The 64,723-nt window shown below is 40.4% G+C and overlaps 2 protein-coding genes and 1 long non-coding RNA gene across 6 annotated transcripts; 1 reads left to right on the top strand and 2 right to left on the bottom strand.

Moving 5' to 3' along the window:
• Window positions 1–23,723: 23,723 nt before the first annotated feature.
• On the top strand, window positions 23,724–27,619 carry LOC143849747 (FT-interacting protein 1-like). Its single transcript, XM_077358925.1, has one exon. It carries the CDS (start codon window positions 24,344–24,346, stop codon window positions 27,452–27,454), a length of 3,111 nt encoding a protein of 1,036 aa, XP_077215040.1. The 5' UTR covers window positions 23,724–24,343; the 3' UTR covers window positions 27,455–27,619.
• A 7,572-nt stretch (window positions 27,620–35,191) lies between these two features.
• On the bottom strand, window positions 35,192–43,555 carry LOC143849755 (bZIP transcription factor TGA10-like). 4 transcript variants are annotated; one of them, XM_077358938.1, is made up of 12 exons: window positions 43,398–43,555; window positions 43,057–43,283; window positions 42,798–42,898; window positions 42,170–42,243; window positions 41,943–42,080; window positions 41,652–41,720; window positions 41,479–41,538; window positions 41,243–41,320; window positions 40,488–40,557; window positions 40,125–40,387; window positions 38,687–38,926; window positions 35,192–35,985 (listed from the first exon to the last, which is right to left on the bottom strand). In XM_077358938.1, the coding sequence occupies exons 2-12, from the start codon at window positions 43,155–43,157 to the stop codon at window positions 35,833–35,835; spliced, it is 1,347 nt and encodes a 448-aa protein (XP_077215053.1). In that variant the 5' UTR covers window positions 43,158–43,283; window positions 43,398–43,555; the 3' UTR covers window positions 35,192–35,832. The 4 variants fall into 4 exon arrangements, with proteins under 4 accessions (XP_077215053.1, XP_077215052.1, XP_077215050.1 ...); XM_077358937.1 differs by having other exon boundaries at window positions 40,125–40,396; window positions 42,798–42,895; window positions 43,398–43,554; XM_077358935.1 differs by having other exon boundaries at window positions 40,125–40,396; window positions 43,398–43,554.
• A 10,489-nt stretch (window positions 43,556–54,044) lies between these two features.
• Window positions 54,045–60,518, bottom strand: LOC143849769 (uncharacterized). Its single transcript, XR_013235865.1, has 3 exons — window positions 60,247–60,518; window positions 60,093–60,145; window positions 54,045–56,499 (listed from the first exon to the last, which is right to left on the bottom strand). It is a non-coding gene; the product is annotated as an uncharacterized LOC143849769 (long non-coding RNA).
• Window positions 60,519–64,723: the final 4,205 nt, after the last annotated feature.

Here is a 64,723-nt window from a genome sequence, read left to right on the forward strand (position 1 = left end):
TTTCCTAAGGAAAACCATGGGATCACTAACGCATCTTAGACCTAGTCATCAGTCGGCGATGTGAATCGCCAACTGACCGGACGGAGGCGCTCCTAGCTAGGTCAAACTCCTAACTCTAATACAAACACACAACAAGCACACAACAAATCAAAGACAAACCCTAACTCTAAAACCCTCTATCTAAGACGAAGTCCTAACTCTAGAGGAAGATCTTGTTGAAAACAAGGTTTTAAAGGTTTTTGAAGAAGGTTTAAAACATTTATTTACAAAAAAAGTTTGGCTGGACTTGGGATGTAAATCCCAAGCTGCACTACGTACCTCGGAAGAGGATCAAGCCAACGTAGTTCGAAACGAACTCTCTAACTACTAATTCTAAAACACTCAACACTTTAGGCTTTTTAAGGTTTTTCAGATGTTTTTTCGTATTTTTAAAGTTTTCAAAAGTTTTTGAAGTAAAGAGTTTTCACCCTTTTGGCCAAAGACCTAAGGGAAAATACAAAGCAAAACCCTAGGGCCAAACCCTAGGGCAAATAGGGGAAACCCCTAAACAAGGCAAACTAAGCTATCGATGACAATAAAAAGATCTACGATCTCAAAAGGCAAAGCTATAATGAGACTGGGCTAGTCTCCAAAGAAGAAGGAATGACAACAAGACTAAGGAGAAACTCCTTACTAACAGTATCAAAGAAGACATGAGCCACAGACTCTCTAATACTACAACTTAGAGGAGGAATGAGTCAAAGACTCCCAAATAACGCCAACGGAAGAACCAATGAGTCAAAGACTCCCTAGTAATACCACAAAAGAACGAATGAGTCAAAGACTCTCTAATAATACCAACTAAGAAAACGAAGTGAGTCAAAGACTCTCTAAAAGAAATGGAAATATGAGTTAAAGACTCCAATAATACCAACTAAAGGATAGATGAGTCAAAGACTCTCTAAAAGAGAAGGAAACACGAGTCAAAGACTCCACTAACACCAACTAAAGGATAGATGAGTCAAAGACTCTCTAAAAGAGAAGGAAACACGAGTCAAAGACTCCACTAACACCAACTAAAGGGTAGATGAGTCAAAGACTCTCTAAAAGAAAAGGAAACACGAGTCAAAGACTCCACTAACACCAACTAAAGGATAGATGAGTCAAAGACTTTCTAGAAAAACCAAAAAGAGAAAGATTGAGTCATAACTCTTTAATAACACCACCTGAAAGACAAATGAGTCAAAGACTCTCCTATAACACCACCGAAAAGGCAAATGAGTCAAAGACTCTCCTATAACACCACCTAAAAGGCGAATGAGTCAAAGACTCTCTAATAATACTATCTAAAGGATGAATGAGTCAAAGACTCTCTAATCAAGGCTGACTCCTATGCGAATGGACTATCGACTAAGGAGAAGCTTACAAGCAAAAGGAATAAGAGACCTTGTGCATATTTGGCAAAGGTAAAACACCCAGCCGGGCCGGATAGCTACCTAGCCCTAGAGTGCAACAAATGTGCAACCCAATACCCATAAGGGTAGGGGTATGAAGCCAAGCCGAGTAGGGTGTTCTTCCAAAACCAAACGAAGCACAAAGAGGAGAACTAGCGAGAGAATGAGACCGGGCGGGTCTCCCAAACACACACAAAGATGGGCTCCAAGTAACCTTATCATTGCCCTCAAAGGGGGAAGCAAGGCTAAGACAACTAATTGACCAAATTGGTCTCTACTTAACAGAGGCACTAATTGAGGTGTAACCTCAGAGAGGATTCTACAAATGAGGCCAAGCATGCCTTCTAAAGGTACACCATTTATCAAAATCAAAGCAACCTCCCTGAGGTTAAGCTAAAAATGAGGCTTGCCTCCAAAGGAGGATTGCCTAACGAGACAGAGTATGTCTCCTAGTACAGGTTATAGTGTCTAAAGAAATCTAATCAGAAATCCAAAAGACTGTGCTAGTCTAACCAAAGAGAGAGGAAAAATGATACCAGATAATCTCAAATTTTCAATCAATTATTATAAAAACAAATCAAATATCAGCCAAATATGATCTACAACTAAAGAGTGCACAACCTGGAGCAATCATAAAATGATAAACAACATTAATTAGCCCAGACCAGCCGCTGGGTAGCCTAATGAAGTAAAACAATATCAAACACTTCAAAGCCAACCACAAACCCTAATACGGGGACTCCAATGAAATCAGATGATGCCAAAGTAATCATCTGATTTCCTACACGTATAATATTTCTACAAACCGCCTTGAAATCAGACGATATTCGTGTCAAGGACATCGAATAGTGCAAATCATCTGATTTCCTTCTTCAATTAAACAATTTATAAAATTAATTAGCCCAGACCAGCCGCTGGGTAGCCTAATGAAATAAAAGAAAGTATGATAAGCTTTCAAGATAGTCTCACCTGAACAGTCCATTCATCTTCAGAACCTAACTCAAAACTTAACATAAAAGAAGAATCTTAAATTCTCAACAAATTATACAAATGCATGCAATGATATTTCTGATTTTTATAAATTTTGGTGCATAATAGGGGGCATCAACTTGTGCAGATTCAAGTGCAAAAAACGGTGAGCCACAAAACACAAAGACAGGCTCCAAGTAACCTTATCATTGCCCAGAGAAGGGTTCTTTTTTTAAAAAAAATGGTTAAAAGAAATCCAAAAGGTTGGGTAGGCCTACTAAACAAAAGAGGGGAGCGCTACTTGGATTGAGCGAGTCCTCTAAGGATGGGCTTGGGCTATCGCCTTCATCGCCCTCATCTGTCATATAGCGCTGACAAATCTACTTGCAACCCTAACTAGTATAGCAAAATTATTACTCCAGATATGAAGGAAGTAAGGAATTTCCAAATCAATTCCTTCAATCAACAAATGATTACAACCTCTAACATTTATTTGATAGTGCTATTATCAATTACAATTTGAGATGCCCTTATCATTGACCAACTTTTAGAAATGTACTATGAACATCGGTGATAATTCACAACCCATAGCAATTCCCAATGTTAAGTACTTGTGAATCTCCAAAACTAACAATGCACATCAAAAGATTAATATATGAAAATACCTGCAACATGTATGCATGGGGGTTGATCTTTTAATTATTATACCACTCTTCTGCTGTATACTATAACAAGCAATCCTGATGATGAGAAATGATAGCCTCACTATGAAAGAAACAAAGCATTTATTTGCCTATCATATCAGCCAAGGCCAATAATAGAAAATGGCAGTCCATAGCACAATGTAAACAAAGCCTCTGTTACATATTGTGGACCCCGATCCGGGACGGGCGTGAGGGGACGTGCCCCCACGACGAGTCTCTCTAGATCGTCCACGTGAAGGAGAGCCCCACCAAGGAACTCTCGAAAGAGTGCCCCTCACAGCATGAGCGGCGATGTAAGGGAGATACCTCTCGATTCGAGGACTAGCCCGGATTCGAGACGCACCTCGAACAAAGAAAGAGTCGCCATCCAAGGAAGTGGGCCCTGGATCCCATGCTGTGCTCTGTTGCAACGGATAACCAGAGATATAAAATAGGGTTCGTGCCTGATGACGAATGGGGAAGGGATTAGGCGCCCCCAATTCGCCCAAGTGCTAGCACCTGGTCTCTTATGCCATTTATTATTAATTTTGAAGAGTTTTGGGCGAAAATCATGCGAAATGGGAACGGATATCCCCGAGATAACGTCTAGCTAATCATGCATGTCTCGGAGATGAATAAGAAGCACACACAAAAGAAATGAAAGATATGTCGCCTAAGAATAGTTAGATTATATGTGACATGCCTAATTGGTGTCTAAGTTCTGGTGGACAAGCACATGCATGCTACAGCTAAAGGTATAGGATCTGTACATGAAAATAAGAAAACACATCAAAATACGCAACACACGACTCAACAAGACAAATCCTAAAATTCTAATGTAGGACTTGACTCGGACCAGGATGGCCATCCATCCTAGCTGCACTACGTATCCCGGCCTCGGGAAGAATCAGAGCCAACGTAGTTCGGTGTCCTATGCTAAACTACGATGCCTAAAACTCTAGGACCGCTATCCTAGACTCGATCCACTAGACTCGACTGATGTTTAAAGCTTTTTGTGCGATTGCTTAAATTCAAGTGGATTGTAATTTTTAGGACTCTATATGCCCTAACTAATGCAAGTTGATTAGCCTTAAGCTAATGCAGGTGGGCCCTATATCCTATGTGTATCTAGGCTGTGCATTCTAAGGAAAACCATGGGTTGACTATATGCTTCCTAGTCTAGCCATCGGTTCGACTAAATGTCTAACCGATCGACTTGAGGCCTCCTAACTCTAGGGACACTCACACGACAGGACACACCATATCAATACAAATCAGGACCGACTCCTAACTCTAAAACACCCTAAATATCTAGGACAGACTCCTAACTCTAGGGGAAGATCTTTTTTGAAAAGGTTTTGAAGTTTTTTTGTATTTTTTTGGAATATTTGAAATGTTTATTTTTAAAGGTTTGGCTGGACCTGGGATGTGGACCCCAAGCTGCACTACGTACCCTGTTGAAAGGGATCAAGCCAACGTAGTTCGGACCAGAATTCCTAACTACTCTGCACATGACTCAAGATTTTTTGAAATTTTGATTTTTAAAATGTTTGAATTGTTTTTGAGATGTTTTTGAATTTTCAAGTGTTTTTTGGAATGTTTTTGTTGTTTTCAAGTATTTTTGAAATGTTTTTATTGTTTTTTGACACCAGAGAATAAAATCCTATCATCATAAGGGTAGGGAGACTTCTGGAATCCCGCAAAGGTTGGACATCATCCTATACTTTGCGGGGGAACGAACAGGAAAATAACTCGGCAAGGGTTGGACAGCATCCTATACCTTGCAGGAGCGGGTAAAGATCACAACTTGATGGGAGGATGGACAGAATCCTAACCCCTATGATGACAGGAAAAATTCCTGGACTGACTGAAGGACTGACTCCTGTGCTGAAGACTGTTATAATTACTATTTATAATTACTATACAAGATTACTATTCAAAAATACTATTCATAATTACTATTTATAGGTACTATTCAAAACTACTATTCATAATTACTATTTATAAGTACTATTCAAAACTACTATTCATAATTACTATTTATAAGTACTATTCAAAACTACTATTCATAGTAGGACCCGCTGATGTGGGACCCGCTGTTGTGGGACCCGCTGTGGGACCCGCTGATGTGTGACCTGCTGTGGGACCCGCCGATGTGGGACCCATTGATGTGGGACCCGCTGTGGGACCCGCTGTTGTGGGACCCGCTGTGGGACCCGCTGTTGTGGGACCCGCTGTGGGACCCGTTGTGGGACCCGCTGTGGGACCCGTTGATGTGGGACCACTGCTGTGGGACCCGCTGTGGGACCCGCTGCAGGACCCGCTGATGTGGGACCCGTGTAGTGCAAAGAATGAATAATTATAAAATAAAAAAATTGAACTTACGCCAGCTATAGGAGGAACAAGAGATCCAGGAAGGTATTGACAGAGTCGTGCTTGTGTGGGGCCCGCTGATGTGGGACCCGCTGATGTAGGACCCGCTGATGTGGGACCCGCTGGAGGTGGGGCCCGCTGGAGGTGGGGTGGAGGAGATGTGGATGCCGGTGGAGCTCCGGTGGTTGGTTGGGAGGATGCCGGAGAAGGTGGCCGGAATCCGGTTGGGTTGCCGGAGGAGAAGAGGTGGTGGTCTGTGGTGGATGGAGGGTCGGATGATGGTGGTGGTGATCGGTGGATGGTCGGTCGGAAATGGGTTTGGCCTCGCCGGATTCCGGCTGGGTTGCCGGAGGAGAAGACTCTCTCTCTCTCTCTTTCTCTCCCTCTCTCTCTCTCTCTACAGATCTCTCCTCTCTCTCTCTCTCTCTCTCTCCCCTCTGGTGATCTCTCTCTCTCTCTCCCTCCCCTCTGCAGATCTCTCTCTCTCTCTCCCCTCTGGTTTTTCTTCTACTGTCGTTTCTTCTTTTCTTTTCTTTTTTTCTGTCTGCAGAGGGTTGGCGACCAGAAGAACTCCTCCAATGGTTTTTTTTTTTTTTATATTATTCTGGTTTGACGAAAGAGGGGTGGTAGGTGAAGAAAATGAGGGGGAAATGAAGAAAAAAAGGAAAGGGAGGGGGGACAGTGATGATGGTTTTTTTGTTTTTTTTTTTTTTTTCGTCAAATGGGAGGTGCGGGCTCAAGAAAAGAAAAAAAAGGGGGACAATCATGATGGGTTTTTATTTTATATTATATATATATATTTATATATGTAAAAGAAACCGACGATTCTCCTCTCTCTCTCTGTAAAATCGATTTTTATTTTATTATTATTATTTTTTATTTTATAAAAACAGGGTGGTGATATTGGCACTACCAATATTGATGGGCGCACTATTGGCGGAAAAATTGATGGGCGCACCATCCAATCGTGTCTTATTCAAAATCTGCTCTGCACCGTTCCAGGATAATTCACCCCCCTTTTCTGGTTTACACTACGGTCCTTTCTCTGCTCGTTCGCTAGGCAAACGTACTCGGATTTTGACGAAATTTTGCGGGGACCTAGCTGGGACCCTAACTTACCTTGGGGAGAAATTTGGAGTCCTAAAGCATTGGTTTGATGGGGTTTTGCATAAAATTGGAAGGGTTTAGGGCACGGTCAAAATGGGGTGTCTACAGATGCCCCTCTTTGGCAGAGCGTGCTTGTCGCGCGAATGTCAAAGCTGAACAGACAACACATTTTGACTGGCCCAAAATCAGAGGGTTTTTTTTTTTTTTTTTTTTTAATTTTTTGTTTTTTTTTTTTTTTTTTTTTTTTGGATTTTTGAAAATGATACTCACAAAGATAACATGGTGAAATAGCCTTTCACCGGACTCTGACTCCACAAACGCTGGTGAGATAGCCTCTCTTGAACTCGTAACTCAATAGTGGATATATGGATGAGATAGCCTCTCTTGCAAAACTTTAAAGGATTGATTATTGGCTTGATGCTCTCAAAGATGCTCTCAGAGAGACTTTCGTTTTAAAATTTCACATTCAACATGACTTAATATTAATTTGGTGAAATGCTGGACACATAACTCAGCATTCAAAACATATTGGTGAGATAGCCTCCCACCAGAGAAATAACTCGAGTAACACATCGGTCACACTCGAGTAACACATCGGTCACACAGGTATTCCTGACTCCGCACTTGGGTGACGGCACACTGTGGAACGACGGACCATGACTTGACAACAAAATAACTAGAGAGAGTTGTTGTCCAGCTTTTCACCAAATTAGACAAGGAAGAACAACAGTTGAATGAAAATTTTGATCAGGGGTCCATGGTAATAAGCCATGAAGAGCCTTGCAGAAAACGAGGGTCCACGGTGGTGAACCGTGAAGAGCCAAGCAAACGGGAATCGAGGGTCCATGGTAGTAAGCCACGAAGAGCCTCGCGGAACGAAATTTATTTATATTTTTTTATTTTTAGGAAACTAGAAATCGAGGGTCCACGGCAACAAACCGCGAAGAGCCAAGCCATAATCCGGGGTCCGTGGTAATAAGCCACGAAGAACCTTGCAAGAAAGATATTGAGTGATTAATGGATTAGAAAAACTGAGAATCAAGGGTTCATAGCCATAAGCTATGAAGAGCCAAGAAGTAATCGAGGGTCCACGGTGACCAGCCGTGAAGAGCCACGCAATGAATCTAGGGTCCATGGCAAGAAACCATGAAGAGCCCAGCAGAAAGGAATTTAGGGTCCACGGCAATACTCCGTGAAGAGCCAAACATTGAATTTGGGGTCCATGACAATAAGCCATGAAGAGCCCAACATGCAGAAACAAATGATATGTAAAAGATATGAATGGAATGACTATGAATAGTGGGTCCATGATATTTCTGGAAGGACATATCACGAAGAGCCAATCGGGGAGCATGGGTCCATAGTATACCTGAATGGTAGACCATGAAGAGCCAAGAAGTAATCGAGGGTCCACGGCAACAAACCGTGAAGAGCCACGCAATGAATCTAAGGTCCATGGCAAGAAACCATGAAGAGCCCAGCAGAAAGGAATCAAGGGTCCACGGCAATACTCCGTGAAGAGCCAAACATTGAATTTGGGGTCCATGACAATAAGCCATGAAGAGCCCAACATGCAGAAACAAATGACATGTAAAAGATATGAATGGAATGACTATGAATAGTGGGTCCATGATATTTCTGGAAGGACATATCACGAAGAGCCAATCGGGGAGCATGGGTCCGTAGTATACCTGAATGGTAGACCATGAAGAGCCAAGAAGTAATCGAGGGTCCACGGCAACAAACCGTGAAGAGCCACGCAATGAATCTAAGGTCCATGGCAAGAAACCATGAAGAGCCCAACAGAAAGGAATCAAGGGTCCACGGCAATACTCCGTGAAGAGCCAAACATTGAATTTGGGGTCCATGACAATAAGCCATGAAGAGCCCAACATGCAGAAACAAATGACATGTAAAAGATATGAATGGAATGACTATGAATAGTGGGTCCATGATATTTCTGGAAGGACATATCACGAAGAGCCAATCGGGGAGCATGGGTCCGTAGTATACCTGAATGGTAGACCATGAAGAGCCAAGAAGTAATCGAGGGTCCACGGCAACAAACCGTGAAGAGCCACGCAATGAATCTAAGGTCCATGGCAAGAAGCCACGAAGAGCCTAGAATGAAATTTGGGGTCCATGACAATAAGCCACGAAGAGCCCAACAAGAATAACAAGTAATGGAGATGAATGAAATGAGCATGGAGAGCGGGTCCATGATATATCCTAAAGGACAGATCACGAAGAGCCATTCAGGGAGCAAGGGTCCATGATGTGCCTGCCTGACAAACCACGAAGAGCCTTGGAAGGACAGTGATATTGCTGAGAATTGATTGATTTCGAATGATGATTTTTTTTTTTAGACTGATTGCCTCTTGCCAAGGAAATTGGGAGTATGAGTTCCTTGCTGAGAATTGGACTCAGATAACTTGCAGGGATTTGGATATTGACCATTTTTTCTGATTTTGCCGGGGATTGAAGGCTGCGCGAGCAAATTCTAGACTCCGCTTGGGAAACTGATTTTCTTAGAGAATTGACTCTTCTGAAGAGAGGACTCAACTGAGGAGTTTAGAGGTTAGGCTTGAGATGTGCTTGTGCCCCTCTTATCCTTACTTGCTTGAGACATTGTTACTGATTGCCTTTGTGCGCTTGACATCTTTTATGACGCAAGTCATAAAAGATGCCCCTAGTATATTGTGTTTCCATGACAGGAGTTTTAAGAAGGCAAGACAATGATGGTTGAAGAAAAGATGTTTCGTTTCATGAAGGCTTGAGGATGCAAAGTTTTTTTTTTTTTTTTGTATGGAGAGAATAGGACAATAACCATGATGGCTGAGTCTGAAAATCTCTTCTTTCGCATGGCTCACTTTTGGAGGCTTAAGGTCTCGGGTAGGTTTGAACAAGATGTCTCCCGCCCCTTCTGATACCTAAACCAGGATTTACTCTGAATTTTCTTCGCATTTTGGAGGACACACTCCCATTCTTCCAGCACCTGACAGTTTGGACTTTGCAAGGAAAGGGAACACAAATATGAAGGAGGAACAGATTTCCAAGGACTCAATCAAAGAAGACTCTTATTGCTCGAAGGACTCGACTCGCTTTCGACTTCGCTCTTGGATCTGATGTGTCATTTTTTAAGGGTATGGCTTAGCCACTCTTAGAGTATTTCGAAGACCGTGTCAAGAGGCACTACTCTCCTTTTTCGGTGTTTAGGTCATGGTTATTATCCCTTTTGGATTGCTCGGTTTCAATGCCCCAGTTTAGAGGAATGTTAAAGTAAGCTTGCTGGCACTACTTGGACCCCGAGATTTTACGCTGGTTGAAGGCTGTTTCTCCATCTCAATGATTCGCTTTTTTGTTGGAAGTCATTGCCATTGACTCGCCTTTTCAGGTTTTCAATCTGACGGACCGCCTGCCCTAACTTTTGCCTGGTTCGCCCTTTCGGGTTTTCAATCCAGCGGGCTCGATACCCTAACTTTTGCCTAAGCTGACTTTTCAGTTGTCAACTTAGCGGGTGAATGACCCTAAATTTTGCCTAGACCGCCCTCCCGGGTTTTCAGCCTAGCGGGTCTTCAGATTCCATCGTTTTTTGTTCTTGACTTTGAACCTCTGCTTGTTCACCAGAAGGACTTTCTAAGTGGGCTGGGGTTCAAAACGGTTGGATATTTCTTTTGGATTTCAAAGTTTCGACTAGACTTGGATTGGCCAGGTTGCCTAAGTACCCCAACAATGGAGGATCAGGTTCGAGTGGTTCGCTGAGGTTTGGAACAGAATGATTTGGCTTTTAAGCTCAAAGGTTGAAAGGGAATAATTTGACTTTTATCCCAAAGGTTGAAAGGGAATAATTTGACTTTTATCCCAAAGGTTGAAAGGGAATAATTTGATTTTTATCCCAAAGGTTGACCGAACCTGAATTGATCAGGTTGCCTACGTACCCCCGAAGAGTTGGGGATCAGGTCAGACGTAGTTCGGGCCGAAATGCCCCTGGTTTGCGGGTGTTTGAAAAGAATGTTTGATTTTGTTGAGGCTCGAAGGTGTTCGCAAAAGGATTTTTTTTGAACTTGGGATTTTTGGCGTTTAAGGCTCAGGCGTCCAAGGATGGCCTTCTGATGTTTTGGCATACAAGCTTCTTGAATGGCTAAGGTTCAATGGCTTTGAACTTTTTTTTTCTTTCTCTTTTTTTTTTAGGAGTCTGGCGGCATTTCCTTGCAAGACTTCATCTGCACTGTGCAAGCTAGACTGATTGAATTCCCACTTTTTCTTTGGGATCTCGCACTGATATTCGGGATTCTACGGCTCTGGGTCTTCTATGAATGCTGAAGATGATTTTGAAATTTTCAATCCATTTATCGACTCTGCTTCCTGCGATTCTGACGTTCTTGAGGAGTTGACGTGGGGCATGCTCCCTTCTCCTTTCTTCTCTGGATTCTATCTTATTTTTCTTTGTTCATTCTGATTTTAATTTTTTTGCTTGGATGTGGGGAATGCCCCTACACCTGGAATGCTTTAACTTGAAATTCCATCGCAATGTATAGCCCAAGTATTCTTTTTGGGGTTCATGCTCTATGCTCATGACTTTGTTGTCTGAAAGTCTTCTCTCAATTTTTCATTCACTGCATTTGATGTTTGGTATTCTTCATTTGAATTTTTTTGCTTTTTTGACCTGTCTGAAGCCGAGGGTGACTCACATTGAACGATGCCAAGGCACGCTTCTGGTTTATCCTCATAGGACCAAGCAACACTTCTTTGAACCCTCTAAATAGGTTTATCGATTCTTTGCGCTCTTCGGGAGATTTTGCCAATCCTTATTTCCCGAGTTTCGGATTTCGATACCACTATCCACGGTATCAATTTCATCTTCAAGTGGCTTTGCTCGACGCTCTTCCTCTCGTTTGATTATCTTTCAAATCTCGAGGAGAATTTCATCGGCATCCTCATTCGAGGAGGGTGTCTTAATTTGTTTATTAACATTAGATCCAAGAGTGAACATATACAAGAATATTGACGACACTGGAATCAAATGTTCTTTTCATTGAATGTTTGAAGTACATACAATGATTTTTGATGCGCCACGATAGGCTCTCCATCAAATTCAGCAAAAGATTGGACATTGGCTCACAATGAGAGAGACCGGTAAACACAACATACTTAGAATTGATACTGACATGGTTAGACTTACCAACTTTGACAGGAGGGTTGGTATACACACTTCAAAACAAATTTCAAAGATGAGACACTTTATCGGAGGCAACGGATTGGCGCTGAAAGTTCAAGGACAACGTGCCTTCATTAATGGCGATAATGATCGGAAAGAGTAATCCTAGAGTTAGAATCTCAGAAGGGAGGGCCTCTTCGGTTTCTGTTGACCCAGCTCAAATTGTTCTTTGGCACCTGACAATGGCAAGGCTTTCTCTGGTATGATATTTTTCTTTTCTCTTCCCAATCATTTTCCAGCCCAGAGGTGGTACAGGTAAAGGTGGTAAGATATATGAAGGGTTGAATGGGTGAAATGGTTCCCATGGTGGGTGTAGGAGGTGCAACACGGTTAGGTGTAGGGTTCTTGGAAGCACTTGAGTTCAAGAAGAATGAGGGGATCCCTGTCTATCAGGTCTTGAATGTCATCATCGTCTCTCTCATTTCTGTCAAGATGAGATTTTCAGTGTACTCGGCCATCTGGGCAATGTGAGAGGAAAAAGGTACAGCAGACTGGCTAGACCAAGCGAGTTTAGAAATGAAAGCTCTTTTGGGGTTGATGGCAGACGAGTGACTAAGACTCCTTTCATGGACACCACAAACACTAAGCTCAATGAGAATTAATCGCATGACAATGTAATGCGCAAGTTGAGACAAAAGGTAGCGCCAACACATCCTTCCCTTGGACCAAAATCCGACAGCTTAACGGTTGTACATGAAGATGTGGTACGACAAGTACATGGTTTGTCAACAAGCCTAAAAGGATGATGACCACACTCAAGGTATTTGGAGAAAATTCGGCAGAATAATGGCTATACCAGGAGATGTGGTAAGGTAAGCACATGGTTTGTGAATGAACCCAAAAGGATAATGATTACGCTCAAGGGTTCTGAAAAAAAATCGGCAGCATGACGGCTATACTAGGAAGGTCTCAGCAACTAAACATGAAGAGTATGCCGTCATGGTCAAGATAAAGCAGGGCTCTCAGCAAGAACACACTCCGGTAATGATAATGGCAAGATAGACTCATAATCAACATGCGGAGTACATCTGATCAGGATCAATCAAATGATCAAGCACATGGGAGATAGATCATGGCCAAAAGAGCCAAGCATCTGATGCTAATCCACAGAATGGATAGAGAAGAATAATTGATTAGATTATGAAGGAAAACTTAACTAGGAAGTAAACCCTAATCTAATAACAAATATGTATACATATATATACATCCTAACCAGGGGCACCAACCCTAGTCTAATCTAGCGGAGCCAAGGAGGTCTCGACTCGTGACAGACTGATGAGTGTACTAGGACCGCGCTGTAGCCACGCAAGGTGAGCTACCCTAGTCTACAAATTGGACAAGGCTCCTAACTCTAGGCTTCACATGTGTAAGCAACATATGTTCGTCCTATATGAGTATATATATATAGTGTCCTAGCAAGGGTTCCCTAATTATGGTTCTAAAGGGAGCAACTAATATATATACATAATATAATGAAATGAAAGTAGGGCCCAGGCATTTCTGCAGGGTACTATGCTTATGACCATACCCTTGATGTATAACGCCAGCACACCCAGCATTATACAGAGTATGTTCATTGCTCATCGGCTGCTGTAGAACACCAGCACACCCAGTGTCTACGGCTGCAGCTCTGGCGCATAGCTCGGAAATAGATACAACGGCTCCCATCTGGTGCGCGTCATATCTATTCCCTGAGGCCAATAATGAAAATAATGAAAGAAATAAAGAATATGACAATGCATGATGTGCAGTGTGTGAATCCATTGTTTTATTTACGCACCTAATTGGTGCCCCTGGATTTCTAACGATAAAGTTCCCATTTAACTTGGTTTTGACCCAAATTTCTTCAAAATTAATAAAAATGGCATTTTTACAGAGTTAGGCAATGTTCCAAGAAATCCCCAGCAGAGTCGCCAGTCTGTGGACCCCGATCCGGGACGGGCGTGAGGGGACGTGCCCCCACGACGAGTCTCTCTAGATCGTCCACGTGAAGGAGAGCCCCACCAAGGAACTCTCGAAAGAGTGCCCCTCACAGCATGAGCGGCGATGTAAGGGAGATACCTCTCGATTCGAGGACTAGCCCGGATTCGAGACGCACCTCGAACAAAGAAAGAGTCGCCATCCAAGGAAGTGGGCCCTGGATCCCATGCTGTGCTCTGTTGCAACGGATAACCAGAGATATAAAATAGGGTTCGTGCCTGATGACGAATGGGGAAGGGATTAGGCGCCCCCAATTCGCCCAAGTGCTAGCACCTGGTCTCTTATGCCATTTATTATTAATTTTGAAGAGTTTTGGGCGAAAATCATGCGAAATGGGAACGGATATCCCCGAGATAACGTCTAGCTAATCATGCATGTCTCGGAGATGAATAAGAAGCACACACAAAAGAAATGAAAGATATGTCGCCTAAGAATAGTTAGATTATATGTGACATGCCTAATTGGTGTCTAAGTTCTGGTGGACAAGCACATGCATGCTACAGCTAAAGGTATAGGATCTGTACATGAAAATAAGAAAACACATCAAAATACGCAACACACGACTCAACAAGACAAATCCTAAAATTCTAATGTAGGACTTGACTCGGACCAGGATGGCCATCCATCCTAGCTGCACTACGTATCCCGGCCTCGGGAAGAATCAGAGCCAACGTAGTTCGGTGTCCTATGCTAAACTACGATGCCTAAAACTCTAGGACCGCTATCCTAGACTCGATCCACTAGACTCGACTGATGTTTAAAGCTTTTTGTGCGATTGCTTAAATTCAAGTGGATTGTAATTTTTAGGACTCTATATGCCCTAACTAATGCAAGTTGATTAGCCTTAAGCTAATGCAGGTGGGCCCTATATCCTATGTGTATCTAGGCTGTGCATTCTAAGGAAAACCATGGGTTGACTATATGCTTCCTAGTCTAGCCATCGGTTCGACTAAATGTCTAACCGATCGACTTGAGGCCTCCTAACTCTAGGGACACTCACACGACAGGACACACCATATCAATACAAATCAGGACCGACTCCTAACTCTAAAACACCCTAAATATCTAGGACAGACTCCTAACTCTAGGGGAAGATCTTTTTTGAAAAGGTTTTGAAGTTTTTTTGTATTTTTTTGGAATATTTGAAATGTTTATTTTTAAAGGTTTGGCTGGACCTGGGATGTGGACCCCAAGCTGCACTACGTACCCTGTTGAAAGGGATCAAGCCAACGTAGTTCGGACCAGAATTCCTAACTACTCTGCACATGACTCAAGATTTTTTGAAATTTTGATTTTTAAAATGTTTGAATTGTTTTTGAGATGTTTTTGAATTTTCAAGTGTTTTTTGGAATGTTTTTGTTGTTTTCAAGTATTTTTGAAATGTTTTTATTGTTTTTTGACACCAGAGAATAAAATCCTATCATCATAAGGGTAGGGAGACTTCTGGAATCCCGCAAAGGTTGGACATCATCCTATACTTTGCGGGGGAACGAACAGGAAAATAACTCGGCAAGGGTTGGACAGCATCCTATACCTTGCAGGAGCGGGTAAAGATCACAACTTGATGGGAGGATGGACAGAATCCTAACCCCTATGATGACAGGAAAAATTCCAGGACTGACTGAAGGACTGACTCCTGTGCTGAAGACTGTTATAATTACTATTTATAATTACTATACAAGATTACTATTCAAAAATACTATTCATAATTACTATTTATAGGTACTATTCAAAACTACTATTCATAATTACTATTTATAAGTACTATTCAAAACTACTATTCATAATTACTATTTATAAGTACTATTCAAAACTACTATTCATAGTAGGACCCGCTGATGTGGGACCCGCTGTTGTGGGACCCGCTGTGGGACCCGCCGATGTGGGACCCATTGATGTGGGACCCGCTGTGGGACCCGCTGTTGTGGGACCCGCTGTGGGACCCGCTGTTGTGGGACCCGCTGTGGGACCCGTTGTGGGACCCGCTGTGGGACCCGCTGTGGGACCCGTTGATGTGGGACCACTGCTGTGGGACCCGCTGTGGGACCCGTTGATGTGGGACCACTGCTGTGGGACCCGCTGTGGGACCCGCTGTGGGACCCGTTGATGTGGGACCACTGCTGTGGGACCCGCTGTGGGACCCGCTGCGGGACCCGCTGATGTGGGACCCGTGTAGTGCAAAGAATGAATAATTATAAAATAAAAAAATTGAACTTACGCCAGCTATAGGAGGAACAAGAGATCCAGGAAGGTATTGACAGAGTCGTGCTTGTGTGGGGCCCGCTGATGTGGGACCCGCTGATGTAGGACCCGCTGATGTGGGACCCGCTGGAGGTGGGGCCCGCTGGAGGTGGGGTGGAGGAGATGTGGATGCCGGTGGAGCTCCGGTGGTTGGTTGGGAGGATGCCGGAGAAGGTGGCCGGAATCCGGTTGGGTTGCCGGAGGAGAAGAGGTGGTGGTCTGTGGTGGATGGAGGGTCGGATGATGGTGGTGGTGATCGGTGGATGGTCGGTCGGAAATGGGTTTGGCCTCGCCGGATTCCGGCTGGGTTGCCGGAGGAGAAGACTCTCTCTCTCTCTCTTTCTCTCCCTCTCTCTCTCTCTCTACAGATCTCTCCTCTCTCTCTCTCTCTCTCTCTCCCCTCTGGTGATCTCTCTCTCTCTCTCCCTCCCCTCTGCAGATCTCTCTCTCTCTCCCCTCTGGTTTTTCTTCTACTGTCGTTTCTTCTTTTCTTTTCTTTTTTTCTGTCTGCAGAGGGTTGGCGACCAGAAGAACTCCTCCAATGGTTTTTTTTTTTTTTATATTATTCTGGTTTGACGAAAGAGGGGTGGTAGGTGAAGAAAATGAGGGGGAAATGAAGAAAAAAAGGAAAGGGAGGGGGGACAGTGATGATGGTTTTTTTGTTTTTTTTTTTTTTTTCGTCAAATGGGAGGTGCGGGCTCAAGAAAAGAAAAAAAAGGGGGACAATCATGATGGGTTTTTATTTTATATTATATATATATATTTATATATGTAAAAGAAACCGACGATTCTCCTCTCTCTCTCTGTAAAATCGATTTTTATTTTATTATTATTATTTTTTATTTTATAAAAACAGGGTGGTGATATTGGCACTACCAATATTGATGGGCGCACTATTGGCGGAAAAATTGATGGGCGCACCATCCAATCGTGTCTTATTCAAAATCTGCTCTGCACCGTTCCAGGATAATTCACCCCCCTTTTCTGGTTTACACTACGGTCCTTTCTCTGCTCGTTCGCTAGGCAAACGTACTCGGATTTTGACGAAATTTTGCGGGGACCTAGCTGGGACCCTAACTTACCTTGGGGAGAAATTTGGAGTCCTAAAGCATTGGTTTGATGGGGTTTTGCATAAAATTGGAAGGGTTTAGGGCACGGTCAAAATGGGGTGTCTACACATATCAAAAGTATCTCTACGATAAAATGACAACCTAACCACAAAAGAAACAAAGCCTCTATTGCATATTAGTAATATCATATACCATAAAAATCAACTGACTCTACCTCTGAAATTCAGTCATAGAGATGAAATTAATAACCTTGAAACTTATACCTTAAACTTTCGAAAATAACCTATCCAAGGGGAATTGTAATAGAATAACATGATTCCACCCTTTCCATAACTGAAATTCCCATTCACAAATTTGCAACCATTAGTCACTATGATTTTCAGACACGAAAAGAAAGGATTTCTAAATCTTTCACTGAAGATACAAAGGGAAAACCTCGCTCCATTCCAACCAAATACCTAAAAGATACAATCTCTGCCAATTTTCATATAATAATTTTCTAAAATCAACACACTCATAAATAATTTTTGTGCTTTAGATGATCCAATGATCAAGACCAAGATCCACTAAAAGTAAACCTATAAGCAAAGAAAACACATCAAAATCCCTTTAAAATATAAACCTCTCAAACCCCAAAGAGGAAATCTATTCATAGAAATGTTGATAGGAACCAAAGGATATTCATCACCACAGACGATGAACTCAGAGCATCGATTAATGGAAAATAAAAGGGGATAAGAGAAAGAATACCTTCTCCTGATTGCTGCAATCCTCTGATTGTTTCTCGGCACACCATCCCAAAAATGCTATCCTCTGAACCCTTAAGCGAGGTCAAAGTAGCTTCCGATCCCAGACTTTGATGGAGGTTGCAGCCGGATTGCAACAACCATCGAAGGATACAGCCCAGACACCTCTTCTTCTCTCCCTAATATTTTACCCAAACCTTTGAAACCCTAATGAAATCCCCTTTCTGCAATTTGCACCCTGGCTGCGGATCACGAATTTCGAGCTGGAGAAAATGAATTTGCCGGCCAAAGATTTGCTGAAGAAAATGACCGAATCTCAGATATTCTCACCGGAATTTTACCGGATCTTGCCGGAGAAGAAGATGCCGGATGGAGCTCCGATGAACTCACCGGAGAGGATGACCGGTGAAGGAGATCAAAAATCCCTCTCTCTCTCTCTCTCCCTCTCTCTCTCTCTCTCTTCTCAGATCTGAGATCTGAGATCTCAGATCTAAGATTTCTCTACGAGGAAATGAGATCAGGGCCCGGGATCGGGAGGTTGCCGGAGGAACATCGATCGATCGATCGGGGAAGATGAAGATGTAGAGGAGGATCGTTGCCGGAGAACGAACGGAGGAGAAGGATGATCGGATCCGTGCCGGAATTTTGCCCGGAGAAGGTTGTCGGATTGATGAGAAAATGAAAACCCCAAATCTCTCTGCAATTTCTCTCTCTCTCTCTGTATGCAACGAAAATGAGAAATTTTTCTAATTTTCGTTGTTTTTTTTTTTTATATCATTTGAAGGTTGCGGATATTGGCACACCCCAATTGATGGGCGCACCAAAAGTGATGGGCGCACGAATTTGATTTGGCTCCAGCCAGGCTAATGCACCCCTCTTTTTTCCTTTATACATACATGATATTCCGACCCTCCCATTTCAACTAGACAGCCCCCTTTCGCAGATAGCTCACCCCCCTTGCTGGTTTACACTACGACACTGATTCATCTCGTTCACTGATCAAACGAGCTCGGATTCCAACGAAATTTTACGGGGACCTATGGGGGACCCTAACCTAGCTTAGGGTTCAATTTGGGACCCCAGCTCACTGATTTGACGAAGCTTCGCACAAACAACTCGAACTCAGGTTCGGTCAAAATGGGGTGTCTACAACGAGTAACCAGTTTTAGCGAACTGGGTTTCCAGGCGGCTTTGGTTTTTGCTGTCCGGCTTGTTCCTAACCAGGAGTGGGCTCCCGATTTTTGTGGAGACGAGCCGCAGCGAACCAAGCGGCAAGTACCCTAGTTTTAATGAACTGGGTTTCTCAGCAACGAGTACTCAGTTTTAGCAAACTGTGTTTCCAGGCGGCTTTGATTTTTGCTGTCCGGCTTGTTCCTAACCAGGAGTGGGCTCCCTGTTTTTGTGGAGACGAGCCGCAGCGAACCAAGCGGCAAGTACCCTAATTTTAATGAACTGGGTTTCTCAGCAACGAGTACCCAATTTTAGCGAACTGGGTTTCCAGGCGGCTTTGGTTTTTGCTGTCCGGCTTGTTCCTAACCAGGAGTGGGCTCCCGGTTTTTGTGGAGACGAGACGCAGCGAACCAAGCGGCAAGTACCCTAGTTTTAATGAACTGGGTTTCTCATCAACGAGTACCCAGTTTTAGTGAACTGGGTTTCCAAGCGGCTTTGGTTTTTGCTCTCCGGCTTGTTCCGGACCAGGAGTGAGCTCCCGGCCTTTGCGGAGAGCGGGACCGTGACCATCGGCGACGGTGAGGCTCCGTATACGCATGCCTGGCCCCGGAGTGATGGACTTGCCTTGAGCGGTGAGTCCGATCTTCATCGTGGCGTGCTGCCTCCCCTCTGTGAATATTCGACCTTTCCTGTACAGGTCGTGAAGCTTCTGGGGGAGGTTGGGGAGGCGCTTGGAGTAGCTGCTGATATTGACCGACGAGGGCCGTCATCTGCTGAAAAAGGGCTTGAACCTGATCCGGAGTAGGTGCAGGATTGAGGTGTTCTGAGAGAGCAGGGCTCTGTTCAGCTGTAGCAGAGGCTGCCACCACCAGCGAGGCGATTCGCTCACTTCGAGTCCTGCAAGGCAGCATGGCTTGATCAGTCCGTGCAGCTGGTACCCGCGCATTCTTGCGCCCTGCCATTTTGTGAGAGATCTGAACAACTTTTAGTTCTGGAGTCCCACGGATGGCGCCAATCTGTTAGACCGAAAATCAGTAACAGGTACGACAGTGACGTAAGAGCTGAGTTGGATGACCCGAGGAGCTGAGTCCTGAGGGACCGGAGTGAAAGGGAGTGAAGTGGCTGAGTTCTGCTGAGGGAGCTGAGTCCTGCACAAAGGCAAGCGAGGTCAGAAGACCAACCCCGGACAGGCCCTTCGACACTCAAGTCAGTATGAGCAGGAGTGCAGAGCTAGTTTTAGGAGTTTTTGGGTGGAGAGGGTTTTTGTATTACCCATTGGTTTGAGCTTTGAACCCCCTTTTATAGAGGGAAACTCGATGACGTGTCCAGGACAGGTGGCAGCCTGCTACAGGCTGGAATTCACCTACTCCAGGACAGGTGGCGGCCTGCTACAGGCTAGAGTTCACCTACTCCAGGACAGGTGGCGGCCTGTGATAACCTTGAGTTCACCTACTCCAGGACAGGTGTCGGCCTGTGATAGGCTTGAGTTCACCTACTCCAGGACAGGTGTCGGCCTGTGATAGGCTTGAGTTCACCTACTCCAGGACAGGTGTCGGCCTGTGATAGGCTGCTGTTTTCACACCCCATCAATGTATAAGTGTTAGCAGGGCGCCGATGAGGACAGTAGAACCATGGCTGCAACTCCTTATGCTCCCTGTACGTGGGTCACGACTATGTAAAACAAATGTGAGTTCGCTTGTATAAAACAAATTTGGAGTTTCTCCTGATCTTCTTCCTGGCATTTCCCGAATTTTCCAAACATTTACCTTAGTCGAATTACTTCCAACTAAGAAATGTGAGAACATGACCGCAGCATTGCAATGTCCATTATGACTTTTGTAGAACAGGGCAACATTCTATTCAAGTTTATGTTTGACAACCATGAAATATTAGTTTATCCAGTGGTGGGAGAGGGGCAAGAAGGGTGAGAGAGGCAGAGAATTGACCGGGCATGAGTAAGGAGGGGTGAGTAATGGCTGAAAAACAAGAAAAATCAAGGGAAGTGATATGTCAGCCCCTTTTGATCACCAGGAACACGAGAGAAGTACGGAATGTGTGTAGTTTCGAGAAATTACGGATTTCGGGTACTTTTGAAAACAAGCATCAAACAGGGGTGATTCTTCAAAATCGGGTGGAAAAAAGACAATGATACCCTTCTAACATGATCAGAGTTCTCGTATGTTGCCCTTCTTGATGGTTGAGAACGTCAATCATTATCTTTAAAAATTTTAAAGGATGAGAACGTCGGGGGAGTGAAAATATCATAAAAAGTGTTAAAGTTTCTCACTTTTCACGTCAAATCAAATCGCGTACGTCTCTTTTGGCTTAGAACGGCAACGTTATTGAACATTTTATTATTTCCCACGTCTCTTTTGGCTTAGAACGCCACCGGATTCTTGAGTATGCCGCTGAAATATCAAGTACGCCGTCGGATTCAAGAAACATTCATCGTTCAAAGATATCAAGTACGTCGCCGGATTCTAGAGTACGCCGCCGGAATATCGAGTATGCTGCCGGATTTTCTGGGTTCAAACATGTGTTCCAAACATATCAAGTACGCCGCCGGATTCTAGAGAGCGCCGCCGGAATATCAATGGGTACGCCGGCGGAAATAGGGTGTAAGCGGAAATAGAGTGTACGCCAGCAGAAATAATAAGTACGCAGGCAGAATCTCATACAGAGAGGCGGTATTATTAGAAGATGCCACCATTCCATATTAATGTCCACGTGTCGTGGATACGACCGTCTATGCATATTGGCGACGGCCAAGATTTAAACGAACCCAAGGGACTCTGGGTTCAAAGAAATATTTCAAATCCAAACCAAACCGGCTATGTATAGAGGCGCCAGCGTTCCAAAAAAATTTTCAACACGTGTCAAGCATCCATCCGTCTCTAGTTATTTCCGACGGCCAAGATAGAAACGAACCCAAGGTTCTGTCGGTTCAAATACAAATTCAGACAAACCAAAAGAAGCCTTGTGAAGCGCGCCAATTTAATAGGCAGTAATGAAAAAGGAGATTTATGTTGATGTCAGAGGGTATCAAGGTCTTCTTTCCACCCTATTTTGAAGAATCACCCATGTTTGATGCTTGTTTTCAAAAGTACCCGAAATCGTAATTTCTCGAAACTATCACACACATTCCGTACTTTTCTCCAAGAACACCCCTGTCAGTGTTTGTGGCATTCAGGAGCATTGAATTCTTCTGATAAAAGTACAACAACCCCTCTTTAGTCATTGATACACTGACGGGGTGTTCCTGGTGATCAAAAGGTGCGGATATATCATTTCCTAAAATAAAAACTACTTAAAAGGAGTTTTAGCCCATGTTTTGTTTAAGGTTACGCTGGAGTTTGGCAAGGATCCCTACCGGTTTATTAGATATAGAAAAATATGTTACATTTATGGGCACAATACACCGTCCCTAACTAGGAACACATTAGAGAGGGAGATCCTAAACTCGGGATAGACGAACACTACACTTACGAATTCAGACTGCTCAATACTCGTGAGTTACATAATCGGCTAGTCTCATGGGACTATGTTGGGATCTCTGCGAGTGTCTTAGGCGGTTTTTTTTTAGAACTTCCTGCCATGATTTATTTGATTCCTCCCGTTTTTGGCTCAAGTGGAAAATCAATTTCACAATCCAGTTATGGTTTATTCAGAGGGACATCATTAAAAATTGAAGGTCCCTCTAAATAAAGGGAAATTGTATGATGAAGGCCGTATAAACACGTAGTCATAATCCCATCCTTGGATCAAACATCAAGGGTGGTATTTCCATCGTACCGCCTTTGCGTGTTTATACGGCCCTTCATCATATGATTTCTCCTAAATAAAAGATGTTGAAGTTCCTCTTTTTTTTCATTTGTAAAAAAAAAATTGGAAAGTAAGAAATTGAGAAAGAGAGAGACTGTAAAATAAAAGAAGTTGAAGGCCCTTCATAAGCCCATCAAGTTCAAGTCCAAACCATGTCTCTAGTGTTAAAACGTCGTTCTTATAGACTATCAAGAGCACAGGCAGTGTTTTAAGTATAAACATTCTAAGGGAAAAAAGAATAAGTCCAACTTGGAAAGCAACACACAACTTGATAGCATGGAATAAATCCAATCCTGCTTTTATGAATCCTTTTAGATGGGAAAGGAAGATGAACATAAAATGCCTTCAAAGTTCAAACAACCCCATAAAAAGAGTTCAAGAAATGCCCCCCTTTTTTACATATTCTTACAGTGCGGCCCAGTATTCTTCAACACAAAGGCACTTCAAGATGTTGAAATCTGACCATTATTTTTACAGGGAGCAAGTTCAAAACGGCAAGGACCAGACAGTAATTTTAGCATGCAAAATGCCCCCAGATAAAGAGCACAAGTGAAGCAAAATGACAATTTTGCCCATGAACCCTATTGCCAACAGAACCCACTTCCCCTTCAACTCTTTTAATAACATGAGAAGAAATACAAGAGTTTAGCCAACTAAGAAAGCCTGAGACTGTTTATGTGAGAAAGAGAAATGAGTGTTTAGGGAATTTCAGGTCGAATTCAGTAAAGGGTGGTGGAGTGCTGCGTATTAAATTCATGCAGAGGGAATAAAGCACAAAGTAAGCATCTTTGGCAAGATCACAAAAACCTTAACCTTTTGGCTTTGCATTTGCCTTTTAAGCCCACTGCTTTACTCTTTATATTCACTTGCTTTGCTTTCCCCATAGGCAGGCATTGTTGCCGAAAAAATTAAAGGGATGGGTAGATAAACATCTGCATAAACAGGAAATAAAATAACCAAAGGCTGTAGCTCAAGAGATGGCCAAAATACCCATTGGATGCCACACTAGAGACATTGAACAGTAGTCCAAACAGATGAGAGAGCAAGCATGCTAAGTTACAAAAACCTGAGGAATTTGGGTCACAAACAGCCTAACAAACACCTTTCTTAGTTTGTAAGTAATCTTTGCCGACTCAAGTGACTTCACTCATCTTAACCAAAAGGAAATGCTTTCCACCCCAATACTTTTAGTTCATTACTTCTCTCCTTTTTAACATAGCTTAGGCATTCCACACTTCCCCAAGCCCAATTTCAGGTGCATGTGGCACTGATTTGTATACCTTAACTCAGTCTCTGAAAACGTGAATTATAGGCAGCTCCACCCCTCAAAGCACTCTTTTTCCTCCCATGCAACAAAGCCTGCCATCTAAGAAAATAAAGAGATCCAGAACCTTAACTATTCCTCTTTTTTCTCCTTTTGCTTTCAAAAATCAAAATCAGAACACCTTTGTTTCGGAATCGAGCTTCAGGTTCCTTGTAAGGGGCAGCTTCCTTGCAACTTCTCACAGAAGAGAAGCAAAAGCGACATAAGATGAAGCTTGTAGTGGAGGTGGTGGATGCCCGCGACCTTATGCCCAAAGACGGCGAAGGATCAACCAGTCCTTTTGTAGAAGTTGACTTCGATAACCAGCGAGCCAGAACCAAAACCATTCACAAAAATCTCAACCCTCTCTGGAATGAGAAGCTCCTCTTCCATCTCGATGACCCCAAGAACCTCCATAACCAGGACATCGAGGTCTGCATCTTCAACGATCGGAGGTCATTTCCCGGGCGCAATTTCCTTGGGAAGGTAAGGATTCATGGCTCCAATATAGTTAGACAAGGGGAGGAGGCTTTACAAAGATTTCCATTAGAAAAAAGGTGGTTTTTCTCATCTGTCAAAGGTGAAATTGGCCTGAAAATTTATATTTCAGCTGAAGCCAAACCTCCTCCTCCACCTCTTGTTTGTGTTAATACTACTGCTACCACTACTACGGATAACAAGACTGCTACTAATACTGCTGGTGGTGGTGTCAATACCAATACTGCCACTGCTGTTCCTAATAATACACCTTCTGGTACTTCTGCGAGTGCTGCGGTGGTGGATAACACTACCACTACAGCTCCTACTAAAAAACCAGAGGAGATCAAGCAGCCTGTGGAAGTTAAATTGGTTGAGACAACTCAATACATAAACAAACAACAAGTTTCCCAGCAACCAGGAAAGTCAGTGGAGGAGAAACATCCAGAGGGCATTCCATTAACTATGCACCAGAGCAACCCACAAGCCCATCCCAGCCACCAAGAGGACTACAGATTGCAGAACACAAGTCCCCACCTCGGAGAGCGATGGCCAATGGGAGGAGGCCGTGGTAGCGGAGGGTGGATGAGCGGAGACAAGTTCTCCGGCACGTACGATCTCGTCGAACAGATGTACTATTTGTATGTGCGGGTGGTCAAAGCCAAAGAACTACCCACCAATGCCATTACTTCAAGTTGTGATCCATACACAGAGGTGAAGCTTGGGAACTATAAAGGGACAACGAAACACTTTGAGAAGAAGACCAACCCCGAATGGAACCAGGTGTTTGCATTCGCCAAGGACAGGGTTCAGTCTTCACTGCTTGAGGTCTTTGTCAAGGACAAAGAGATGGTTACTAGGGACGACTATCTTGGAACGGTGGTGTTTGACTTGAATGAGGTGCCAACTAGGGTGCCACCCGACAGCCCCTTGGCACCTCAGTGGTACAGATTGGAGGACCGGCGAGGAGAGGGAAAGGTTAAAGGTGAGATCATGCTTGCAGTTTGGATGGGAACACAAGCCGATGAAGCCTTCCCGGAGGCCTGGCACTCTGATGCAGCGTCTGTTCATGGGGAGGGCGTCTACAACATCCGATCAAAGGTTTATGTGTCACCCAAGCTCTGGTACCTTAGGGTTAACGTGATTGAAGCTCAGGATGTACAGCCAACTGAGAAAGGCCGATTGCCGGAGGCTTCTGTCAAAGCCCAAGTTGGCAATCAAGTGCTCAGGACCAAGGTTTGCCCTGCTCGAACAACAAGCCCACTGTGGAACGAGGATTTAGTCTTTGTGGCAGCCGAACCTTTTGAAGAACAATTGGTTCTTACAGTTGAGGATAGGGTGCATCCGACTAAAGATGAGGTTCTTGGTAAGAAAATGCTGCCACTCAACATGTTCGAGAAGAGACTGGATCACAGGCCAGTTGATTCTCGTTGGTTCAACCTTGAGAAATATGGGTTCGGTGTCTTGGAAGCTGATAAGAGGAAGGAGCTCAAATTTTCAAGCAGGGTTCACCTTAGAGTGTGTCTCGAGGGTGCTTATCATGTTCTTGATGAGTCGACTATGTATATAAGCGACCAACGTCCCACCGCACGGCAGCTCTGGAAGCAGCCGATCGGCGTACTAGAAGTAGGCATCTTGAGTGCACAAGGGCTTCTGCCCATGAAAACGAAGGATGGAAGAGGAACCTCCGATGCTTATTGTGTCGCAAAATACGGACAAAAGTGGGTGCGTACCAGAACCATAATTGATAGCTTCAGTCCCAAATGGAATGAGCAATATACATGGGAGGTGTACGACTCCTGCACGGTGATCACGCTAGGAGTTTTTGATAATTGTCACTTGGGTGGCAATGAGAAACCCAATGGTGGTGGGCCCGCGAGAGATTCAAGGATTGGAAAGGTAAGAATTCGTCTATCAACCCTGGAAACAGATCGGACTTACAGGAATTCTTACCCACTTCTTGCTCTACACCCATCTGGGGTGAAGAAGATGGGAGAGCTTCAGTTGGCGGTTCGTTTCACTTGCATGTCTCTCATTAACATGATACACCTGTACAGCCATCCGCCACTGCCAAAAATGCATTATCTCCATCCATTCACAGTAAACCAATTAGACAGTCTGAGATATCAGGCCATGAATATAGTAGCGGTGAGGCTTGGACGAGCCGAACCACCACTAAGGAAAGAGGTTGTTGAGTATATGTTGGATGTGGATTCGCACATGTGGAGTATGAGAAGAAGCAAAGCTAATTTCTTCAGGATCATGTCACTACTGTCAGGGATTATAGCTATAAGCAAATGGTTCGATGATGTCCGTCATTGGAAAAACCCAATCACAACTATTCTGGTTCACGTTCTGTTCCTGATTTTGATCTGGTATCCAGAACTTATACTTCCAACAATCTTCTTGTACATGTTCCTCATAGGAATATGGAACTACAGGTTCCGTCCGAGGAACCCACCACATATGGATACCAGACTTTCATGGGCAGAGGCAGTCCACCCAGATGAGCTAGACGAGGAGTTTGACACTTTTCCAACATCTAAAAACCATGACATTGTTCGAATGCGGTATGATAGGCTTAGAAGCGTGGCAGGAAGGATACAAACTGTGGTGGGAGACATGGCAACTCAGGGGGAGAGATTCCAGTCCTTGCTCAGCTGGAGAGACCCAAGGGCTACAAGCCTCTGCATAGTCTTCTGTCTGTGTGCAGCTGTGGTGCTGTACGTGACTCCATTTAGGATGGTGGCCCTGGTTGTAGGGCTCTTCATGCTCCGCCACCCTAGATTTCGAAGCAAGTTGCCTTCTGTTCCAAGCAATTTCTTCAAGAGATTACCAGCTCGTGTTGATAGCATGCTTTGATTGAGAAGAACAGAAATAAGTCCTAGCTGTGGGAACCCTGCAATCAGATATTGAAGAGTTGCAATTTATACTTTAAACTGCCCTTGTTTGAGTAAATTCCAATGCTTTCTCTAATTATTGTTTTCTCTTCCTTCAAAGAAAGATGTTCCATTGACATGCACAGCACATTGACTCTCATCGTTATGCCTTAGTGAAGCAAACCAGTACACTAAATTGAATAGGGGTGAGTAGGGGACTCACCTACAAGCCTACAACTAGAACTAAATTCTAATAACACAACTGAATTAGCCTTTAGAAAGAGGACCAAGATGAGATTTTTTCAAGTAACAGCACCACTAAAACTAAAGAGGAATCAATAGCTAAAACAAAGTCTGGATTTTGAGCAACTAGAAAAAAAAAAAAAACTTCACTACAAGAAAATTGAAAAATGGAACTACATGGATTGAAACTACATCAATAATCTTTTTCTTGGACCAACTTCTATGACTTGAATTCCTAGTTTTATCTTACACTACCAACTTTTCTATGCCACTAGGCAGGGGCGATGCCACTTGTAAGGAAAGGGGGACAATTGCCCCCCTTATTTTTTGGAAAAATATATATATACCTTTATTTTTTAATATTTTTTTATACTTACCCTTTTTTAAAAAATATGCCCCCCTTTCCAATCATCCCTAAGATAGAAAATAAGTTTAAAATTTTAATGTTACCATTTTTATCTCCCTTCTTTGTGCAAAATTTACTATAATTTTTGCCCCCTTGTGCAAAATTTTAGATAGAAATTTTTTCTATCTTAATTTTATGATAGATAAAAAATTACTATAATTTTTGCCCCCCTTGTGCAAAATTTCTGGCATCTCTCCTGCCGCTAGGAACGCCTTCACTATTTTTGAACTCGCAAAAGGAAATAGCAGAGAAAACGATAAGTTGACGACTGTGACCTAGAAATTCCAAATAGAAAAATCACAAGAATTCTTGCAATTCCTATTTTAGGCTCTCAATCTACCAACCTAACCGTGGTGTTTCCTAATACTCCAATCCCATCTCCAAGTCCTTTGTTTCCTTGATTTCTATTGCCGCATCCTCCAGCCCAATTTTTCTGAGTTACAGGACGTACAGTCATCCTAAAAAGCAGCTTTCTAAACTCCAACTTGCACTCTTACCAAGAATTTGGAAATTCACCATAAATACCAAGGTGAAAAATCTGTAGGGTTCCAATTTTTTAGCTTTACGGTTATTATGGGACCGGCTTGCTGACATCATTGTGGCATGATAAGATCATGATGATGTCATTATTCTTCCATCTTTGAACCCAAAACCACTGTTTCTTCCCTTTTCTTCCTCCTTTGTACAGGTTTTGATCATTTTGGGTGTAATGGGGGGCTATGGGCTTGCGTCCTTCCATGCCAACCGCCACCAATTTGAACTTGCACTGAAATTTTTGTCTTCAAATTCTTCAAAAGTTAAACATTGTTCTTCTGTGATTCTTCTTCTATTACCCCGGTGCTACCAGTAGGAGGTTGCTCTTGCCACTAAACAAGGTATCAAAAAGTTGTTTTACCTCAGAGCCTTGTGAATTTTCCATCCAGCATATACTATTTTCTATCTGAGTTCTGAGGCATGTGAATATGCATTTCATGTTTGATTTGATAGAGAGCCAACCGTCTTTCAAAATAATAAACAAATTAGAGAATAATGTCAATTATTCATTTTATCCAAAACCATTAATTTAAATAGAAACTACCATGATATAGTTACTGAGTATCATAATACGAACTGTTTGCTAACAAACTTGGCGCATACTAATCATCCATTTCCCATCTAAACACATGCACAGTGAATAATAATCTTAAAAATATTAAAAGACACAAGATCATATCAAGTCTCAAAGTCTCAAACACCAAATGAAAAATATCAATTATAGAAAACTAGTACGTCATCGATGTTGTCCTCATTATAGTCATTTTCCTCCTCGATCTAAGTAATGCGCTTAAGTACGTGGACTGTGCTTGACTGGTCCAAAGTGGTTCAATTCACTCGAACTTCCCCCTCCCACGCTCTTTATCTCCCTCCTCCTTACGAGACGGTTTTCAAAGGCTTCTTCTAATGCAAAAAGGAAAAAGTATCTTCAGAAAGAAAGTCTTATTTCCTTTTATCCAAAAATTAATTAGGCTAAATCGCATGAATCATACAATTTATGATTGAATCATAAGATCAATAAAAAATCGCAAGATTCAAACAAATTAATATTCAATCACAGGATTCAAATTGGAACCCATAATATTTGGTTTGAATTGTAAATTGTAAGATTTTCGAAACAATGTTTCTATCTTAGTTGTCGATTTCATTCCATCCACACAAAAATGTGATTAGAACTTCGGAAAAAAATCCAAAAGTAATGTTCAAAACACCATGTTTAGTCCAAAATAAACTAAAACGCAACCCGGGACACTTCTTTTAAGATTTTTCCTGCTTAATTAAATTTTTCAAGGAAAATGAGGGGGCTTTAAGATATATCACCCCTCCCTATTGAATGGGAGGGTTAAAATCCATCATCTTTTTGTCGTACTTAGGATCCATCTGTTTCTTTAATTTTAGGGTGAAACCAAAGTAGAGAGTGTTTTACCCATGCCACATCAGCAATCTATTTGTTTGGTTTCCAATAAAAGCTAATGTAAAGCTCATCTTTACTTTTCCTGTCTCTTCCATGTCAGCTGAATTGGCAAGAAAAAAGTAGCTTCTAAAAAATGAACTGAAATGAAAGAGACTTTTAAGGTAAAATTCATGTAAAGTTGTACTAAATTTATTTTTTTTTATGCTTGGAGATTTCATATTAGCACCTATTTATACCACTTGTTTTACTAGTGACACTCAATTTCACAACACTTCACTTCTCCACCACTCTTGACAACCACACATCCCAAGGGAAGAATACTTCCAATCCACTCAAAGAATACTTCTAATATACTCCGCTTCTACTTCACAACAACAACACTTCACTTTTCTTGTCTCTTCTACCAAGTAAAACAACCAGCTGGTCCCTTAGCGTTTCTTTTGTTCTCCAAAATCCTAATTATGAACTGGATGCAAGCCACAAAACAAATCCCTCACTTCATCAAAAGTAGACGCTAAAGCAATCACATTGAACATAAGTTATCTTGATCAATAAGTTAAATTGTGCAAATCGCACAATACTCATTCACCTTATGCATTTCTTCAAAATAAAACAGACAAAAATAATGCCTTTAACAGTGGAACTCAACCTTTCTAACTCCTACAGACAACCTCTGCTAACTCCTTCAAATGGCTCCATTCCTATGTGCGACCTTAGCATTGTACCCACAAAGCTCTAATTTCTATTTAAAACCAAAACGATCGCAGTACCAACAAATATGTATATAGGTTAAATAAAGCTCAAGTTCCTACATGCATGGTTTAAAATACCGGTTTCGGTCCCTGGGAAAACCGAAATTCCAAATTTTCGAAATTTGGTAAGAAATTAAAAAGAGTATTTAATTAATTTCGAAATTTCGGCCGAAATTTTGTAACAAATTTTTTTTTTTTTTTTTGAATGTCCCAAAAACGAAATTTCGAACCGAAATTTCAGAAATTCTAGCGAAAAATGGGATTTCGGGAAATTTCGGTTTCGGTCCCCACGGAAATTTCGGATTTCGGTCGAAATTTAAAACCATGCCTACATGTACAATCATAAGATTGCCTTACATCCAAATCTGGAACAAGAATCACCTAAGAAAGAAATACAAAGAAAGCCAACAATGAAAAGGTTAAGCATTCCATGGTTCTAAAAAATTTAAGCTCTGCTTATTTTGTATTCTAAGAACCAATTGTGAGTCCAAAACCGATTATTGGACTCAAATTTACATGTAGGCCCTGTTCGTTTCAGATTGTGACAACCGATGGTGAAGGCCCCAACCAATTATAGGCCGAAAAATCGGTTGGGGCCCTCACCATCGATTGTCACAATCTGAAACGAACAGGGCCTTAATTTTGAGTCCAATAATCGGTTTGGTTTTGGACGCACAATCGATTCTAAAAATCCAAAACAAACAGGGCCTAAAAGAATAACAAAACTGAAATGGGTTATGAACAAAAGAGCACAAATCGCATCTCAGACGTTCTTACTCGAATTCTACCACATTGGGGACTTGGAGAGTCAATGAACATGCAAAATCAAGTAAAATGAAAAAGGCTCAAAGGTGAAGAGAACCCTCATTGATGAAATTAAAGGAACTCACCAGTAACGAGAAGCAATCCAGATGAAAGCTGTTTAAGAAACAAAATTCTTTCCTCATGAATCTTCCAACGAGGGTTATCAAAACCATCCTAGGTTTGATGGTTATCCTAATGGGTCAAATTAAAAATGAAAATCAAATGAAATGCAAAAGCAAAACGCCGAGGGTTATAGTAAACAAGACGGATCTATTTCCAAAACAACCCTTATCAAGCATATATTCGGGACAGAGATTATCCTAAAATCAGACTATAACATGTATGAAAATGTTATCAGCACAAACCTAGCTGTCTTTTCGTCTTTAACTAGTAGCTCCTGAGAGCTTTTCAGGAATTGAGTCGAGATAACCTTTGAACAGCTCTTTAAATGCTAAAAGGCAAAATAGTCTGTGAAAATATCAAAATATGGTTGTTCTGGTATCATTTCCCGAACTGAAATATTAGAATAAGAGAAATTATATGATGAATCGGCGTATAAACACATAAAGGTGGTACGATGGAAGTACCACCCTTGATATTGACCCAACAGCACAGCAGCTTCCTTTTTAAGAAAATGTTGTTGGATCAAATATCAAGGGTTCATACTCCCATTCATGGTATAGTTTCTTATTAAAATAAGGGATTTGCTAGCGTCCATCGCAAAAGGCATTTCGCGGATGGTCTGTTAGATCTGACAGCAGCCACCTCGTGAATGAAGACAAACTCTGCTGAAAAGTGAGCCTAGGTAGCTGCTCTCAGATACAACAGACCATCCACGAAATGCCTTCTAAGATGGACGCTACCAAATCCCTTATAATAAATATAACTCTTCTTCAACTTAGAGATTTCAGTTGCCTTGGCTACAGGGGCGGAGCCAGGAATTTACACTTGGGGGCCGGACTAATTTACACTTTGCCTGCATTGATCAAATATCAAGCTTGACTAACTGGAAAACAGAATGTTTGCAAGTCATTTGCCGGGAGGCACCCCCATGCTATATGTGCCTCCGCCCTAAGATTTGTTGAGAGTAACTATGTATCCTTGCATTTTTGCGAAAATCAGATATCTCATATCCGCGAGTCATGGTTGTTCATTGCAGCGTCTAAGGAGAAGAACCCTCGTCAACTCGACATATTCGACCTTCTCTATTGCAAATCGAGGCATGGAGTACATATTCTTTATTAGGTGGTTCCAAGTCTTCATGGTGACTTTGGAACATTGAAACTGTATTAATGTCCATTGTTTACGAATTCTACTACTAGCATTGCGACCTACCCCACTGTGTAAATATTGTCCGGTTCTAAGTCTGCTACCCTCTCCAGTTTTGTTTTCCAACAGCACTATTGTGCCTTACCCACCCCGCACTAGCCTACCCTAGGAGATGCTGAAAATGAAAACGCATTACGTAGTTGAGGGAGAGAGTCCACATGTATAGGCCAGCAATTTTTCATCCGTTGGGTCAGTTTATGATAGTACAATCAAGGGAGTGCCTCCCTAGCAAAAGTGTTGGTTTTGCAATTTTATTTTTCCCTCTTTCCAATAGTTTGTTTCTTCTTCAAGATTACCAAAGAGGTTTACATGTAAAGCATTGACCCGACCCAAATATACCATGGGCCGGGTTCAAAAATCATATATATAGGTCTTGAGTTGGGTCGGTTGTCATGTTGAAAAAGCCGACCCAATCTTGGATCGAGCTTAACTTAAAAAGCCCAATACCCAACCTGACCCAATCTTCATAAGATAAAAAAAATTCCCCACTTCTTCATTAAAACTTACGAGACAAGAACCTAGCACCCGTCTCTTACCCAATGCACAAGGCGGTCGATGCCCCTCCACTTCAATTTTTTTTCAGTCTCCTTCATTCGTACAGGCTCCAAAGTTAAAATCATAAGCTGCATCAAAGATCTATTCACGTGAAAAGCATTTAATTTCCTAACTCAAAACCCATTAGTTGAATCCCAGCTTACAATATCACTTAATTGCAAGTCATTCATGTCGATGTTTCTCAAGGTAAAATGAGTGCAAATGAAAACACCTGACGGGACTGGATGAACTTATCTCAGATAGGGCTGGCTTTATGAATCTCAGGAATTTCTATAAAAAAAATTACCCGACATGGGATAGTTTCACAGGGAGGAGATAGTGATGCAGGCGAAAACCACTAAGAAGGTTCGGTTCGTCAAAGAGGAACAAATCTCTTATTCTTCAACTTTTATTTTCGTCATCTATTTGTAGCCACTTTTTGGGTATCAAATCTTTTTCACTTCACATGATTTTGATATCATAGAGAGGTTTTTCGATTCTCTCTAATGAGCCCAAATCACATGATTTAGGCTTAATTTGGGCCTAGTGCATGCCCATAACGGGATTTTTACTTTAGGATTATTTTCTTCAAGTTTTTAGGTTTTATTTAAGTTACTTTAGATGGACGGCTAGGATTAGTTGCGTAGGTCTGAAGTTAGCTTTTAGGGTTTCTTATTCTTATAAATAGATATAATTTTAAAGCATTGTAATGGACTTCTTGAATTATTGAATGAAAATTAGCTTCAAGGCTTTTGATTTCTTCTACAACTTTTTGGTTTCTGGGATCGCAGGAGTATTTTTCAGTTTCGCTCTGAGAAAATTGACTTCGACAGGAACAAAGTAAATTAATCTCATCCCCTTCGATGGTGATCGAGTATTTTATTTTCTACGACGGTGATTGAAGGGCCCTTATCCTCTTTATCATATCAATTTTGCCTCTCGCTGCTCGGCAACAGGGAACCTATGTTTTTGGACTGCATCGGGTATCATTCTAAAATACACTTGAGTCAACCTTACCTGTCGACATGGATGGATTGGATTCCGATCGTCAATCACCAAAAACTTTGAAAAGCTTCTAGAATGCTCCTGGGTCTTCTCACTTCATGCCACATCGCCATTACATCCCTTTCTCAATCAAATTTCTTCTTCACCCATATTTTGCCAACACTTTGAAATTAATGACATCCATCTTAACATGTAATCGAAATTCAAAGCTTTTGAGTGGGAAGAGAATAAAGATCGAAAAGGGAAAGCTACCAAAATCTGGTCACACGTACCTATTTTATAATCTAGAAAGTCGTAGACACTGTGTTCCTTTCACGACTGGTAAGGTTTAGTCTAAACAACATATGCATTACTCCAATCAATTGAATTAGGGTTCTGAAACCATTAAAGTATCAAATCATTAAGTTGACTAGCTAAGAATTTTATTTGGTAAGAATAATTCAATTTGAGTCTGACTGCAACAAATTTTTATGTGATTTGACATCACAACTGTTCCATGTGGTGGGTCGGCCACCCATCTCATCTTATTATATCTGGGTCTTAAACTGTTCTCAGCCACCGTCCGATCAAAAGAATCAATGGTGGAAATTTCAACTCACCAATTTTCTCCCTACTTGTTTCCATGAAAAAGATTTTAATTAGATAAATAATATTATTAGGAAACAAGAGTACTATCACCACCTACCAAATAACAATAGCTACCATAATAGAGTTGGTAAATTTCTCAAGTGTAATGGAGAAATCCTACCTAATGAAGTGAAACTAACCCACATAATTAGCAACAGAACATGAGTATACAGCTTTTCACCGCCTTCAAAACTAGAGAACCCCTAGAATTTCAAAAAGGAGATACATGAGAAGAAGAAAAGCATACCAAAAACTACAGAAATCTAACATAAAGTCCTCTTTGTCACCTTGAAAGCATGCATGGTTCCAAAAGCCACATGGGCGATTGACTCAACCACTTGTCCTCTCCTCCAAAGCAAATAGATACATTCAAACAAAGAAAACAAAATGCAGAAAAGGGTTTCTTCTTCATTTTGTTTTCCTCCTCCTCCTAGTCAGAGAGGGCTGCTGAAAATCATAAGCTTTACCAAGAGAAAAGAAGAAAATAGAGGGATACCTTAAGCCTTTTTTTCAACAATGGAAATGCATGTATCTACGTATCCATCTCTCTATCTATCTATACATCTCTCTGCAAAAGAGTCTTGGTATTTCTTATAAGGGCCCTTAATAGAAGGAAAAAGAAGAAAAAGATCTAAAAGGTGGTAAGATAGTTCTATCTTTTTCTTTCTACTTTAAATTCTCTCTTTGAATTTCCTTTTAGTGTTTCTGAAATGCTACTGATCTTGCCTTGGACGAGCCAACCATAGAGAACTCAGTGCTCGGAGCCTGTGGAAATACTCAGCAATGGCCAAAAAGCACCTAGCAGATTGACGCGTGGTGAGAATCTGGTAAAGCCGATGAAGAGTTTGGTGCCTCAGATTATCCGCCTGCAAGACAAGGACAACTCCTTTGAAACGTAAGCTCTCATATTATATAAATTCAACTATAGAATATGATGAGATTAGACTTAAACAATCTCTTGACTTTAAGAAGACTAGAATAGCTTTTTAGTATTTACATCATGTTTGTTTTGATAGATACAACCTCTTCATTTACATGCAATTATAGAAGATGATGAGAATTGACAAAAATCTCTAGGAAAATGGAAACCCAAAAAGAGCAAAGAATATTTAAATCACCCTTGTTTAATTTGATAGATAAACCCCTCTCTTCATTTAGAACATATTCATAGGCTGTTGTTGTTCCCTAGGAGCTGTGACTTAAAACAAAGAGAGGGATGAAAATAAGGGTAAAATATTAGGTCCCAAAGAGAATAGGGTCCCGGTCAATTCATAAATCAGGCTACATTATTAGAATGGAGAATATGACAACTTCTGTTTTTTTTATTTTTTTCCTAATGTATTAAGATGGTAGTTTTTTCTTCCTTTTCTTTTTCATGAAGACAATTTCATAAGATTCTCTTGACTTTTTATGAACAAAACCAAGCCTTTGTAAACAGAGAAGTTTAAATAAGCATAGGTTTTCCAAATCAAAGGAAATTGGGGGCAAATATCATTTTTTTTAAAGAAAAAGGTGGCGAGTTCATTTTTAGAAGGGAGAAGAATAGGACTACTTTGTCTTCTAGCACTGTTTGTTTCAAGAAAATAATCTCAAAAAAAAAAGGGGGGGTGCAAAATGCTTCTTTCCTCAGAGTAGTAACTGTAGTAATTATAAATTTATAATTCTAATAGAAAATATTAGGGCCATTAAAAAAAAATAGAAAAATATTACGTGGCTTTACACCAACACCTTAATGGGGGACTGTTCTTCGTGGAATAGAAATCCTTGGATAAGCTGTTCCTTGTATTTTGCTACCCTACTTAGATAATTATATCTTGATTAGGCCGTTATGATTTGCTGCCGCGCTTATTTTATTCTTGGACAGGCTTGCTATCCTCCATTCTCATCGATAACAACCATAATGTTGCGGCAATAATTTATCCTAATTTCTCCATGAACGAAGGTAGATGTGAACAGAAGATAGCAAGCTTATCCAAGGATAAAATAAATCCAGTTCTCAATCCTCCCTTCATGCAGACCATTGTTCTTGGAAACAATATTAGCAAAACAAAATTGATAAACAGTAGAGTTAACAATTTCAAGATTAACGTACGCCAATCCCAAGACCAACTTATCCAATAATTCCTATCCATCCCCGAGGTGAACAGCCGCAAATATAATGGGTTCTTATGTGATGGTGTGTCCGTAAAAATATGAGCAGGCAAAAGTACAAGTAGTAGCCACTTGCTCAAAGATAATAACCATTTATTTACTAGGACTTGGTATGAATAGCCATGGAGCTAAATCCACCCCCATCGGATGATTCTAAACCCCGAACATGTAGCGACTGTTTTTTTATGGATACAAACCACCATGTTGCCACAAACTGGAGTGTTAGAATCGTCCAATGGGAGTGGATTTTGCTCTATGGTTCATCCACATCAAGGCCCATGAAATAAATGGTTTTAATCATTTAAGAGTACACCCCACTACTAGTACCGGTTATATATATCCTTCGGAAATGTCATTCATATAACCCTTCGAACCATGGAGGCAAAAAATAGACAGATTTTTGAAGGTTTATACACTTCTATTTTACCTCCACAAATCGTAGGGTTGGGATGATCCTATGGAGCTGATTTTTTGTGGATACCCTATCTATGTGATGGCCAATCAAATGACTGGTTTGGATCACCCAAACAATATGCCCTCCACTGTATTTTAAGCTAGTGTGTAGATAACTTATCTACACTTGTGTGTAAAAACCATTTTCTCATATATATATATATATATATATATATATATATATATATATATATATATATATATATATATATAATAAACTAAATAATAATATATCTACTTTAGAATAATTTCTCTAATAATAATGATAGTAATAATAATAATAATAATATGGCGATGATATTTTCACCCCCTTTGTAGCAAGTACGCATTCGCCATGTGAACCGTGGGCAATTTTGACGCTTTTTTATGTCAAATCACATTAAAAGGGTGGCGAATGCGTACTACAGGGGGTGAAAATATCATCATCCGAAATGTGATTTGATGTCAAAAAGCGTTAAAGTTGCCCATTGTTCACGTTAACAAGGGGGTGAATGCGTACTCCAGGGGTGAAAATATCATCGCCCTAATAATAATAAGGGAATTGCTAGCGTCCATCGCAAAAGGCATTTCGCGGCTCGTATGTACTGTCGCATGTCATACCAGCCACCTCGTGCATAGAGACAATAGCTTTTGTCTCCATTCACGAGGTGGCTGGTCTGGCATGCAACTGACCAGCCGCGAAATGCCTTCTGCGATGGACCCTAGCAAATCCCTAATAATAATAATAATAATAACAATAGACTGCCATGTTTTGATAATGGGACGAACACACGTTATTTTACACTTTTAACCAGTGAGTGTTGAGAGCTTTTTGGAGATTGTAATAGCCATTGACCGGTTAAAACATGTAAAACAAGAAGACTCCGCCCCATTATCAAAACATGGTCAGCATGAAAATCAGTTGCCTAATGATGATGATGATGAAGAAGAAGAAGAAGAAGAAGAAGAGGAGGAGGAGGAGACCTGTCTAACGAAACCTTCAAGGGTTGTGAGTTTGCTCATGGCATTGGCCATCTGACCCATGTAATTAGCCATGTTCGATGGACAACTGAGTGCATCCGAAGCGATGGTGTCTGAAAGAGACTGGTGAAGAGCTTCTAGTCCTTGACTAAGAGCTTCCTCGGCTTCCTGTGTCGACTGTTGTAGACTACAAATACCCAATATCTGTTGCTCCGTTAATGGCTCTATGTGAGCCAGAAGAATCTACAGACATATCAAAGAAAACAAAAATAATGAAATTTGAGTAAGTAATCTTACTAATATGGTAATATGCAAGTGCGGATGAAAATGGTGCACCCTCTCCGATTTTTTAGTAAAACAGCAAGAACTTTAAAAAAACGTAAACTTTCTCGTAACAAAATAAAAAAAGCTGAAGGAAATTAAATATTTTTTCTAGTTGCTTTTCCAGATACTTTTTTATAAAGAAAAGCTCTAGCGATATAGAAAATGCTTTTGAAGATGCAATCTTTCCTTAAGTTTTTCTCATGCAGATAAGTACGAAAGCGGTTTCCAATACTCCGCATCGGGTGTGCTGCCGTCTAGATACTCTATTTTTTATCGCATATGTTTATTTACAAGGGAAAATGATATTCTCCTCCCCTTTTCTTCCCCAGGCCACCCCTCATGTGTATTGGTTGTGACTTGTGACTACTCTTAATACCATTTATACCATAATCTTGTCTAAAAGCTTAAACATAATGCCGTGCTAGGGTTCGTGAGAAACATGAGTTGGGTTCGTTGTCCGTAACCACTGCATGTGTTAGATTTTATGCATACTAATGTACATTGCTCTTATTAAGAGTAGCGACTTCATAGTATGATATCTGCATTCCCATTCCTATGTTTAAGTAGTGGGACTCCACTTCTTGGTCTATACTTTTCTAAAGGTTGATACCATTTCCAAGATGCTCTCTAACAACCATTCAGAATAGTGGTTGATAAAGTCTGGAGTGGCACTATCAAAACATGAGTCCAGATATCATTTACCTACAACTATTAAGTAAACCCTTTTTCTCAATAGTGTGGCACTCCTCTCTTTATTTACGTTGTTATAATTAGATGTTCAACACTGTTGAAATTGCCAAAAAGGTATTAACAGTGTTTAATAAGGAAATGAGTGCCATTATAAAATGTGGCAGTATATGAGGGAGTGTGGATATCATTTCCCTATTAATATGTATGTCATATTAGTATACAGTGTAGGAATTGAGTTTTATTGTTGAGGTGGTGCTGAACATAAAAAAAATGACGTTTGGGAAGGACAAAAACAACATTTTTTCAAAAGTAAATTATCGAGGAGGAAGATTAAAAGAAGAAGAAGAACAACAACAACAAAGAGAAAGGAGGAAAAAGATGATTCTGAAACAAATAAAATGAAACCTTTATGATATGGGTTTCACACCTTGATAAGCTCTGATGGCCGGAATCCGCCCATCCACATGAAGCATCGTTCTGCAGGCGTCTTCCACATGCCGGAGACGATGTGAAATACATCGGATTTGACGACCATACTCTTCAAGTTCATCATCTCATCATAATGTGCAAGGCAGTTGTCCACATAGAGTCTCAGCTCATTTTCTGGAAGGTGTTCTTGCACCGCAGCTCGAAGCTCACACATGAGCCTATGGTGTTCCTCGAGCCACCTTGCATACTCCATGTCGAAAACTGTGGCGTCTAGATCAAGCAAGACGCTTAGAATAGTCATAACAAAAGAAAAATCAAAACACATTACCATCAACAAGTTGAATTGATGTTAGAGGAGTGCCTGAGCTTAGACCACCAATGCCAGTGGGAAAACCTTGCTCTCCCAAAAGTCCTCCACCAAAAAGCATACCCTAAAAGCATTAACCCAACATTTTTGAATATTTTGAGAAAGCAGGAGTGCCAGAGATTAAATTCATATAAATTAAAAGAAAATAAAAAAATATAGGCCTTTCTTTTTCCCTTTATTCATATAAACAACAAGGTTGCTCGGAGGTGGGTTTCTGTCGAATTGCTAGAGTGGTTTGATTATCTGCCGCCTTGAGGATTATGTGCATATCTGTATTTTTTCTTTCTTTCTTTTGTTTTTATATCGTGTATTATTGGGGTGGCTCATCTCGGGCTCCCGTTTTTATCTTATACAATCTTGCCATTTCAAAAAAAAATAAACAACAAGGTTGGTCTTTAGAATAGCCAAAAATAGAACTCTATATGAACCTAACCTAGCTATGATTTAATATGAATTAAAAAAACCTCTCATTTCTTAATTAGGAATTATCATATGTATTAAACTATTCATCATTGTTCTGCATATAAAGTTGATCATCCTTACTGTCAATCTCCAAAAGGATTCTGAAATAGAGCACCATCTTAATATTTTGTGGGACTGATATTCCTTGGTAATGAAGGGTAGATGATCGACTCTACACTGAATAAGGGTTATATTTGATACATCTGATCATTCTTCTTTGTTGATTCCTTCTTAACATAGCAAAAAGGGGGGGAAATATTAATAGCAACAATAGAAAAGAGCCTAACCTGAGACCTTGCCCTTTGTAATTCTTGTTCCAATTGAGTTAGCTTAATCCTACTTGACTCTAGCTGCTGAACATAAGCCTGTCAAGAGAGAGAATAAAATCATAAACTAGGAATTCAGACCGAAATCCCACATTCAGATTCTGTTTCTTTGTCAGAGATGAATAATAGAAGGATAAGGATATTTTCGCATTAAAAGATACTTAAACTGGTTGTTTATGCTCTTTTCTTCAGCTCACCTTTTTCCTGAGCCTGCTTTTTCTGGCTGCTTCTCTATTCTGAGCAAGCCTTCTCAATGTCTGCCCATAAGAAAATCACCACATACATGAATCCTCTTCCAAAAGAAAGGGAATTAAGCACAAATAGATCTTATAAGGAAAAAAGAAGGTTAAAAGATATCCTATTAATTCACCTTAGGATCTGGTGTCTTTGGTCCTTCTTGCTCTGAACTAGATGTCAGGCCCTTTCGGTTTCCTTCTCTCTGCAAAAACAAATGAAAAATAATAGAAAGATTACAAAATAAAATTTTGATACAAGCACAAAATCATTGACTCAATAATCAAAAGAAAATCTTTAGCAAAAACCCAATCTTTGTTGTGCAAACCAGTTTTGTAGACATTATATGTAGTCTCAAGTTGTAGAAAAAAAATAAGAAAAATAGAGAAAGGAAAGAGATCATTTCCATATAAAGGTTTGTCTTTACCTTCACTCCCAGCTTGACATCTTTCCCAGGTTCAGGCCCAGATTCTGAACCATTTCTTGGATTGGCAGATTCCATGGCTGTTGTTTCTGATGGTCTCTTTGTAGCACTATCAGTTGGAGAAACTAAACCTATACCCCCCTGCAGAATAAAAAAACCCATTTTTTAACACCTTCGAAGAAGAACAAAAGGAAGACAAGGCTTGATCTCTTTTTAAGTCTCATATATACCTTGGTAGATGGCTCCTCGTGCATGGGTTGAGAAGGGAAAATATTCAAAGTTGGAGGTCTGATTCCTGAGCTCTCTGCACAGACAGATTAATCTCTTAAAGGTGCAATACAAAGTGAAGATACGATGGAATGATGAAAAGATAAGGCATCTTATTTCTCCACAGACACAATCATGACTGAAGAATCAAAGACAAGGCATAAGATGTATGAATAATGAGCAAAAAAACCTCCCATTGGTCATGCATTTGTAGCTCTTTCTACCCAAAAGCAAAAAAGGAGAGAGAAAAGCTAAAAACTGAAATCCCCGTACCCTTTTCAGTACAAGAATTAGCAAGAATTTCATGAGGAGTTTGTTACATGTCACGGTCTAAAAATCAGCCCCCAAACCCCATTTTTTTTGCTGTTCAAATTTCTTCAGCTTTATGAACAATCCGGTCAAAGAGAGTACTATAGAGCAGTTTAGCATGCTTTCTCCGTGACCCAAAAAGCCCTTTGGAAGGAATCTCAACAGCTCTCTCTCTCTCTCTCTCTCTCTCTCTCTCTCTCTCTCTCTCTCTCTCTCTCTCTCCTCTATTTTTTTCTAAAACACAAAGAACAGGAGAAAAAGCAAAGTAGAAAGAAAACTTACGTCTTTGTTCATGAATTGAAGAGTGATCTTGTCCTTCCAGATAGAGAAAAAGGGCTTGATCCAATTCACCCAAATCATAAGCTCCACTCTCCTTACTACTACTAACCAAAGAACATAAAAAGAAAAAAGAAAAAGATGAGGGTCTCTTTTAATAAGGACATATAAGCTGTTTTTGCACCAAAAAACCTGTTTTTTCTTTCTTAGATTGAAAAAATTAAAGACATATTTTTTTCTCTATATTCTTCTCTTTGATAATTACATGAAATTTCCAGGCATAGAAGATGATGATTGCATCATCCCATATGAAATCAGATGCTCTTCTTGTTGTTGGGTCTGTTGTTGATTCCCTTTATTAGCCATGAATGAACTCTGTTGAAATATTTTTTCTTCTCCTTTTCAACGACCATATAAAGAAACCCCATTAATGGAAAAACAACCTTGTGTTCTTTCCATTGGATAGGAAGAAGAGACCTCCATGCTTGATTTCTGATTCAATGAAAAAGGCAACAGAAAGGAATAAAATAAAATAAAATAGAGAATTCAATGCTTAATAAAACAATAAAAAAAAAAAAAGACAAGTTCTCTTGCCTCTTCACAAACCTCTCTTTTTCTATCTCTCACCCAAAACCTGGAGACTTCGAAACCCAAATTTTCAGATAAGCGTCGTTGAAGCCGGTAAATGCCCTAACCGACTCACATGGACAAAAACCGCCGTAGACTAGAGAAAACCGGCTTTTTCTACATTGAAAACCCCTTTTTAATGTATTACTGGAAACCAGGAATGGTTTTCTGGGTGAGTTTTCTTTGTTTTGGTCAAATTACTAGAATGTCCTTCTCTTTTGTATAAAATGCCATCTTAATACACAGTACCAACCACAGTAAGTCATGCATGTGTCCACACACGTAACCGATTACTAATTGCATACTCACGTGTCTGCTTGTATGTGTATGTGCATGCATACATAGATGCACAATGTGTCTCAGTCTTGCACCGTTGGCCTGTCTTCTTTGCATGAAAGTTAACGCCCACATATGTATGCTCATACATGTAATCCATACATGGTGCACATACTCACAGACAACGTTACGTCCGAAGCCACTAGTGTAGGTGCTCACGCGTGACTTTAAACTCGTGGCATTAGGGAAATGATACACTCATATTCCCTTGTTTCCATAGTGGCACTCCTATTTTTGTTTTAGACTTCTCCTAATTGGCTGGGTAGTTGTCCAGAGAAGCAATAATGCTGCAATACATTAGACAGTTCCTTTAAGCTACTGATATTGGCACTACAATGAACTTGTCTTTTCCTCTTTAATTAGCTTCTAAAATCTGGTTGGAACTGTCCATGGACACTTCAGTGTGTAACTACGTAAATATCTTGAACTTGAATTTATCAATCATTTCTTTATTCATCAATCGAAGGGCTTTTTTCTTGGAGAAGTAGTAGGAACATGTATCGCACGTCGAAAATTTGGAGAGACTCTGAGGAACTATAATAACCGTTGACGGTAGTTTAAATAATAAAACGAAAGTTGGGTCAGTGCAAGTATCAAAACATGGTAGTGCCACTTCACTAGCTAGCCTTCCTTTATGACTGGGGGTCTTATATGCTGGATATGTGTTATGTGTGTTATTTTTCCAAGGAAAATATGAGGCATATGAGTGGGGAAAAGTACAAATAGGGCCCACTTGTTAAATCATCCAAAGTATTTATCAGTCAGGCTTTGAGATGGATAGTCATGCATCAAAATCCACTCACTGTTGGACTCGATCATAACCTTCCTCTCTGTAGCTGTTAAATGGATGGTAAGAAAACAAAGAAGCAATCATCTACTCATAACTCATAACAGGGATCATAACCTACTGTTTAAACATTTCTTATCAATCAATTGTAGAACTTGATTTTGGCTCAATCTATAAATAGAGCCCAGAAAATAAGGGCTGGGTCTAGCTCAATTATGCTTCCCAACCACTTCCCTCTTATATATCATCACCAAAATTGATGATAAGGGTGTGTTCTTTAAACCTTCTCAGGAGTCTGGTAATGGTGTTCTGAAAAAATTGAAATTTTGGAGAGAATAGCAATTCTATTATGCTGATTTCTCTCCATTCCGGGATAGAGAATGAAAGAACACTCCATAATCCTCCACTCATTCCTCATCTCATAAAACTCAATGGGAATCGAAACAAAACAATGTAAAACATTTTAATGATTCAACAGAGAGGGTGGATGGTACCAACACGATCTAGCTAGTGTGAATATCCATAATCCAGTTAGCATTAGGTCTGGTATTATTCATCTATAAACTGATCGGGGCACTTCGGTCATTTCACTTTCCACAATTTCCCGGTGCAAGTCGGGTATTTTGCAGCACCGGCAGCTGGAGTTGGCATGACGTGAAGATGCCCACAGCAACTGACACGTGTCCGGTAAGCCCTCTTCTCTCTCTCTCTCTCTCTTCAAAATAAGGGGGCGTTAGAGTGGTCCCCACAGCCGAGTTATTTTAGACATGGACGGCTACAAGTCTAAAACCTCAGACTCGTCAAACATCTGAGAGTGGGCCCCACCAGACCATCCCCCCTTATTTTCTGCGATTTTTTTAATCGGCGTTTTCTAACAACTCTCAAATAAACGGACTTCCTTGGAAAAAGAAAATTCGGTTTTCAAGTTTTAGACTTTTGCTATCTTTGCAGCAGTTGTTTTCTCAGGTCGTTTAATCCAATTTTGGTTCATCAAACATCACTACGCAACAGATGGACGGTGCAAAAGAGTTGACAAAGATCAGAAGCTCATAACCGTCCGATCAATGGACTTTTATTCTTTCAACCATCTATCTATTACCAAGTGCCCAAATCCTCTCTAATCGGACAATCCTAATCATCCAACTGGGAAGGTAGAAAAAAATGATTAAATTAATATTAGTCAACAATTTAACCTATTATTCTAAAAAGATAGAACTCACCCACGAGCTCTAGCTATTCTGAAGGAAACTTCGGAGGGAACCAGCTACTAGATGGTTCGATTAGTCTTTCGCCCCTATACCCAAGTCAGATGAAAGATTTGCACGTCAGTATCGCTGCAGGCCTCCACCAAAGTTTCCTCTGGCTTTGCCCCTCTCAAGCATAGTTCACCATCTTTTGGGTCCCGACAGGCATGCTGACACTCGAACCCTTCTCAAAATATCTAGGTCAATCGGTGGTGCAACCCGACAATGGGATCCAAGGGATTTTAAAGAAAATACACATGGTTATAATGTGTTTGCTGATAGAGTTGCTTTATTTGGAAATATCGTTAAAAAAATGGGGATCAAAATGGAATACAAATATAAAAGATAAATGATCTTATAAATATATATAATATACACTGGGACAAGATGTATAAACTACAAAGAAACCCTACTAATACTATCCAATCATGCACATTATCATCTACTAGGTCAATGGCCATACCAACCTATCAGACTGATGGGATCTTCCAACTGTCAGCAGGTCAACTGCTTGCATTTCATTGTCAACCAAGGTCAGGGGCATGATACACAAAATGAGAGGAGTGATCGAACGCTTGAGATCATTTGGTCATCTTTTTTTGGTGAGGGGTCATCATTTGATGGTCATGATCAAGTGATCACGGGTAAAGATTCACAGTATAGAGGTTATACACTGAGTTACAGTGTATAGCTAACGCACAAGATCATTCCTCTTCAAACTATTGAAAAAAAAAAAAATTGGTTTGATTACATTGTGTGAACATTTGCAAAAAACAAATGCAGTAAAAAGACCAATTTGCATTTTGCTTGCTCTCCTGTCCAATTTTGTTTCTTTTCCTTTGACAATATCTGATAATACGAAAAACAGGAAGAACAAAAAAAATAAGAACAACTCCTTTTAAAATTCTACTATCACTATCATTGACGTTTTAGTGGTAGTTTTGTTTAAAGAAAAGGAAAGACAATTAACCTTCTATTGATTGTTCTTGGCCTACAAACAAGCTTCAAATTGAGAGGTTTTATTTTCTTATTATTTTTTGTTCTTTCCAATTATTATTTTTTTGTTCTCTCCAACTTCCTCTTTGGCCAAAACAACCCAGTATCTCACATATGAATATGTTGTTTCAATTGTTGTCATTGTCGCTGAGAGAGAGAGAGAGGGAAAATTAACAGGATTAGGTATATCCAATCACCTCTACAAATCAAAGTTGTTTAAACTAAATAAGATGTAAAGGTCTCTTAATTAATTGTCTAGGGTTGCCATGACTACCACCTACTCCTCTCAATCGTAATCATCCTTTCCTACCCGAAAATGACATAAGATGCATCAAAAAACCCTAATCAATTAAGTTAATGATGCAGCAAAAACCTTAATCCAGTTTAGGATGCCATTCGAAAAAAAAAAATGCATGAAAAAAACCCCCCAAATCCATGCAGCAGGTGGGGCTCACCATTTTACCTCATGTTTTGATGGAGGTGGGTCCTACAATCTCCACCCAAGCGGCCAAGCCCATGCCTTAAGGTGGACCCTACCATTTTACACCTTATGTTTTGATGGGATGGGGCCTTTATTTTAGACCATGTATAGCATGGGCGAAGAATGTTAGTATATTTCTAAATTATAATTCGGATTTGATCTATTTTATCGGATTTTTGTGTAAAAACTGATAAAAAAAATAATAATAATAAGAGTGATAAGATAGCCTCCCATGTTTTAAATTAATATTGCCTCGAAACTTTACTCATTTTATAAGTTGTTTTTTTGGTTCTTTATTCGAAGTAGGAAGTTTTTAAAATCCAATTTCTTATTATATTAACATCACTAACTATATATTATTCTTTATTGTTATTAGTTTACTTTTTAAATGGTAATGTTACCATAGCCTGAATTAGGTCACCAAATCCGTTCACCACACTTTTTAAAATGAAACACCGGAGATGGAAACAAGATTGTTAGCATACGGATCTTTCTTGGTGTAATTTTACAGTACTAATAAGGAATTCACTCTATACTCCACAAATCAAGGGTTGTAAAAAGAGAAGAGGGAAGAGTAAAGAGATCGGGGGTTGTATCTACCACTCAAGCAAGTTGGTTTCTACAGGCGGTCACAAAAAAACCGCTACTAAATGTAACATGATTTACCAGTGGTCATAATAGACTTCCACTATCAAAGACCATTTTTAAGTTGAATGACACCAAATTCAATGTAAGATGCTACATTGTTCATTACATGTGATATCAGCCCGATCCAAACCCTTCAAAAGGTGGCCCCACCATGGAGACAGCACAACCTATAATCCCACTCATCGACTGCATAATTGCGGCTTGCAAATGGAGGGTCAATAATTTAAAAAAAAAAAAAAAACAAGAACAGTAGGTCCTCATTATGGTCCTCTGAATGGACGGTTTGGATTGTTTTGTGAGTTTTTTTGCTTTGGAAAGTAAATGGTTGGACCCAAAATGAATGACTTAGATAACGTGCATTGTTAGGCATAGAAAAACAATCGCTCCCCACCCCTCTCCTAGCCAACAAATCCGCAAATGAGAAGGTGGATTTGTTGGCCAGGAGAGGGGTGGGGAGAGATTTTTTGAGATGGTTTGATCATCTTTCTCCTTGAGATGTCCTTTGCGTTGTGTTTTTTTTTCTGATTCTTTTTTATTTCTGTATTCTTGGGTTTTCCCTTCTCGAGGCCCCCTCTTATATTCAATATTATTTGCCATTTCAAAAAAAAAGGTATAGAAAAACAATATACCAGACCAGCATCTGAATCAAAATATATGTGGTTTCATACTTCATACGGATCCATCAAAGACATTTAGTGAGAGAGAGAGAGAGAGGGGCATGTGTTTGGCAGAAGGCTATCAGCATAGTAGAAATATGAATACTAAGTAACCTAACCAGACGATATCCTGAAACTGCCTTTGACAAACAAACACTAGCTAAGGATGATGTGGTTCCTCTTTTCAAACTCTGATGTCATTGCTGAATCTCCACCTCAGAGGAGCAATTATCAACTATCCCACGTCCAGAAATGATCACTCTAGATCTCAATCATGATTTTCCGATTGAGATAGATCAATGCCAATGGGTGGGGCCCACCCAAGCAAGCAACCCATGGTGGGCCCCATTCATCACCACCGTTCGATCACTATCGGTTATGTAGCTTCTAAATTTAAAATTTTCCATTTTAATTATGATGTTCTCATTATCATTAAGTTTGGAATTTGAAAAGGTTAGGGTTGTGCCTAACCATCTCTACCTTATTACCTTAAAAGAAAAAACAGTTATAAAGGAGTAATTTTAATTTATCACGACATAGCAATTACAGTAGATTAGTGATAGGGAGATTTTTTTTATTTATTTACTGTAAAAGGAAAGTTCTGTTATTCCAAAGCAAAGCAGTGGGAAAGGAGGTTGGATGCATTAAATGGATAAAAGCCAACTCCACTAATTCAAGGGTCCTGTAGCTGAGAATGGAAATGAGGTTGCGTAGGGAATCTGAGGGGCCTTAAATTATTAGGGGTGTTGAGGATTTTTTACTAAAAATAGAAACCCCTAAGCTTGTAATTGGAAAGGGTGTTCATGAGTGAGAGATATGTTCATAGGAAGGAGAAGACATGGGTCTTCATAACTCCAAAGGCTGCTCAATCCAATGAGGGATGGAGCCATGGCCCCTTTCAGACTTTCTAAAAATAGCAAAATTCCATCTCTTTGGAGACCTCTTTCTGTGGGTTTCTGTTTCCACTTTCAACCGCATCTGATGGGGATTCGTTTGTGGTTGTTGAAATTCATGTTGCTATTCATTCATGACACCCACTTATTCGCCTTTTGTTATGATGCCAACCCTTTGGCTTTTGGACTTGTCTAGAGTCTACACTCGATTCGGCTTGGCTAGGCTTAGCTTATTAGCTAAGTGGCTTCCAACACGTGTGCATTCATCCACCCAATCACGTGTGTTGATCCTTATTTTGCTCTTTCTTAATTTTTTATGCAAAATAGTTGAGCATGGTACCTAAAAATGAACCACTGAGAGTATAACTTAGGCCATGTTTGGATTGCAGGAATTTTCTTGAACAGTTTGGAAAGGAAGATTTGCTACCTTTTTACGCACAGAATAAGATGATGAGAACCAACCCTCTACATTTTTACACTCATAGGGACCTTCAATTTATGATGATATCCCGTTAAATTAACCATAATCATATCATTTCAATTTAAATCTTACGAAGAATAAAATTTCTATTAGTACCATGAGAGTGAATCCATGAATTCAATGTTTAGATCATTCCATCCTAACCGTTAGTGCATGAGACTTATGTGATCATGCTCGACTTAACGGTCGGGCTGGTATATTAAGGTTGTCATTATACCAACGTATCACTAATTTAAATCTTTGAGTGTCCGGTAGCCTCTAAATAGGCCATCACATATAATTAACCATCATAAGTTAATTAACAGAAAAGAATACGTCAGAGTAATGTGGCCCATTTGACATAACAATGGGGGTGTCAATGGATCCACTTCGGATCTATTCCACCTATTTCAAATTCCGTATAGGTCGGATCCTTCTTGGTGTGCTTTTTGGATCCTACTTCTTGAGTCTGGGACACAATCTATTCTAATCAGACTCTTGAAGTATAAATGATTAAATAGCAACACCTCAAGATTTTGGAGTAATTGGTTGTTTCACATGGTATCATAGCAGCTGGTTCTCGGTTCAAAACTCAGGACTCCTTGATATTAAAAAGTCCACGTGTAAGGCCAACCCAAAAAAATAGAAAGAGAGAAAAATGGGCCACATGTGAGGGGTGGTTTTGAAGTATAAAGGATCAAATAACTCCAACTCCAACGACATAGGCTTTTGGAGACATCGGAAAAGTGAATGGATGTGGATGGGCTTATAAGGACTTGGCACCCTCCCCTTAACAGCTAGCTTTTAAAGGGAGTTCTACTCGGATCCCAACAAGTGGTATCAGAACCGGGGCGTGGTAACCCCGGTGTGCCACCGAGGACGGAAAAATCACTGAAGGAAGATCTTAGTAACCCCGGTGTGCCTCTGAGGACGGAAAAATCCATCAGGGAAGATCTCATAGTTCCCACTTTGCTCCTGCGTGGAGGGGCGAGATTCTCCACGGTGCTTCGGCATGGAGGAGAGGATTGTTGGGGGTTCCACGCAAAAGCAACATCGAAAAATTGAATGGATGTAGATGGGCTTACAAGGACTTGGGCACCCTCCCCTTGACGGGTAGCTTTTAAGGGCTAGTTCTACCAGGGTCCTATACACAGACCATCTATCAGATTGTCCTAGGTCCTACTTACGTCCTATACAGTTAGAGCTTAGGGTTAATAGAGTAAGGATGGAAGAAACTTGAGAGATAGACACAAGACTCATCATCAAAGTGAAAAGTTAAAAAATAAATTTGGTTTATTGTTTTGAGTAGAATTTTTTAATGTTAAAAAAACATTCCTCATTAATAAATATAAATGAACAAAAGTATGAAGAGTATTTCTAGTACATTGGCGTCCTCCATTCAGATCTAGGACGCTCCATGGAATTTTGTGGTTACGTCTGAGTCCGGATCCGCAATAATTTTGGACCTTAGTATTGTGGATTCAATGAATAACATTTGGATCCGAATCCTATTCATTAACGTTCGGATCCTTTGATCCATCGGAGCCACTACACAATGTGGATGCACGATTGTTCTGAACGGTCATACGGTGTGTCAATCGTGAAAATGACAATGGGACGCTTTGATCGAACAATCCTAACCGTTCAAAGGGGAGCACTTAAATAAATTATTTGAAGAAGAGCATGCAAACCAAGTTTTAATTGTCAATTTCTAGGCTATTGATAGGATGGCTAAGATTGTTCAATGAGTGTGCCGAGCAGCATCCATGGTTGGGCCTGCTTAGGTAACCTAGGACCTCTCTAGGTATCTTATCTTAGCCAATCTTATCAAAATTCAAACCGGAGATCGATTGGAAATGGTCCAAACCAAGTGAAACCGTAACTTCGTAAATAAAAGTCTTCTTAAGTATTTATAGGCATTGAATTGAAATTGATTCTTTTATTCTTTCTAGCTTTGACAGATAGGGTAGTAGCAGCTAGGGAATGCTATAATTCTCAATCTGAACTTCTGAGTGATTAGAGCTTGACAAGCATTTTTTTTTTATGAACGTTTCGAGCTTTATTCTTTCTAACATTCGTATTCACTGTCATTTGGGAATTGCAGTCATTCCAAGCCAGCGAATGAGGATATGGAAAACTTTGAAACCGGGTAAAATCTAAATAATGGTGAAGCTAGAATAGATGTGGCTGACTTTTCAGCAGATTTTGTATTCATTCATGATGTGGCTGCTCTAACTTGCTACATAGCATCCGTGAAATGCTTTTTTGCGATGGACGCTCTCAATTCCCTTCAGAAAGTCACAATCTTTCCATTTTAGGCCCTGTTTGTTTTAGATTATGACAAGTTGACAACCGATTGTGGAGTCCCCAACCAATTTTTGGACCGAAAATTGCACTAAATTTGAGTCCAACAATCGGTTGGGTACTCCGCAATCGGTCGTCATAATCTTAAACAAGCAGGCCCTTAGTCTTCCAGTTAGTCTAGGCCCTACTAAGATTGCAAGAAAAACATTTACGACAGAAAAAAATTTCTAGGGAATTTTATTTTCTTTTCAGGATTTCAAAGGAACTAACATGATTATGGTTAATTTAGAAGGATATTATCTTAAGAGGAAGTCTAAACTGAAGGGAGCCCTTGCAAAAAAGAGGTGAAAGGGCTCTCCCATTGGCTGCAAAGTTTGACTCTTTGGCAGTTATAAATGCATAATGGTGAAATGGGAGAGCCCTTTCACCTCTTTTTTACAAGGGCTCCCTTCAGTCTAGAATTCCTCTTATCTTAAAGAGTAATGCTATATAGACCGAGAGTACCAAGACGCAGAAGACCGAACAAATGGGTCCTTGCAAAAAATCACAAGTGATGTGGGCATCCCTTAGTTTTAGGAAAATCAACCAAAAAGTAATTTTGCACACATGGCACATTCTCATTTGTTGGTCTCTTCATCGGTGGTACTCTCGGTCTCCATATCATTTTCCTATCTTAAATCAAAGGTCCCTCAGTAAAAATTGAATAGGGTTGGTTCAAGTAATCTTCTTTTTTTTTGTGTTAAAAAAGTAGGAAGTTTAGAAATATTTTTCCTTCCATAACTATTCCAAAAATTCCTGCAATCCAATCCAAACAAGGCCGCTGCAATTGGATTGCTGGAATCGGCATCTGGTTCCGATTCCTCTCAATGCTGGTGTTTGGTTAAAAAAAGAACAGAATCAGGGGGGTGAAAATGTGAAATTGACACCGGGGTGGAGGGGGAAATGCCGGAATCTGTTTCCCACCCCAACAGGTGGTATATTCTGATTCCACCCTGGTCGGAATTGAATTGAATTTTTATTAGATTTTTTTGAATTAAATTTTATTTTTATTTTTTTCCTTATTCCATGTGAAGGAGAATCACAATATGATGTCAATTCAGAGAATCCAAATGCAGCGTTCAGGTTTCCTAGTTTAACCAGGAATGGGTTTAGGTTGCAAACCTAATAAATATCTCTGTTGAGAAACCAAGGTCAAAATATGATTTAAATTGTGCAATTCATCTTAAAGATGCAATAAACATACCAAAGTCCTCCAACCAAGAGTAAGCCAATGAGAAATCAATGAACAAGAAACAATAAAGATTGTCAAAACAACCAATTACTACAAAAGCTTAAGCTGTTGGAGATGGTGTTATTTAATCTTTTATACTTAACAAAGATTATCCCACAATCCTTTCCTGACTCTTCTTCTTAACCCTCTAGTTTCAATCTGGGTCATGCGGAGCAAGCTATTGTAAATTCTCATGAGCAAGCTCCTTAAATGTTGTAGTCATTACTATAACAATGCAATAAAGAAGTTTCATCTTTCCTGATCTCTTGATATGATCTGAGTAGGGCTTCAGTGTAATTGTATACTTACGTTCAGTTTCATAGTTCTGGAACTTGGTACCCATATCAAGGGCCAATTAGCTGCTAGTTATATTTGGTTGACTTTTCACTAAACTGAGCAGAATGCCAAAAATGTTACCAGTCTAACATTTAAAAATAAAATAAAAATGGAATCATTCTCCTTATTATTATTAATTTAACTATGTTTTACAGGCCTCAAGTCAGAAGGAAAACATACAAAATTGTAACAACTCAAACTGCCATCCAAGAGAAAGTCAATGAGAAATCTCCTATGAGCAAGAAACAATAGAAATTAGCCCAAAATCCTTTCCTGAATCTTCTTCTTAACACTATTAATAAGGCGCTGAACAAATGACAGTGATTTTCTTATCATATTGTGTTTCAACCATTTTCGAAAAGAGTTTTAAACTTTTAAAATACAGGTAAGAAAAGACTTCTTCAGAAAATACACCTCGAGTCAAACAACCTCTGCCTGAGTCATCAGAGAAGCTATTCCTTCATCTGTTGACTCGAGCTTCACACAAATACAATGGCGTCAGTGCAATGTAAAACACATCAAACCATGGGATACAAGACATAACCCAACAATCTCTACCTTGGCTTGTTTTAGAGCTACATTGAAGATTTTCTGTCTTTGTCTGCACATGTCTGTTGTCATCACACACATAAATGAACCATAAGAAGCACCAACTACACGCATCATCGAATTATCTCCTTTTGACTAGATCAACAGAGCCAATGCATGTGTCGTTGCTCTGAGTCAATTCATTTACTTAACTTGATAGATGGAACTTGATCGATCATATCCGATCATAGAAACTACCTTACTATTGTCCGCAACCTGAAAACCTGTCACACTCGTCTTTTTCTTAACTGCAAAAGAACTCATGATCCTAATTCTATTTTGATCTTTCAAAATGCTTAACTTGTCAATTGATATACCCTGTTTTAGTTAAGAATTCATCAATGTGTCGTTGATGGTAATCTGTTTGTCATGTGATTGTTTTTGGTCTGTTACTTTCACCTACAACTGCATACATGGATAGCTGATTTGCATCAGTACAAAATTTCAAGTCTTTTAATTGTTGTTGGTCTTTTGCTTTCACCTATTTTCATGTAAATGTTGTTGATCTCCTGCTTTCATCTGCCAGTACATACAATGATAGCTGATTTGCATGAGTGACTATCGAATTTTTACTTGTATTTTGACTAGTTGGTCACTCACCCCATGTTGTTAATATGATCTCTTTGTTTTCTACTAAGACAAAGAATAACCTGTTTTACGTGACTTTTATTCATCTCTTGCCTTCATTTATAGTTGATTTGCATGAATGGGTGTTAAATTTTACAAGTAATTTGATTGTTAGACTTTTGCTTTCATCTGTTTTCATGCAAGTGGAGTTTGTCTCTTGTTTCCATCTGAAAGTACATAAAGTGATAACTAATTTTCATGACTGTTAAGTTTTTACTTGTAGTTTAACTTTTTAGGTCCCTCAAATCATGTAGTTAATATGATCTCTTTGTTTTTTATTAGGGGTGTGAATAACTTGTTTTTATGTGACTTGTTGGTCTCTTGCTTTTATCTAACAGTACATAGAGTGATAGCTAGTTTGCATTAGTGGGTGTTAAGTTTCTACTTGTGGTCAAGGTTTCAAATGGGTGTTAAAAAACCAACTTTTTTTTTTATTTCATCAGATTTCAAAAGAAATTTCGGCCAAAATTTCGATTTCAGTGAGGACCGAAACCAAAATTTAAAACCTTGCTTGTGGTTTGCTTTGTAGGTTGGCTGGTTCAGTTTTTCAAGTTATGCTATTGATGGGGTTTTCTTGTCTTCTGTGTGTGCTCATGAATGGTTCTTTAATCGCTCTTTTTTATTTTTTATTTATTTTTTCAAACAATTGTATGGTTTCTTATTGCTAGCCTCATTGATTCCTTCGTTTTATGGTGAAGGATTACATGTGTATGCTTAGCTTGTTTGGACACAATACAATTGAATTCAAAAATCTATATGCTAATTGTTGCGGCCACATCACATTACACTTAAAAACCTCATGAGAGAGATTTGGTATGGGAGATTTACGAATTCATCAATGGTGCCAGTAGGTGAACCTCTTTCAGTTTGTAACAGAAAAAGGGGCTGAAATACACCCTCTTGATCACTGCCAAGAATTTTTCCTTGGTATATCGATCGAGAGCGACCGGAGGTAACAGTCCTCACGCTTATAGTGTGAGAAACGAATACAAAACCTTCAACTCATCGACCAGTGCCAAAGGCCAAGCTTTGCTACAGAGCTATATCAGCACGAGAACATTTCCAAATCTCGACAATAAAAGGAGACATGTTGAGCGTGTATACCATCATCTTTCACATGCACACATCACCATCAATGCACTGCATGTGATCCAGACCTATCCCCTATGTTACATGGTTCGTTCAATGCCATGTTGTATTGTAAACTCGTACGCATGAACCAGTTCATAATATGGTTTTCACTATGCCAAAACTAGTGAATTGCGAACAGACATGAAAGATGGCCAGTTTGATGACCAATTTGAATCCCAACTTCTATATTTCGGTAATATAGATTCAGAGACATTCCCCCTCCAAGTGGAAAGCCTTCGGAGGGTTGGAGCTTTCTCCTCATCATCTTGAAGGAGTATAACGTAGCGGAAACATGCGAAAGAGGAGAAGATCATCGTCTTCAACCTGATAGAAGAAGAACACAGTGTTCTTTCATAAAATATCCTTGAATCCACAAGGAAGAGAAAAACTGAAACTGAGTTTTATTCCATAGAAAAGATCTCCCCTTTTACATACGTACAGTTCATATTTATAGAAAATAAATTAGAATCCTAATCAAACTCTAACTAATTAGATTAGGATAACAAGATCTCTAAAGATAATGATAAACTCCAGAAAATGACAAACGTGTCCTATATCAGAGTACTAGACACATTGAGATTTGGCATCCAGAACCAGTTTTGGGTACAAAACACAATGCCACAATGCATCTAGAACTATTCACCAATTAAAAAATCAGACAAAAAGGATATGAGAGAATCTAGGCATTGGAACTAGGCTACGTAGGTTCTGAGGAAGCTTCCTATGCACCTCTTATGGTTCATAACACCTCAAAAAAAAAAAAGATGTTGGGTTTTGTTTTGTTTCCAACTCCATGTGGGTTTTTCCATAGGTTAGTTACCTAGTGGAACTAGGATTATGGGTTTTGTACCTACTACTAGAAGGAGGAGAAAAAAAGTCTCATAATTGAACAAATGAGATGCAGCAGGTTCGTTTTGGGTAAAAGACAATTCTCGAAGGATTTTTTGGGTAATCAGTTCCCATGCTGCAAATAATCAAATCTGAAGGCCCCTGTGTGTTTCCACTGTGTTTTTTGCATTGAATGGTAGACAGTTGACTCGAAGACCATTTTGGTACACCGGTCAATAGGCAAGTGGCGTGCTTATTTTTTGTGATAACACTAAAAATAGAGTGGGACTTCTAAGAAACCACCTGTGTACCAACACTCCGAAGAAAGCGACACTTTTGAGCAACATGATATGGTCTCAATGCCATTATGAGGTAGTGATGAGTTCGCGAGCTCTAAGCTCAGCCCACACGTGATTAGGACATATGTGGAAGCAGAGGCAGGAATGAAGGCTGCGAACGATATAATTTATTTCCCACAAGGTGTAGGGGTGCTTGGACTATATGAATTAGGAATATATAAATCCAAATTCAATCACAGATAAGTAACTAGAAAAAGACCTCTGGAAAAGATGAGTACTAACTCTATTCTTTCACTCGCGAGTGGTCAACCTAACCGAATATGGCCCTTCTCTTTCCTCTGATTTCGGTTCCAACTGGATTCCTAAATCTATCCATAGCTAGCCAGTCGATACAGTTGATTTACCTCACCTTGCATATAGGAACTTTCACCAGCAAGGAGTCCTCAATGAGGGGTATTTAAGGGCTCTCCTACTCACCTAAAGGAACCTATCCTTCCAAAAAAAAAAATCTTGTTTCACTTAAAACTTGCACGCAAGATTCCTCGCATCTTTTTTATTTCATATCACACCCCCTTAATGGGGGTAAAAATTTCACTGTGACAAGTGTATCGACGCTCAGCCCATGACAAGCTCGGGGAACATATTCATGCTGACCTAAGTTCCACTATTCCCAGAGCACCCACCTTGACACGCAATTTTCCCAAGAACAAGTTTTTCAGCCTTTGTGTAACTTATATTCTATATATTTTTTCATTATCTTGGATTTTTTTCCCTGTCTAATTATGGGCATTATGCATTATCATCGCATGCCTTCTGAAAAAAGGTATACCCATGGAATTTTGGTCAAATCCTCACGCATATAAACGACAACTCTCATTTCATTGCAGGCAATTAAAAGTTAGGTAATCTTTCAGCTTATGATGCATGCATGATAAGATGATACAAATGAATGTCTAATGAGATGCAGTAGGCTTGTTGTGGCCTTTTAAAAGAAAAGATGCAAGAGTGCTGAATTTGGCACATGAAGAAAAGACGAAAGTAAACATGCCTCTTAGGCTCAAAAGCACGTGAATTAGTTTCATTTTGGCCTGTTAAGACCAAGTGATACTTGGGCTGAAAAGTATAGAACATTGGCTGACCTGCTGAAACTACATGTGATGCATGCTAATGCAAATAAAGTAAACTACTTTGGAGTAATATGTAACATGTGATCTAGTGCAAATGCAAGGTCCACATGGTGTGTAAAGATTGAGGGATCGCTTGGGCCTTGTGCAAAGTAGTGATGCAAATATGAGAGCACTTGGGCCACATGCAGAGCAAAAATGAGAAACACCATACCTTTCTACCATTTGTACCGACCACCTTCTTGTTCTTTAACTGGCCTACAAATGGTATTTAATTGATGAAAACATTTACTCTCCAAGAATGAGCAACCTCAATTTCCTTTGATGGTAGCAATGAATACCCTTAGAAGTCTCTCTGCTGTCAGCTTATGAAATTTTGTTCAAATAGATGACAGACCATGGTGTTGTAAGAGAAAACATTTGGATGAGGAATTATGGTTGAACTATGAGAGCCTTCTCATATCCACTCAAACCCTAATAAACTCAAAGTAACCCTCATACAACCACAATTATCACTCCTATGAACTAGAGAGAGAGAGAGAGAGTTACCACCACCATTGCCAAGGGTGAGACCCATGATGTAACGATGTAATAATGGGGGTGCCTTGTTGTATTGCAACAAGGTTGTGGCATCCATCACCCTTCTCTTGTCGTGTGATCAACACTTTTCATTCAATGACAGCTTGATAATGTTGAGAGAATTGGTGATAGTGGACTGGCTATTTAAGTAAATTATCGGCATTTCCTTATATAAGCAAGGAACAAATGATCCGGTGCAACTCTTAACACACCATAGAATTATGAAACTCCGATGTATTAGATACAATGACAATCAATATGATCAGTGATTTGGATCCTCCACCCAACTGAGATTGAAACCGCTACGCTGCAGCACAAAGCTAACATCCAAGTGAAAGGCAGGGTCAACCCCTTTAAGGGGGTTACAACATGAGGACTTCCTAGGATGTCGCCTGCCGCACTCCTACCCAGGAGATCACCTTGTCCTAATACTGCTCTCGTCTAAGCACACTGAACTACAGAGTTCTAACATGATTGTGTGCATTAGTGATGGTATAATCACACCAAGAAAAATAAAGCAATACCCTGCAACTGCAAGATACCTACTACTGGTTCAAGCTGTGGAATAGATTTCTCCTATAATAGAAGAAGCGGAAATCCATAATAACCAGAACTCAAGCATTTCAAATGGAACTGGTTTTTTTAGTTCAATGACTGATTATTTAAACATAGATAAATTAAGAAATACAAGGCAGGAAAGTGGCAGCAGGGACGAAGAAATTGGCAAACAAATTAAAATTTACATTTATTTTTCGAAAAAAAAAGAAATTGGCAAACAAATAAACTATCAAATTTGTTCTATTTATTTGTTCTCATCCAAGGAAATAATGCAGTTTGGGACTCATCCTTGTGGTGAAAACTGAAAAGTATAATAACAGGCATCATATTTTATGAACCCTTCAAATTATTATCCATATCACAGAGAGGATAGATTTAAAAATCCTGGCATTCATCCTATGAACAAAAATATGTGAGCCACTACTTTTTTGAACATTTTTCTTTCAAAAAAAAAACTTTCTTGAACATTTATATCCTCAAATAACAGCAAATTGTAATTAATAAAACAAGCAAAAGTCCAGTGGATTACCATCTGACCACTTGAGAGGAAATTTGCTGTTCCCTTCTACAGGGGGTATGGTTCTGCAATTCATTGGGAAAAACATCAAAAGCTTTATCTAGTTATGCAATAGTAATATGGAAGAACACATCAAATACTGTACTCTAACATAAATGACACTCACTCTAAGCCCCATAGTATTGAATGAGGTATTCATCCCCATCAAGCGAAAAGTTCAGATCGTCTAACGAACTAGTACCTGATATTCCAAGATCAAACAGATTGTTGAACCCAAAATCTAATGACAGGCAGTCAATTCGAGACCATAAAAATTATTTCATGGAATATCGGTGGGGCAAATTGTGAAAGACGAGTCGAGTTGAAGGGTAAGGTATAGACTTCAAGTGGAGAGAGCATGAGCTATCCCTAAAAACATTGACAAAAATACATGGGCGCTGATATTCCCCACACACACACATGAGAGCCTTCTCATGAGAGCCTTCTCATATCCACTCAAACCCTAATAAACTCAAAGTAACCCTCATACAACCACAATTATCACTCCTATGAACTAGAGAGAGAGAGAGAGAGTTACCACCACCATTGCCAAGGGTGAGACCCATGATGTAACGATGTAATAATGGGGGTGCCTTGTTGTATTGCAACAAGGTTGTGGCATCCATCACCCTTCTCTTGTCGTGTGATCAACACTTTTCATTCAATGACAGCTTGATAATGTTGAGAGAATTGGTGATAGTGGACTGGCTATTTAAGTAAATTATCGGCATTTCCTTATATAAGCAAGGAACAAATGATCCGGTGCAACTCTTAACACACCATAGAATTATGAAACTCCGATGTATTAGATACAATGACAATCAATATGATCAGTGATTTGGATCCTCCACCCAACTGAGATTGAAACCGCTACGCTGCAGCACAAAGCTAACATCCAAGTGAAAGGCAGGGTCAACCCCTTTAAGGGGGTTACAACATGAGGACTTCCTAGGATGTCGCCTGCCGCACTCCTACCCAGGAGATCACCTTGTCCTAATACTGCTCTCGTCTAAGCACACTGAACTACAGAGTTCTAACATGATTGTGTGCATTAGTGATGGTATAATCACACCAAGAAAAATAAAGCAATACCCTGCAACTGCAAGATACCTACTACTGGTTCAAGCTGTGGAATAGATTTCTCCTATAATAGAAGAAGCGGAAATCCATAATAACCAGAACTCAAGCATTTCAAATGGAACTGGTTTTTTTAGTTCAATGACTGATTATTTAAACATAGATAAATTAAGAAATACAAGGCAGGAAAGTGGCAGCAGGGACGAAGAAATTGGCAAACAAATTAAAATTTACATTTATTTTTCGAAAAAAAAAGAAATTGGCAAACAAATAAACTATCAAATTTGTTCTATTTATTTGTTCTCATCCAAGGAAATAATGCAGTTTGGGACTCATCCTTGTGGTGAAAACTGAAAAGTATAATAACAGGCATCATATTTTATGAACCCTTCAAATTATTATCCATATCACAGAGAGGATAGATTTAAAAATCCTGGCATTCATCCTATGAACAAAAATATGTGAGCCACTACTTTTTTGAACATTTTTCTTTCAAAAAAAAAACTTTCTTGAACATTTATATCCTCAAATAACAGCAAATTGTAATTAATAAAACAAGCAAAAGTCCAGTGGATTACCATCTGACCACTTGAGAGGAAATTTGCTGTTCCCTTCTACAGGGGGTATGGTTCTGCAATTCATTGGGAAAAACATCAAAAGCTTTATCTAGTTATGCAATAGTAATATGGAAGAACACATCAAATACTGTACTCTAACATAAATGACACTCACTCTAAGCCCCATAGTATTGAATGAGGTATTCATCCCCATCAAGCGAAAAGTTCAGATCGTCTAACGAACTAGTACCTGATATTCCAAGATCAAACAGATTGTTGAACCCAAAATCTAATGACAGGCAGTCAATTCGAGACCATAAAAATTATTTCATGGAATATCGGTGGGGCAAATTGTGAAAGACGAGTCGAGTTGAAGGGTAAGGTATAGACTTCAAGTGGAGAGAGCATGAGCTATCCCTAAAAACATTGACAAAAATACATGGGCGCTGATATTCCCCACACACACACACACACACCCCCCCCCCTTGACGGCTGGCCAACGTTAAACGTTAGGATATGTCACTTTCCCACCATTTGACCGGTCTCTCTCCTCTCTCCACTCTCTCTCTCTCTCTCTCCCACCCCTTGACGGCTGGCCAACGTTAAACGTTAGGATATGTCACTTTCCCACCATTTGACCGGTCTCTCTCCTCTCTCCACTCTCTCTCTCTCTCTCTCTCTCTCAATTTCCCACCATTTGACCAGTCTCTCTCTCTCCACACACACAACAGGAACAGTTGGTGGGCCCAACAGAAACCGTTGGTGGAATGGTGGGCCCATCTTTACACAACGTAGTCCCCGCCCATACCACTGTAGGATAATCCAAACCGTCCATTTGATGGGCCATAAACATAAATAGGTTGCGTCCCAAAATATCATTTCCATAGGCAGATCCTAGCCCTCCGATCTAAATAGAAACTACATCTTATACAACCTCTACAGATTGTAGGGTTGTGATATTCCTATGGAAATGATTTTTGGGGCACAACCTATTTATATTGTGGCCCATCAAATGAATGGTTTGGATCATTCTATGGAGTTGGTCGTAAAGTAACATTAAGGCCCGTCCACAACATAGGACGATCCAGGCCGTCCATGGTTTGGATAATCCTATGGAGTTGGTAACATTAAGGCCCAATTGAAGGCCCCACCGATTTTTTTTCAAATTGAAGCGTACCGCCCAGAACATAGGATGATCCAAGCCGTCCATGGTTTGGATCCTCCTATGGTGTGGTTCGTACAGTAACATTAAGGCCCAATTTAGGCCCCACCCATATTTTTGAAGATGAAGTGTACCGTCCAGATGAAGTGTACCACCCATATTTTTGAAGATGAAGTGTACCCCCCCCCCCCCCTTGACGGCTGGCCAACGTTAAACGTTAGGATATGTCACTTTCCCACCATTTGACCGGTCTCTCTCCTCTCTCCACTCTCTCTCTCTCTCTCTCCCACCCCTTGACGGCTGGCCAACGTTAAACGTTAGGATATGTCACTTTCCCACCATTTGACCGGTCTCTCTCCTCTCTCCACTCTCTCTCTCTCTCTCTCTCTCTCTCTCTCTCTCTCTCTCTCTCTCTCTCAATTTCCCACCATTTGACCAGTCTCTCTCTCTCCACACACACAACAGGAACAGTTGGTGGGCCCAACAGAAACCGTTGGTGGAATGGTGGGCCCATCTTTACACAACGTAGTCCCCGCCCATACCACTGTAGGATAATCCAAACCGTCCATTTGATGGGCCATAAACATAAATAGGTTGCGTCCCAAAATATCATTTCCATAGGCAGATCCTAGCCCTCCGATCTAAATAGAAACTACATCTTATACAACCTCTACAGATTGTAGGGTTGTGATATTCCTATGGAAATGATTTTTGGGGCACAACCTATTTATATTGTGGCCCATCAAATGAATGGTTTGGATCATTCTATGGAGTTGGTCGTAAAGTAACATTAAGGCCCGTCCACAACATAGGACGATCCAGGCCATCCATGGTTTGGATAATCCTATGGAGTTGGTAACATTAAGGCCCCACCGATTTTTTTTCAAATTGAAGCGTACCGCCCAGAACATAGGATGATCCAAGCCGTCCATGGTTTGGATCCTCCTATGGTGTGGTTCGTACAGTAACATTAAGGCCCAATTTAGGCCCCACCCATATTTTTGAAGATGAAGTGTACCGTCCAGATGAAGTGTACCACCCATATTTTTGAAGATGAAGTGTACCCCCCCCCTTTGACGGCTGGCCAACGTTAAACGTTAGGATATGTCACTTTCCCACCATTTGACCGGTCTCTCTCCTCTCTCCACTCTCTCTCTCTCTCTCTCTCTCTCTCAATTTCCCACCATTTGACCAGTCTCTCTCTCTCCACACACACAACAGGAACAGTTGGTGGGCCCAACAGAAACCGTTGGTGGAATGGTGGGCCCATCTTTACACAACGTAGTCCCCGCCCATACCACTGTAGGATAATCCAAACCGTCCATTTGATGGGCCATAAACATAAATAGGTTGCGTCCCAAAATATCATTTCCATAGGCAGATCCTAGCCCTCCGATCTAAATAGAAACTACATCTTATACAACCTCTACAGATTGTAGGGTTGTGATATTCCTATGGAAATGATTTTTGGGGCACAACCTATTTATATTGTGGCCCATCAAATGAATGGTTTGGATCATTCTATGGAGTTGGTCGTAAAGTAACATTAAGGCCCGTCCACAACATAGGACGATCCAGGCCGTCCATGGTTTGGATAATCCTATGGAGTTGGTAACATTAAGGCCCAATTGAAGGCCCCACCGATTTTTTTTCAAATTGAAGCGTACCGCCCAGAACATAGGATGATCCAAGCCGTCCATGGTTTGGATCCTCCTATGGTGTGGTTCGTACAGTAACATTAAGGCCCAATTTAGGCCCCACCCATATTTTTGAAGATGAAGTGTACCGTCCAGACCATAGGATGATCC

Source organism: Tasmannia lanceolata, unplaced genomic scaffold (genome assembly GCF_043159265.1).
Source record: "Tasmannia lanceolata isolate RefF3 unplaced genomic scaffold, GAP_Taslan_0.1 ptg000003l, whole genome shotgun sequence".
Lineage (NCBI taxonomy): Eukaryota > Viridiplantae > Streptophyta > Magnoliopsida > Canellales > Winteraceae > Tasmannia > Tasmannia lanceolata.

What these genes read in the sequence shown, in the direction of transcription:
- LOC143849747 (XM_077358925.1), top strand. Translation starts at nt 24,344, where the DNA reads ATGAAGCTTGTAGTGGAGGTGGTGGATGCCCGCGACCTTATGCCCAAA.
- LOC143849755 (XM_077358935.1), bottom strand. Translation starts at nt 43,157, where the DNA reads ATGGCTAATAAAGGGAATCAACAACAGACCCAACAACAAGAAGAGCAT. An exon ending in ACGAGGAGCCATCTACCAAG is followed by an intron (nt 42,081 to 42,169) that starts GTATATATGAGA and finishes TTTATTCTGCAG; the next exon opens with GGGGGTATAGGTTTAGTTTC. An exon ending in AAAGCAGGCTCAGGAAAAAG is followed by an intron (nt 41,321 to 41,478) that starts GTGAGCTGAAGA and finishes CTCTCTTGACAG; the next exon opens with GCTTATGTTCAGCAGCTAGA.